The sequence below is a fragment of the Crassostrea angulata genome, chromosome 5, assembly GCF_025612915.1.
Source record: "Crassostrea angulata isolate pt1a10 chromosome 5, ASM2561291v2, whole genome shotgun sequence".
NCBI classification, from domain to species: domain Eukaryota; kingdom Metazoa; phylum Mollusca; class Bivalvia; order Ostreida; family Ostreidae; genus Magallana; species Magallana angulata.
In genome coordinates, this window is record NC_069115.1 from 18,037,356 (window position 1) to 18,109,444 (window position 72,089).

Consider the following 72,089-nt stretch of genomic DNA (forward strand, 5'->3'; position numbering starts at 1 on the left):
AAATGATAATTAAGTGTCTAGTACACTTACTAACATGTAATACACAAATTTAATAAGAAATTGTTTATTCAGGGTCAAGATGGGGTCAACTCAATAGTGCAAGGTTGACAAATGAAAAAAATAACTTTTGCAACTAAAATGCGATAGGATAGGTAACGATAATAAGCTTATTTGAATATTAAAAGATGATGATACAGTATGCTGTCAAAGGGAGATCACATTTAGAAAGTGAAAGTAGAACTTATGTATGCTGGCATCTCATTATATTGTGCTACTGCTACTACATGTATTATGCTTACCTATATTGGTAAGCAACATAATGATAATCCAATTAAAACACAATAATGAATTCCTTTAGCTGATCTTAACTAATCCTTTTCTGCATATGGAAAACACAGACATGTAAGTATGCACGCGAACCCATCTAAACAAAGAGCTAGGTAAAACTAATACCCGCTAATGATACCTGCAGACCTGTGTTGTGTACGTAACTTCAGACAAAGATCAGTTATTTGTAACATGCATGTATTTTTATGACCTATTCTTCAAATCCACTTGCACCATTTTATTAGGTAAATAACAGCTTTAAGGTGGTGCAGGACACCTGCATATTGTGATGTATACTTCCTATTGAGATAAACAATAAAGTATATTAAATATTAATTAAATATTAACCCCCCCCCCCCCCCAGATATTGTTACCTAACATTGAAGCGCAGTGGGTTAGGGCGTTTACATGTCTGTAAGAGCACTGGGGTCCAAGGTGTATTTTTGGTAATTTTACAATTGATATAAATGAATTTTCATTGGGGGGGGGGGGGGGTCTGGACTCCTCACTCCCACCCCTTCTCTAAATCTGTGCACACGATGATGTACATATGTATGCACACTGAAGCAAATCTAAAACCGGCAACCGCCATGGAGAGGGGGCATAATTTAATTTTTAATTTTGTTTGTAATAATTATATAGACCGTTATACTTTCTATGACATGAATGTTAAGATTATTGATTAACTGAAAATTCACTGCAAACAGTTCAACCCCAAATTGCACATAAAGTGCTGCTCATGGCCTTCATTTTTAATTAAACTGGTACAAAACAGTGTTATTTAGGGGCAAACACTTGGTGCGGGTATCACTGTCTAATGACAGCATCTAGTTTTATTTTTTATTATTTCACCATTTAATATATCTAAACTGGATTGCAGGAACGTTATTTTTACAGTTTTTCTATTAAAGTTAACATTAATAATTTTATTTGCATCAAAGTCTACAACTCATAGTTTTACCGTTTTTTATCGTTTCGATGTCATTAATTTATTAGTAATTGATAAAGTTTGTTGTATAACATCATCATCAATTATATCAAATAAAAAGTATCATCTACAAATAATCTAATATTGTTTGAAATACCATTAGCAATATTTAGCAATATCATTAATATAAAACAGGAATAGAAAAGGACCAAGTACTTATCCTTGGGGAACCCCAGCATCTAACATTTTAAACGTAGATGCAAATCCTTAATTCTAATGTTACTCTCTGTTGCCTTTGAGTCACATAATCTTCTATCCAGATTAATATGTTTCCCCCAAAACATGTTCCTCAAGTTTATGAATTAGACATTGATGCCAAACTCTAATCAAATGTCACAAAATACAAAGCAAAAACTAATGTCTTTTCGTCTGTCTAAACTTGATATAATTAATTTTATTATAAATTTCTACAAGTTAGTGAAAAGTTGAATCTACAGGCTAAAACCCTGACTGGAATTTTGATAGAAGCTGATTGTTTTTAATGTAATTCAGTTTATTTTCACTCAAAAACAATACAATAGTGGTACATGAGGTACATGAACAAAAAATTAGATATTTACATATATACAATATACATGTAGTTGTAAAGGTAAAAAAAGTACATGGGGGAAAAACAATTTAATCAATTTTTGTAATAAACAAACACAAATTTCTTAATTTCGTGTAGTTATATGAAGACATGATTTCATGAAACTTTAAGTGTTAGGAGAAGAACAGTATTCTGTAGCTAAATACAAATACTGACTTTGTAAGTTACGTAATGTCTTACACTGTAAAATAACATGAAATTCATCGCCAATTTTGTTACAATTATACAACTTACAATAACGTTCATTTCTTTCTACACTACCTTACCTTCTTATTTCAACAGGAAGTGGTGATTGGTAGTTCTAAATTTCACTAACATTAGCTCTCTTGGTTAACTGGAACCAAATGAATTATCTGTTATTCCTTCATCATGCATGTATCAATGGTTTTCATCTATTCATATAATAGTGTTGTGCTTGTACTATGCCTAAATGGTAGTCAGGGTTTGATACATGGTGCACGAGCCGGTGGCTACTATTTAGGCAGAGTACATGCACAACACAACACTATTGTTATTATTATACCGTCTGTTGCATATACTGACGTGCTTTGCTATAAGTAGCTGTGACGTTTGAGTTTTGACTAGTCAAAATCATCACCACAAAAGCAAGCGTTTGTTTGTTTGTTGTTTTTTTCTTTAAATTAATCAATTGATTCAATTGTTTATTTAATCAACAAGTTCTTATACAATAAAAATTCAACAAAGTTTTTTGTTCTTCTCAAGAAATGAGAGAAAAAAATGGAAATGTTTAGCAGACGAAATCTCGTTGAATTTTTTTCTTGTATTTCTTTTTTTCGTGTTTTCTTCTTTTTTCTGTATCAAGCGTCATTTAAAAATGGAATGATTTTAGCGTCGTGAGTTCGAAACCCGCTGTCGGCGCTTGTAAGATTTTTGTTGAAAACATTTGCCGTCCTCTATGGTATGCTTAGGCTATATAATTTCTTAGTATACTATGCGAAAATAGATGAGTATTGAATATATAGCGACAAACTGACCGAAGGCATAAAAATATATTATATTGTAGTTTGTACATACTGTACATGAGTATTTTCTCTACGCTGTAAATTCAGTTATGAGAATTAAATTCATTGTCAACATTTTTTTTTATTAAATTCCACGATCTTACACAATGAGCTCGATAAGGAAATTAGTCTACAATTAGTGAGATTATCATCACTACCATTACCGTATGTATGTAGTTTGACTCTACTGAATATGGCACATCAAACGTTGCAATATTCGATTTTCCATTTGTATTGTATAAATATTCATTTGTATTGTATAATTTACAATTTGTATTCTATAGTTTTCCATATGTATTGTATAATTATTAATTTTTATTCTACAATTTTCAATTTGTATTGTATAATTTTCATTTGTATTGCATAATTTTCCATTTGTATTCAATAATTTTCCATTTGTATTGTATAAATATTCATTTGTATTGTATGATTTTCTTTTTTTGCATTCTATAACTTTTATACAATACAAATGGAAAAGATCGAATATTGCAACGTTTGATATGTCATTATGATAACTAACTATATCTTCGCCATTTTGCTTTTCATCTTCATTCCTGATTATTGCCACAGGCATACATGAAGTTCCAAGAGTCAACAACTTACATGTACCCATGTACGCATGTATATGTAATACTTGTTAATTTAATTTGCACTTATTTCAGCGACGACACTGAAATAACCGAGTTCTAACTTTACGGTTGAATGCCCCTCTGCTATTAATTACCCCATATATAAAAAAAATCTTTACATTGATTTTCATTGAAGTTAGTATCAACAGATTCAAATGAAACAAAGTTGTGGAGTGACGGAGCGCTTCTTGATTTAAAAAAATAATATCATGTTTAATCATGATACCAGGGACGTATATTTTAAGTTACATGTAGTATAAAGTTAGTGCTAAAAATAGAAACCAGAACATGCTGTTTTAACACAAAAGAGGATCAAACGAAATCAATGCTTGTATAATTTGAAATTCCAGTAACTGGTTGGACTGTAATATCGGGATATTTTGGTACATGTAGTCTTGAATAAAATGAGGTACGGGTTTGTTTGGGAATTTTTTTCATTTTGTTTTCCCATACCTGCTCTCTCAGAATAGAAACCTTTTATTTTTTTTTTAAGACATTTGAAATGATTTTTGTTTCTGATTGATGCAAATTTCGTCATCCAGAGTTTGTACAATACATTTACCCCTGTGAAGTAACTTTAAAGAGAGAAATGAATTTTTTTTCATCAAAAGAAGGTACATGTACTATGACCTTATACATCCAAACATTATTGTTCCGGTACTGAAGTAGTAAATTGAATTTTATTTTATTTGATCAACCTGTTAAGTTTCCCGTCCTTTTTTTTTCTTTTTAAAGTTTTCTATAATTCGTTTGCACCCTGTCAAAAGTGGGGGTCAGTTTATTCAAAATTCATTTTCCTGTATGTGAATTTTAAATGTCGCTTTCCAAAACAAATAGGGGCCTACATACTTATGTAACACGCCCCCTTACCTTTGCTTCAACATAACTAAAATAATTGTGAGTTAACAGATACAAAGTAAGATATTTTTTCCACAGAAGTTATCTCTCTTATCAAAGGGTCATTCCACCTTAAAATTCCTTCGTGTTACCGAGGGAGCTTACATATCAAGAGTACATAATTATGTGCCGTGAAAATCGCAACAACGAGAAATACTTCCGCAGATAGGAAACATTTAAAGATTCACTCCCATGACGGGTTTATATCTCGATAAATCATCTTGAATCAATAGTCCAATTAAGTATATTATACACATGTACGTCAAAGAAAATGCTGACACGTGTTCATTCAATCTACGTACATTGATACAAATATAGTTATCGTATTGATATTATAACCAGATTGTTTTGAATTAATATTTGAACATTTCTCAAATATAATTCCTTTGACGCTAAATTCTACACAATATGGAACATCAAATTCATATTATCACGTACAATTAAGATATTTCAAATCTTTAGTTAGCTGCATAAGGAAGCTAAATAGTCAAATAATTCGCCATCAGATTTCCTTGAAACATTTAAACATTTTATTTTTGGCCATAAAAATATCAGTTCATAGAGAAAAATATCAAAACAGTTAAGTTTTAAATTTTGAACATTTTCCTGTATCTGTATGTACAGAGCTCTTCTTCAAAAGGAGTTATAAATAGCCTTAAAATGGCCACGGCCCTCCAGCCCTCATCGTCGGAAACCCACGGCCAGTCTCGCGTATGCGAGACTGGCCGTGGGTTTCCGACGATGTCCAGCCCTCTTAACAGATTGGATCTGATACTGCTACAAAGAAAGAGAGACAACCCGAAAAAAATTGAACGATTAAACGTGCTCTTGTTTTCTATACAAATAACGAACAGACAAGACTTGTTAAAAAAAAAAAGCGATTCACTTTCCATTTTGATTCATTAACATCGGCAACAGAGACGTTGTAATTGATCATATTATAATTTTTGAAAGAGGGAATGCACAAGATACATGTACATGTAATTCTTTACAGCCCATCACAATATCATATTTCATCCCAATGAGACAGACAATCAAAGATTTAGGTCTATTAAGCAACGGACGATAAAGATAAGATGTTAGGGGTGAGAGGTTGTCTGAATTGTACAACCCTCGATTTTTAGTAACAGAGTGGTATAATGTAAAAGTACCGACCAGAAAAGAGAACTTGCTCGGGATTAATATTGGTCGCAGACTTCTTAGACATTCTCGTAATCCCTGAGTATCACAACCATTTCTTGTAATGGACTTACATTGTATATTCGGCATGATTACCCCCCCCCCCCTCCCCGCCCCCTCAAAAAAGGAAAGAAAAGAGTTAACAACCAATCTTAATTAAAAAAAAAGAAGTCAAAATTCAATATTAAGTGTAACTTTGCAGGCACGCTCCAATTGTCTATAAACCTTTTAGATAATTGATAAATTATCTTCTATATCTTCTATCGTATTTTTTTTATTATATAGTTTAAAACATTTAATATATGAATCAAAATACATAGATATGTTACACATACTACTAGACTAAGTTCGCTTTTTCGTGAGCAGCCCTTGTCCACGCATTTAAATCCCAACGAACCTATAAAAAATCATTTCTTTAATATTTATTAAAAGTTTTCCGATTACACCAACAACGAAATTACGACCCAAAGAACCGACAAAGATAAGTTTTGGCTACCCGCAAACAAAAATGATTCCATGGTATACGCCACCTTTTGATCGCATGTGTTTGGGTTTTTTTTTTTCGCTATAAGTCTTGTACATATGAAATTTACATGTTTGATTATTTATAACGATTTATTCATTGTGTATAACTTTGCTTATACATAACTTATTTCTTGATATTATTTTTCTTATATGTTTTGCAATTGTAAATTTTCACATATGACATATCTATAAAATTTCGGTAAATAGGAGAATTGATGATAAAAGAATGAACCAGCTTGCTTGATGAAATTATTTAGAATAATTAATTGCGACAAGTTCGTCTTACTACATATATGGCCAGATATATGTATGTGTATATAACTAATTGGAATTGTAAATCGCTAAGAAAATTGTGTGTATTTATTTCAAATATTTTTTTATGATGTCTGCTCCTCTTGGTTGTTTTCCTATTATGATCCTTTATACTAAAATCTTACATAAGTAGTGATTCTATAGTCTGTCCTTTTTTATTTATATTTTTTCCCTGTATGAAAATGTACCTGTTTGTCTGTACCTCTGACGATTTGTATTTGTGTGTATTATATGTGTGTTCCTCTTGTACCAACTTATTTTTTGAGCGAAAAAACTGAACTTGAACTTGTATACTGTCATGTGGACAAGTCTAAACAAATTAATTAATCTCCTATTGATTTCCATTTAATATGTACCATGTTGTGTTTTTACAGCTAATTTTGATCACACTCGCCGCTTGTGCTTTTACAGTACGGAATTATCACACCTCCTATTGTACCTTTCTTATTTCACATTAAAATCGTGTTGATATTTTGTTGATAATACGGGTTTTACAATTACCGTACTACATGTAAGTCTCTTTTTACCAAGATTACTCGGTGTTGTTAATCCAATTAATTTCGGTAGGGTGATTGAAGGTCTGTTTGATCTTCAATAATTCAAAAGTTATACAAAAATATTGAATCAGAAACAGTCGAAAAAACCCAAAGTGAGGTCATCGAATTGAATTTCCGCAAAATTGCTTTTCTACTATACCGTATCTATAGCCAAGTATACAATGTGTTTGCATTAGGTATTTAGTACATTTTGAATCTTAATTAAATATAATTCACTTTAAAAGCATTTTTTGTACTTTCATTTGTTTGTCAAGTCCATCTTATGAGCCAATTTGCTGAATGAATATATTAATTAATCTGAAACGAAAACATATCAATTCAATTTTAAATAATGTACAAATTCGTCAAATTAGTTAAAATTAAAACATGATTCAAAATGATAAATGATATTTAAAAAAAAAAATGTTTTTGATTATTGCTGTGTAAACTAAAAAAAAGAGCACATTTTAGGAAATGTATCAATATTGATTTGCCGAAATACCCAAATGATACTTGCCATGCATATGGTTAAAGTAATTGTTTAATATGCGAAACACAGTGTACACATGTATTAATTATTATAGTGCACATGTACTGGACAGGTGTGTATTGGTCCATGCGGGAATTCAGATTTTTTTCAATGGGGTGGGTGGGGGGGCGAGGGGGGTACGAAGAATTTTTTAGGCAATTTTGATGTGTAAATGTAAAAAAAAAAATGAAATTTCCAGGGAAGGGGGGTCTGCACCCCTTTCTAGATCCGCGCGTGTGGTTCATCCAAATCTTTCAAAGAATATAGCTTTCCTTTCAAAATTCTCTGACGATTTTATCATTGCAGTGGATTCTGGCATTTTAATTGTATACGATTATCAATTGACGATTATGTATAAGGGAGTTTATTTCTTGATAGTCCCAAACATCAACTTTCCAAAAAAGACACATCTTCGTTTTAATATTATAAGAATGTATAAAGAATAGTTAAATTAAAATCTAACAATAGCGGGATCTTCCCAATGGCATGTAATATTTTTGAAATTTTTATTACTAACTTTTTTTATTAGCTCAAAGGTTAAAAAAGCCACTCATTCAAGGCTTCTCTTGAAGAGATTAATTCTGCTTATATAATCTGATTGTAATGACTTAATGTGCAGGTGAAATTTTGACTTACATGTATACTTTATAGCATATTTTGGTCATGATTATAAACGGAGGTTTATGGGGTTTTTAAAGACTGTAAAGCAAACAGATTTAAACGAGGAATCTTCATAAACATCAATATTTCACAAATATTTTTTTTCTACTTTAGAAATAAATACAAATGTAGTTTACATGTAATGTATCTTATAACGTACATATTACAAGTAGTTTACCTAAAAAAATTAGGAATATTTTAAATAGATAACAAGGTTTGCATTTATTTCAGTTTTAAACATTTTATTTTTGATTTTAACACATATTAACAACACTCAAAAGACTGGGGAAAAATATTGCAAAGAATCAAAATCACGGTCCGAAACTACACTGTTGTTTAGAAGACGCGCAGTTTACGGCAGAGGCGCACTCTAGTGGTCGTTTGAGACCTCTCTGATTCTCGCAGGAGAAGTCCAAGTCTCTTATCGCGAGATTCTCGTCTTCCATTTCACATCCACTAGAGAAAGATTCGTATCCCAGGTCGCTACCATTTCCGTACACCTCATCTGAGTCCGACAAAGATTCAAATGGAAAATAAGAACTCTCCAATTCAGGTTCCGGTGAAGTTTGGTTACAGCACGTGACAAGGGTATCGTTTGGAATTTCATTTCCTGTTAAGTTTTTGGCTGACTCGTCTGAATCTGTGAGTTCATCTGTGTTGTGTCCAAGTGCCGAAAATTCAGATTTGTTTTCATCGTCTTTTTCCAAAACCGCATTTAAATATCTTATATATTCTATGGCACGTCGAAGAATTTCAACTTTGCTAATCCGCTTCTGTTTATTTTCTAATGGGAGATGCTCTTTCAGTCTCGAGTAGCCATCGTTCACACACCGTACACGTTCACGCTCGCGTTCGTTTCGCTTCCGGATAAACGTTGGTTCTAGGTGATCTAATGTAAACGGAGAAGGCAGAGGGATCATGCACAGGGGCGAAAAGGGATCGGAAGGCGGTGAATTCTTTACAAAAGCTTCATAACGCAGTCCGTCTATATGAAGCGAAGGGTTTTTGATCAGTCTTGCAGGCATGATGACGTCTTCATTCTCGCGAGGAATCCCGAGATCTTCGCATGTTGGTGACGTTATCTTCACAGATATTATGTCATTGTGTGGTGCGTAGTCAAATCCTTGCATTGCGTGTTTTGTTCTATAAAAAAATGAAAGCAATTCAGTATCAATTTTGCAAGTCTTATTTTTTTTTCAAAATGTAACTGAATTCTCTTAAGCAAATAAACTGTTTTTCTCCTTTAATAAAGGCACAACCAAATAAATCAAGCACCCCCCCCCCCACACACACACACAAAAAGTACGTTCATTGTCATATAAATAAATTTTTAAACAATTTGAAGTATTCCAAACTGATTTGGCGTTTTTTAATTTTTGCAACGAACTTTCCGATTTATTATTTATTACTTACATGTATATTGAATATTAGGATTTTCAAAACTTAAATAAAAAAACCTTAAATACATGTATGTTATATTTTCTAGCTTTTCGGGACCTCTGGACTCACACACAATTAATTTTTTTAACAACTTATAATTATTTTAATAAAGATAATGATTCAAGGATTTCAAGCACTTTGTAGCCAAAACCATCATTATTATCAAACACTCTCAGTATAAAAACATGAATATGAAAATGTCGTACATTTACACTGTACATATACTGTAAAAATGAAATTATAAAAACGTATTAAAATTTTGAAATAGTGTTCGTATTCACTTTAAATAATGATTCATATTTTTCCAAACTGTCTTGTTATGAATTTTGAATTAACTAGGAGGCAGTAAATAGAAAAATTTACAACAACATGCAAAACTTTTTTGCCATGTTGTAAATTTTGTATTAATTTTACTGCCACCCGGTATATTAAAAATTTACAACATGACATTAAAGTAAAAATACAATATTTTAATTTTTAATTTTTCAAGGAAACTGAAATTAAATTAAATTTTTAATATTATTTTAGATAAAACTGTTTAAATCAATTTTTGAGAAGAAAAAAAAACCCAGAAAAAAAAATAAATAAAAAGAAAAAAATTCCAAACCTTTTTCTTTTACTTCCGTGATTCCGCCTCAGACATGAGCTCCCGGTCCGTGTTATTTCCTGATTTGTTATAGCCCCCTTTTTTATCAGGTAGCTCTTTATACCATCATGCAAAGTAATCCGTTATTGAAACGCGTGCCTTCTCTAAGCTAGTGTCAAGTCAGAGATAATCCGGACTAAAATCAATAGACGAGGACGGATTATTATCAGATTGGCGTTTAGTTCAATCAGTCTTAAAAACGAGGCAAAGGTAATTAATCACCAATCATTAGTATTCTCGATGTACATCTTCTTCTCGTTTCCAATTTTAGTTACGTTAAAACTAAAAAAGAAGACTCCATGAACATCAACTTTCCAAAGGGAATTCATAAAAACAGTTCGATGTCTCACACTAAATATTGAGCATTTACGATAAAATGTCAAGAAAATTCGAAGAACAAACAAATTTTCTACTTCATTTATTATTTTCTTTCATGGAAATGCCGATAGCATACGAGAGTTCAACGTTAAATGAAAACGGATTACGGTTGTCGCATTGTTAGCGCCAGAGAGTCATAAAACCCCAAATGTCGTTCAATGTTTTCATAACGGTTTACGGTAGGTGTTCGTAGAAGAATTAAAAACAGTTAACATTTTACAAGAGTAAACTCTGGTAAATAAACCGCAAATTAAACAAATACACATAGTCCTCAAAGCTAAGATATATCAATATAGGTAAAAATTACGAAAAAAATATTAGACCATTTTAAACATAAAGAAAAGTAGAAAATGAGGTTTGCGGGTTTTTATGAAAGGGTCATAAGAGCATTTAAATAAATAATCCGATTACTGGGTAAAAGAGAGTTACATATTCGATAAAATTATTATCAAAACGAAATAAAGTCGGTCTTTTATTGTTCAATTAAATTTGAATAGGGAATCCATTTATGGGGTTTTTACTCAATTAATAGCTTACACTTACAATAAACATCAAAAGTGTTGATCGGCAATTTTCAGATTTCTTAAGCTTAAATAAATGTATGAGTTGACGCAACTATCAACATTAAAATTAAAGCATTATGATAATTTTATGAACTTGGTTTATTTTTCTCTTCTGTTTTACTTCAAAGATCGCCGAATAAATCTATTGTGTCCGGCTCGAATACGTTTTCTTCATGTTTAAACTCATCTTGAAAGTTTACTGCATTATTTATAAATTATAAAATAAAAAAATTATTAATTCAAAAATATTTTTAAAATAAAATTTGAATTATATTTTCTTTGTTTTTTTTAAGTTTTTCATATATTTATTTAATCATTTTTAACACCGTTTATAACATAGAATAGGTATACGGGTAAACAAACAACGTATTTATGTGTGCATGGTGTACATTCATTTATTTTGTTATTAATTTAGATCATATATATTTGAAAGATTCGTAATTCATTTAAACATAATTCTTAATTGCAATCGCTCTCCAAGTTACTTGAAAATATAAATTACATGTATGTTGATACTTGTTTCTTCTTTCGTGAATACAAACAAACTGTATTCATTCTCTTAAACTTCAATTTTAGCTTCGAGTTTAAACGAAGATTTGTTTTTTTATCTTTAGTAATAGATAAAAATTACAAGTAAAACTAAGAGGTATGCATGTACATCTCCATTTGATGTAAATGTAAAATGTCCTCGTCTAATCGTTTGTAAAATATGTATGAAATATCAAAAGTGGCAATGAAATTACATGTATATGCATTTGAATTCTCAGTATCATAAAAATTCATCTTCATTGAGTACTCTTAAACCTTTTTACTTTATGAAATTCATTATTTCATAAAAGAAAAAAGAGAAACTCGTCTTGATAAATATTAAACAGAACTCAACGGGCATAGCTTTCGGACAGAATGAAAATAAAGCATTATATGTAGGTCATTTTTAATCAACAATTACTTAAATTTAAATTTGTTTACAGAATTCGAAATAATGATTTTTAAACTAAATCTAGTACATAAACAATACCTAATCAAAACGTACATGTGTAGCTATATAGAAATATCATAAACTCTGTCTAAGTCAAGCTTTTTATCCCGCAAAAATGTTATTGTAAAAGGGGGATAGGGCACGCGTTTATGATTGAAACAACGCGACAGGTAAGTGAAGAGTCAACGCGCACGTGCCATGGATATTGCAGAGTGACGGCCGATGCACGAGCGCGTCATTTCTGTGTATTGAGATATTGAACTTTGCCATTAGCTAATTACCAGACACGTGACCTTGTCAGTGCAAGGATGATGGAGAGACAAAAACAGGTAAAAAGTCAACACAGGATTGTATACGAGAGAGAGAGAGAGAGAGAGAGAGAGAGAGAGAGAGAGAGAGAGAGAGAGAGAGAGAGAGAGAGAGAGAGAGAGAGAGAGAGAGAGATGGTGGCTATGACGGGTTAGTAGTAGCTATCTCCATCAATACAATTTCATCAGATTTAATCAACTTTAGGGATAATCATCTTGAAGGGGCACCTGTATTAAAAGAAAACACTTCATCAAGACGAGTTGTCTTTTTTCGATCGGGCACGATATTCAAGTGGAAAGAACGATCATTTTGCGCAGCTGTTTTCATAACAATACCGAGCTTGATATTTATTCTCTATAGTGTCACCAAAAATCTTGATATCGAAGGTAAACATTGGACTCATTTATTTCTCTAGAACCAAAAATATTCAATTATACACGCTTCTTTGGATAATCTACACAGGCTAAAAGCTTTTTTTATGTTCTATATATAATAGCACATTAAGCTGATCAAAATTGATAAATTTAAATGCTTCTTATGTTCGAAATTGAAAAATTACCTTACATGTATAGTTATGTAGATTCCAATGCTGAGCTTGACAAAATGAAGTTAAAATATTGTCTATTGAAATAAGAATAATTATCTTAAACGCAATGTAAAAGCTTGTATCTTGATGAATTTTAAATCTAAAGAGGGTTTGATGGTTAATTTTACTTTTAAACTTTTTAAACTCCTTTAAAAGAATAGTTTTAAAAAAAGTTATAGGAAAATGTTTTGACTTTAAAGCTAAAATAACATATTTTTTTACTTGATGCATGTTTATCAGCGTTTTAGTTAATGACTAAAAATCGTCTGAAATTTTAAGGTAGGTCTGATGGTTAATTTCTTGTCTATCAAGCCTCCTTAAAATAGAGAGAGAGAGAGAGAGAGAGAGAGAGATAGAGAGAGAGAGAGAGAGAGTTTTTGTCTGTTCAACGACCTGAGACGTTTAATACGGTGAACAAAAGAGAGACAGAGGAAAGTATTTAGGAAAAAGAAATGTTTTCTAAAGGCATTTATCATGACATTTGAAATATAACAGAAAGTGGATCACTCGTACAAAGAGAATAATCGTGTTCAATGGGAAAACACTAAATACCGTTCACGTAATGAGGAGAGATAAATTTCAATATTATGAAAATAGAAAACTTGACACATCCGGATAAATTTTTTTCTGTTTATTTACACTCAAAAAACAGAGGACACTTGTATTGGTATTAGTCTGTCCCCTTGAACATTTGGTCATTTTACCACTTTTTTCTATAAAAATTAAAAATGTACCTCAGACATTGTACCTAATCTTTATGTATATTTCTGTACCTCATGTACCGTCACGTTCAATTGAGGCAAAATAAAATTTTGTAATTGTGTGATTTTAAACTTTAGTTTTTAATTAACTGCATTATTAGGAATACAATGTGAATGCGGGTCAATTTCTCATGAATTTTAATCCACTAAAATTTAAAGTGCTACATGTATGTGCGACTTGCAGGAATGTGAATTTATCAAGAGAGAGAGAGAGAGAGAGAGAGAGAGAGAGAGAAGGCGGGGGGGGGGGGGGGTAAGTAAAAGTACATTAGTTTTACGTATACCGGTACATGTACATGTATATATCGAGGTGCTATGCTGTGCTAACTCGGGCGTAGCTATGTTATTTCAGCCTATAGGTAGACAAGAGGTGCTAAATTAAGACGAGTTTAAGCGCCTTGAATAAAAGTTAATTGTGGTCTTTTCAATCGCAAGAAAAATATTGTGAAAGTTACGAATATATATTGCGTCAAACACTTCTCGACTTAGAGCTTTGTCAAGTGTCATTATGGGTCATAAATCTCCCAGCAAAACAAAACGTAGACACGCGCGTAAAGTGAATGGTGCCAAATGGCTGTTGAAAATAAGAATACAGTTATCATTAGGTGGACAAGTTATTTTGTGGTTTACAAATATTTATATAAACTTAAACGTTGCGTATTGACAAAAGCGTGCCATATTTTTTAACATTTAACTACTGGCATCTTCTATGTTGTACGTATATTAGAAACAGATACAAGGGAAAAGAGTAACTGAATTTATTTACTCACGTTTAAAATTGAAAAAAAAACCAGCAATGTTCATGTATTTTAGATTCAGATTTTAGAAATTTTAATACCAATTTAAAAACATAAACCGGATTCCCATGGGTAAGGTACATTTTTGTTTTCGAGAAAAAAAAAATCTTCCTAAACAAATAAGTTAACATATGGTTTTTTTTCTGTTCTTAAAAAAAACTTTTAAGAGACTTTCAGGTATAGGTTTAAGATAGATAGTTTACTAGATAACTAAAGGTTTAAATACCAGAAGATAAATGTACATGTGAATTGATCAGCAACACAAATAATTCCGGCCCTTTTCTCACGGAATGCATAAATATATGTATTTATCCACGCTATGAGTCACCACAAAAACTATGTCTAACATGAAAAATTGCTTGTAAATTATTTTTGAAAAATTTCAATGCATGCATTAAGGCTCTTATCAATCGGCTTTACATTTAATGAGAAACAAAAACATCATACCCATGGCTCTGCATGCATCACGCACTAACAATGGCGAGAATGTCGACAGAATAAAAACCGAAATTTGTCGGTTGAATGTGTATTTATAATCTTAACGGCTGAACATTGAACATTTAAAAGATTTTGACTGGGTTATTTGTCAATATTTTGTTTGTTAATATGCGTGTTTAGAGAGAGAGAGAGAGAGAGAGAGAGAGAGAGAGAGAGAGAGAGAGAGAGAGAGAGAGAAATTACATATTATTTTATCTAATTTTTATATTAAATAGAAACGATGATAAACGTAAATCTTATTGAAAGCGTAGTTCAATTTAAGTACATGAACACGGTTAATTGGTGATAATTTAGCGGCAGCTACAGTTGAATTTTATATAATTTTTTTCGAAAGCATGACATATGCATGACATTTTCACGTACATTACTCTCTCTTTCTCTCTCTCTTTCAGATGCCTACTGCAATATGTGCGAGGAACTACGATTTTTATAAAATAATAAATGTTGTCTTTAAACAAGTCATTGACAGGTAAAAAGTGTCATATCATTCCAATAAACGACACTTATGAATTTTTTTAGGTAAATTTATTTTTCTTATAATTATAATAATTAATTCGAATTCGAACAAAATATGAAATAGAGGATATTATTATTAAAAGTACTCAGACTTACTGGATATATTAGAATCATCATTCTTATAGACATTGATTTTGAATCAAACTTGAAGATATGAAGTCGTAGCAGATTAAAAAAAATAAGGTTTGAAAATGCGAGGAATTATGCAACGAGTAGATGTTCATAACGCAACTCAAAAAAGTAAAATGATATAACAAAGTTTTCTTTGATTTTACAATCATTTCAAGGTACTATTACTTTTATCATATGAATTTGAACATTATATTTACTAGAGTTAAAAGAAAACTGCTTTTCCTAAAATGAATACATCAAATTTAGTTGGAAAAAAAAAGTAATTGAAATTTGAAATAAAATAAATTAATATTATATCCTTAATAATAATCTTAATGTTTAAACACTATCCACAAATAGAAAGTAAAGGATACGTGATTTTGCAAAAATCCAGTAGATATTGCAGAAAATTAATGCACAACTCCATTACATGCAACAATTAACATAATCCTTTATAATTCTTGTAAATATCCAGAAATAAATATGCATACACATCCATCCATTTTAATTGAGAGAAATTTTATAATTCAGCATACTAGACCGTCGGTCAAATAATAAAACTAGGAAACAGTTTTCAAAATTTTTATTTTATATACCTCGTTCTTCCTAATAAAAACAGCAGGTGAAGAAATTATTTTAGCTGAGGAACAATCAACTGTGTAATAATATTTTGGCGAGGCCATTCAGCTAGCTCTTTGAAGGTGACACGGATCAAGCGTTTTGTTAACTCAGCGGAGCAGATGTTTTCCTGGCCGGCAATACTCGAGACGTTTTTGACCCGAGTAATAGGTGCGAATTTTTTCATTAGGCCTAAATGTTCTTTGTTAAAACAGTTTAGATACACGTACAACCAGCTTTATTTTTTTTTCATGGTAAAATAACCATAAATGAATAGTAAAAAAAAAAATTAGACGCACAGGACTAATAAAACTTGTAAAATAGACACATAGCTTTACAAAGGTTAAAAAAACCAAAGTTCTGGTAGAATCTTGGTGAACCAAATAATTGCCAAGGAAGTAAGACCTGACATCGGACATTTTATAGGTAATAACCTTTCTTTTATATATTTTTTCAGTTAAATATATTTAAAGATAAAAAGAAAAACCCAACAACAAACAAACAAAAAACTCATCAGTAATGATTAAACAATTGATCTCTTGTATGCATCACAATCATGTAAGATAAAAAAAAAAAGAATCGATGGACTATTTTTAAGATGTAAATGCATGTACATGTAGTTAATCGTCCGCAAAGTATGTAAAGTATATATTAAGTAACTTCATTTTTTACAATATTTGCCGTTAATCATTCTGTTAAAATTACCCTAACAGTCACTCGAGGGTTTCCTTACGCCATTCCCTAATCCATAATGTCCATCTATTGATAAGCCTTTATCTTCACACAGTCACATATCATGTCAGCCAGTGCTATTTTTAGTGAGTAGACAACATTTCCTTTTTTCTTTTATTTGATCTTGTATTATTTCATTTAAATCAATTTAAGAGGGAATTTTCAAATAAATTTTAAAAAAAATGATTCATATAAAATAAGAAAAAATTATGTTAAGAATACAAAAATTTGCAATTTGGACATTCACTGTTAGAAAATTTAACGGCCAACTTTGTAGTAAGTAATGTTTCTACCACCTGTGTGTATATAATTGTATGTTTTGATATCAGTACTATAGTAATAACGTAAGCTTATCGTAGATAGTTCTTTGCATGATGAAGTTATATATATCAAATTAACTTCGTACAACCGCTAAATCATACTCGTGCGCGGATCCAGATTTTTTTCCAGCAGGGTGGAGGTTAGGGGTTGGGGTTCTAAACTTCTAGATCCGCATAAGATACTTACCCATTTTTTTTTCAATTCTTTATAGAATGTAAGATAATGCAAGTACATAGATGTACTTAGTCATGTTCTAAATAACGTTGGCTATGAAAATATTTGCATGCTCAACCTATGATTTTGCACTAATGGATCTTTGTGAATTGAAAAGAATCCTCCATCCTAAACTAAAACCTATAACATTTTAAATGTTGAATTATATTAACTAAACATGTTTAGAATAGAAAACACATTCGCGAAACTTTATGTATTTTTTTTCTTGCACAGGTCTGCTTATTCAGTTTTGGTTATGCCATGTGACCTTAAGTTGTGATGACGTCAGCGAGAGTGCTTGCAAGCAGTTTGCTACTCACTACACAAACATGTGTGAGGATGGTTGTCTGTCATCTCTCTGTGCACGGACTTGTAACAGATGTGGTCAGTAACACAGAGAGAGAGAGAGAGAGAGAGAGAGACAGAGAGACAGAGAGAGAGAGAGAGAGAGAGAGAGAGAGAGAGAGAGAGAGAGAGAGAGAGAGAGAGAGAGAGAGTTTTATATAATTCTAGTACAAATTGAAAGCGTAGTTTAGTTTTAGTATTTATCATCTGTACTGTTAATTGGTGATAATTTAGCGGCAGCTACAGTTGAATTTTATCTATTTTCTGTTAAATGCATGAAATTTTCATGTGCATTAATCTTTAAATCTAAATATATACATGTATTTCACAAATGCCTATCGCAATCTGTGCAAAGAATTACGATTTTTATTAAGTAATAAATGTAATCCTTAAACATACTGAGAGAAGACTGACTGAGAGAAGAGTTACACGAACAATGAATTGATTTTGATTAAAGAAAAAAGGTGGGTGAATAAGGCGGGTAAAATGCCTAATTTAATCAACAAAACTGTAGAGAGATGACCCACTATACTTTAAAAATGTCATATTGTAGCCCAACAATTGAACGTTTTTGAAAAATAATAAAGTCCGTAAATTCGTGGCCAACGTCTTATAAAGCATTTAAACAAAGCACTTTGTTGTGAATGAAATGGCTCAGTGGTTAGAGCACCAGACATTAGGTAACTTTATAGAACTTGGGTTTTTCGGTTGTGTGTTCGATACCAACAAAACTTTAGGATTTATTTTTTCAAATATCACAAACTAAATATAGTTAGAAATTTCCCTTTTGTAAACTTATTATATAACATATTAAATATATTTGATTGAAAAAAATGTTAAATTTGAAATTGTATTTTACGACTTAATCAAATGGGCAGTTGCGCCATCTTATTCCCCCATCTTCTTTAATTTGGTTTATCCTAATGTAAAATGAACTAATTTCTTTATCTTCAACCTTTTGTTTCAAAGAATTATTACATAAATTTCAGCAAAATTGCAAAAAGTATAGTATATAATAGCGTATTTGAAAAAAAAGTCCTGATAAGTACCAGTACAACTATAATGATATAATTATAACAACACTACCATATGATATTTATTTTATGTTTATCATCTTTCTCAATCAGAACTGAAATGCTACTCGTGTTTTGACATCAGCTATTCCACCCAATGTAACGAGACCATTCGTTGTCCATCTTTAGACCATGCAAGTATACATCTTTATGCACAGTTACACAATTTTCATAGGAAACAACAGTTACTTTAGTTAGATATACATGCATAGTATAAAACTTTTATGTCATATGTATCTACATGTATGAGACAAAATTTGAACTATATTTTACCAAATGTTTTACGTTCTCCACTAGCATTGCATCTTTGTAAAGTCCTATGACAACAACTTCCGGAGGGTGTACAAATTAGGATGCGCAGTTGGAGACGTAAGTAGAGATGAACATCATAAATGATCTCTCAACAAAATGTCAGGTATATTCACTTATCTTGTAATAATATTTTGTCGCATCCAAGATGATAATATGAACAAGTTTCATCTTGTAACATTATTTGACTTTTTCTTACCAATGATTAAATATAATTGAATGACTTTTGTTATTGACTTTTACAAGCAGAACGTAATCATAAAAGTAGAAAATAGCTCCCACCGCTTCAAGATTTCGACCAATTTTTTTTTACCTAAATTAAATATATGTATGTGATTATCGAATATCTAAAGATTGAGAAACTTAGTCAGCATGAATAAAAATAAAATTTTTACCAAGAGTCAGAGAAGTTTAAAATAAAAAATATAAAAGAAAATTGAAAAGAGTTCACTGAATGTGACATAATAACTGTTGTTTCAATGTAACAGAAGGGTTCTTGTAACGTTATGACTACTGGTCTCTGCTTGTGCTTGTGGTAAGTGGTAAGTGTGGTAAGAAGTCCTTCCGAATCATCTGGAGCATCTGTATCAGTGTACACATGTTTACCTGTGACAGGTGTGTGACCACCCCTCCCCGGACACCGTCTGCTGTGACTCTGACCTCTGTAATGATCACTTCTATAGACCCACCACCACAACGCCACCACCAACCCCCACCGCGCCCCTCACCGGAGGTAGGTAGTTACCGTTTGATGATCTCTCTCTCTCTCTCTCTCTCTCTCTCTCTCTCTCTCTCTCTCTTTAAAGTTAGGTTCTTTTATTGTTTGGTTTTTTTTATTAGTTAATACCTCCGAAGAGGTATGTTTATCTATTCGAGCAAATCACACAACAAATAAATAATAAACAAAGCATAATAAGCATACACATTAACATAAAATAATTGTAAACTCCTCATTATACATGTAATCATGCTAACAGTTACATTTACATTTTTGTCAATATTATAGTGGTACTCGTTGGCAAGCGTCAATCAGCAGATCCACAATGTGAGGAAGTCCTTCCTAGCGCATGCGCGGATATAGTAGCAGCCGATCCCAGCGTTTGTGCGAAAGACTGTTTGTACAAAAAGTGCCCGGTGGCATGCGGCCACTGCAGTGAGTATTATTTTCAGGTGGAAAATACTTAGGAATATGAAGAATTTTGCTCTTAAGATAAGAATGTATTTTGAAATTTATTACGCATCATATTTATCTCCACAATCACACAAAAATATTTCTGTCAAAAGATTGACATAATCATGCTACCTTTTTTTTTTTGATGATTTTATTTTGGATGAAAAAGATTCCGTAAATCTTTTTACAGTACATTTTTTCTCTCACTTTGATTGATTGCTTTATTTGACTGAATTATGACTGGTTTGTTTGGTATGACAGAGACCTGCTACAGCTGTGACTTCGTACACGACCAACGGATATGTAACACCACGACCGTCTGTGGACAGGGGGAGGTGAGTTTTTCTCTTATCACATTAACACTCTATTATGATCTAGCTATCTAGCTGACATAAATCATTTATGATATACAAATATTTTACTTACTAGAAATATTATAATACCATGTTCATGTATAAATTATAAAAGCAAGCATCAATTGATATTATTTTTATTGTACATTGTATCAAATACATTATCTTTTTTTTAATTTAAAAACTAAGGTAGTAGTACACCTTCATTATTAAATACATGTACATACTTTGTACGTACGTGGTCTAAAAATCAAAAGTCTTTATTTTAAAAGTTTTAAGCATGATTTGTTTAATAGTTAACGTAAAAGTTTACGTATGATGAACGTCCAAAAATTTATTTAGGTCTGTTACGGGTTGGAAACGGTTGACACATTAAGACAACATGGCTTCCGGTTTGGCTGTACACCACAACTGGTGAGATATTTTTCGTAAAAATTTGTAAAGCTGTAAACGTTTTATCTATACACATTGTAGATAAACAAAGTTAATATTCCGACATGTCTAACTTTGAAATTGGGATTCACATGCACATGGTCATCATGTGTATAATTCCACTAGGATATGAATTTGATTAGTAACATGTTCAAACCCTATGTTTCTTGAATGTCTTCTAAGAAGATTTGATAACGTGATAATCAATTTTTTACGAGTAAAAACTGGGTTGAAGCAGTTTAAGCTTAATACTTTTGTATACCCTTCATCTAAAAGCAGATTCTAAAAACACGATTTGTATATATATTACGCAAGGATCCTGAAAAAAATTCCCGGGAGGCGTGTCGAAATTTGCATTGACAATTTTAAGTTTGTATGACCCCCCACTTTATTTGGATTCGGTAGCTTTGTGGCCAGATATCTTCTGTCTCCACGAACACTTTTGGAAAGAGAGGATCAGGTCTGGCAGGAGGCTGTTGTAATGATAGCCTGTGTAACGACAACCTGAAACCGGAAACAACAACTTCACCACCGACAACAACAACATCATTAACCACCACAATAATTACAACTGAAAAAACAACGACATTACCAACAACTCAAGGCGTAACAACACACGACCCAAGTAAGGCATACAGCTATTAAATGCTTGGTTTGAGTGTTAAATATGGAAATCATGACTCCCGGGGGTAGGGTGTTGCCACAATTGGGGATCAAACTTTTAAATAGGAATATATTATAATGTGAATCATTAGAAAAATATTTTTCTCAAAACCTCATCAGCTAGGAAAGGCTGAAACTTGGATTGAAGTATCTTTAGGTAGTATAGATTCAAAATTGTGGAAATCATGGGTTAGGGTGCGGACACAATGGAGGTTGAACTTTTAAACTTTAAAAATTTTCTCTGAATAGAAAAGCTGAAACATGTATAGTAGCATTTCCAGATAGGTAGATTCCAAGTTTTAAAAATCATGACCCTTGGGGGTATGGGGTCACGATGGAGGGTGGGGACTTTTACATTGGAATATATAGGGTAAATCTTTTTAAAAATCTTCTCAGAAACTAATCAGCCAAAGAAGATTAAACTTGGTGTGAAAGCATCCTTGGGTAGTGTATATTCAGAGCTGTGAAATTCATGACCTCCGGTGGTAGGATGGAGCCATAATGATGGGTTTGCATTTTTACATTGGAATATACAGAGAAAAATCTTTTTCTCAGAAACTTATTGGCCAAAAAATCTGAAACTTGTGTGGAAGGATCCTCAGATAGGTTAACTTCAAAATTTGTGCAAATCAAGACCCCCAGGGATAAGATGTGGTCACAACATTAGGGAGGGTGGGGGACACGAAGGAATATATAGAGAAAAATCTTTTAAAACCTTATTCTAAAAACTTATTTGCCTTGAAAATCTGTAATTTAGTGAAAGCAACCTCAGATAATGTAGATTCAAATTTGTTCAAATCAAAGTCATGAGAAGGGTGGGGCAACATTGGGGATGCAGTTTTACAAAGGAAAACAATTTAATTATTCACAAAAACTGAAATAGTTTAATATGTGGTTTTACTTATATGCCAGCATTTTGACAGATTGCTGATTCTTTAAAATTGGTTAGACTTTGGTCCCTGGACTATTCTTGGGCCCGGGCCTCACAAGGGGTTCAGAGTTTTATGAAGGATTATATCCCTTTTATAGTTGTTATATAATTGTTTAGGATCTTTTTGAGAACTTCAACGCTCAACATTTGATATGACTATAAAATTATTCTGTTACGAAAGGGACTTGATTATCAACATAAGAATATCATGCAGGTGAAAAAAAAGATTTTTATGTATTATAATGTAATAATTTAATGTATTATACTACATTGTCTAGATAGTTTGTATTTTGACTCTATTAAGCTAATTTTATTATGCCTATTGTTCCTCATGTGAGCGATGTGGCCAATGAGCTCTTTTTAATTTAAAATTTTATAGATTGTCGCTGTCCAGGCGGACGCTCGTCCTTCTACGTAAACAGCAAGTGCTACTTTTATGATCCATCGACATTCCTGCCAAAGAACCAATCTAAGGTAGCTCTGTATCTGGTCTCTCTCTCTCTCTCTCTCTCTCTCTCTCTCTCTCTCTCTCTCTCTGTTTCTGTTTCTGTGTCTTTTGCCTCTCTCTCTCTCTCTCTCTCTCTCTCTCTCTCTCTCTCTTTCTGTGTCTGTTTGTCTCTCTGTATGTGTCTCTCTCTCTCTGTGCCACCCGGGTGGTTTACCTTGGCTGGTTGGGAGTTGATTTTAATCAACTCTCCTATGCAGTCACTCTGGCAAACCGAAAGTGAAACAGTGTTTGGACCTAAGCACAAATCATCACCGCTGACAAAACGTAGATCTTGAAAATAATAGATAAATTCGGTGTACTGTATGCTGTACCATTTTTCTGCAAAGGAAACGTATTTATAAATACCTTGAAAATAGTCAGATTTTTTATAGTACGAACAATTTAATTGTTTTTTTGTAGTTGCATGTATTCCTACGCCAGAGTTAAATATAGTCTCGTTCAACCAGACGCTCGATCGGCTGTCTCCGTAAATCTCCGACAAGCAAAGAGTCTCTCTTGGTTGTCGGATATTAACGGAGACAGCCGAGCGTCTGGTTGAACGAGACAAGAGTTCAATATTGCTTGGATCCAGACGTGTACAATTTTTAGAAACATTTCGATTACTGATAAACAGTTTGATGGAATTAATTCTATCTTTAAATATTACACAACATGATTCATACGGGGTTTTCTCGAAATTCTTGTCGGAAAAGTTCGAGAATTCATATTATAAAAATGTGCGAAATTCAAATACAGATTAGAAACTACTTGCCAGGCAAAATAACATATCGTTAATTTTAAAATTGATAATAATCATAAAATCAACTCCCAACAGTACTTAAGTACTTTGATTTTTTAAAGCCAAACCATCTTTCAAATTCAAGATATTAATTTTATTTCAGTTATTTTCTTAACTGCAGTGCATAAAATGAATAAATATTATAAGCATTTTTCATATACAGAAGATACAAAAAAAAGATCTCCGCAAAAAATAACAAAACAAACAAACAAAAAACACCAAAAAAAAAAAAAAACCCACCAAAAAAAAAATCCAAAAACAAAACAAAAACAAACAGCCTTTTTCTTTTTAATTGATTAAATAGGCCTGGTGTGAAGCTCGCTGTGGGCGTCTCGTTGACGTCAGAAATGGGGCGGAGCTTTTAAGTGTGACGAACGGCATATATAAAACGGTTCTACATGACTTCGGACCCCACTCCAGTCATCGTAAGTCTATATGATTTGTAAAGATCCAGGTATTTTCCCATCATTTCGCCTACACGGTCCGTGGTTGAACGGAAAGTACTTTTTACTGAAAATAGATACAGGTACACGTACCTGACACAATATGTCTTCGAAACCTACATGTAAGTACTGATTTTATAATGGTGTCTGTATCCACTGGTTTATCATTAATTAGGAAACCTGCATCGAGAAATGAATATATAGAACCGTATTTTTATATATATGTGAATGTATTGGATAAGTCACTTATTTAAATATATGTCTAATTTTCAGTCGGAACACCACGTTAAACCACAATTTATACAATATGAACGTATACTAAAATACCTGTAGAACATAATTTTACTCAGAATTCTTTGGTTTAAAGTGGTTCAAATACTCAAGTATCCATTTTTTACTGCATACTTATTAATTTCCTATATGCCCCTAACAAAGACCGAATATTTTAATGACGTCGTGTATACGTAAATGTATATGTAAGATTTTTAAGACTATTTTAACCTAAATGTAATTGTGTAATGTGTGTTTCTTTAATGATATTTTAGCAAAATATTGTATAATATTGAAAATAGCTGATGTTTGAAAAATCGCTACATTGTTAAGTACTCTATACCTCTTTAAAAATAAAATAATGAATCATTATACTTTATAAAGTCTGAGTTATTTTTCATATCGTCTGAATTTCATTGAATTCTCTTTATTAATAAGGTGCTTACATGCATACACAATTCTACCTGGACGCAATATACGTCGATGGGCGTGGTTGGGTGTGGGAGACCAGTGGACAGCCCGTTCCAGGGGACGTAGTGGGAGGGACAGTGACCGCCACCCCCGGGGCATGTGCTGCCGCTAAGGGCCGCAACAGCGGACTGCTGGTGACGTCAAACTGCAACGGATCAAGATACGTGCTTTGTGCTCTGAAATAGCCAAAGGCGATCATAAAACTCAATTTTTACCTTAATACAAGTACTTGAATTTACAATAATTACACTGTTTCATTCTACTGGTATACTTTTGCATGTATTTGAATGACCTTAAACAAGGTAATGTATACTTTGAATGAAAAGTGAAATAAATGTTAAAATACCTCTTTCAATTGCCAAAAGAATTGATGAAAACTGTGTTTACGCTCTGTCCCAAGATATCCTCGATTCACATTTTGCTTAATAACTCTGTATTTGTCAATACCTCAAAGTTCAAATTTCAACGATGTTCATTCAAATTCCAAGATTTCTCTTCTGAAACGCCCCCTCTTATCAGGTTTCAATACTGCTAAAAATGGGATGTCTACGGGAATTTTGTATTGCAACAGACCCGGATGATAACTTTGAGAATTGTGCGAGGTACTTTTCCGAGTGAATTCCAAATGGAGAAAAGATGTCAATGACAACATTCCCCATTTTAAATCTCTTCGTTAGCAATTAGTTTTCGTACCTGTGATTTTCTCGGAGTAAAAGATGATACTATATGAATGCAATTACATTGGATCTTTTTCTTTCATCTATTTCAATTGCACTTCTTTCACAGGTTTGTTTTTTTCATTAAAAATCGTCCACACATGATGCATAATTATCTTGGGACAGACTCTAGTACTCTAGGATATTCTGTTGTTCTTGTCAACTCAGAATTGACGAAGGCTCCATTCCGACTTTCAGTTGACAATACAAGTCAAATAAAAAATTATGTAAAGTGTAAAACTTAATCGGTTTTCATAAGCATTTGTACAAGTAATGGAGAGCCATAAATTTAAATAAATAAATAAATAAATTTACACACACACACACACACACACACACACACACACACATATATATATATATATATATATATATATATATATATATATATATATATACAACTACAAAACTAAATGTTTGAATAATTATACGGATTTTTTGTGAATCTTGAATGAGGGAATGCGCCCTTTTTCGATAACATCGTACAGTTCGACAATTTCGTGAAAGGATTCGGTAATGCTCTCATTCTACCAACGAGTCCAAACGATTGTTCTAGGAAGTTTTAAACATATAGTTTCCAGAAACTGTAGTCGATAGATTTAAATTTTATGATTTGTACATTAAATTAAAAATTTAAAAAATACGGTATTTCAAGCATAGATTCTGCCCCTTATTTTAGTATAATTCTCAGCCGATGAACTGAGAACTAGATGTCACTGTGTGTACACCAATCCAATTAAAATCTGAGTAGCGAACCTCGTGACTTGGGAAGGTGCAGCAAGTTCTACATGTAACTTGAATGAAATATTTTAAGCTGTTTTTTTTAATTGCCTCCTTTCGACCAACAGAACACGTTTATTGCATAAACCTACAGACCGAAAAGCTTATTTAAAACATGTAGAATCGGGGAGGGGGGGGGGGGGGTGCTCGCCTTATTTTATTAGCAGAGCAGCAAACATTTTTCTTATATTACATAGAAAAAATTGAATTTTGAAGGAGTAACAGTTGCCTCCTCTTTTTTTCCTATTTTTTTTTGGGGGGGGGGGTTTACAAGAATTTGGTAGTCAAATAAACGAAATTAACATTAAAATAGAAGTTTTGTTTTAGGTTCAACGCCACGTTCAAATTAATGTTTTTGTACCATAAAGTTTATATATTATAAACAAATTTAAAACATTCTGAAAATTGTCGACTGGGCAATCATAAATGCTTCTTTGGACGCTACTTTTTAAAAAAATGTATTAAATATATATATTCAATGCTATATACATACTTATAATACTCGGATGACTATCAAGGCCTACAGTAGATATATTTTTTAATATTTGCATGAATTGACTTAACTACTAATTAAGTAAGAAATTGCACGAGATGAACCTCTGCCATTCAGTTAAATGAAATGTGACTGAAAGGTTACCTAAGAGTTAGATAGTGATATATTTATGTCATTCAGTCACCTATCCGGACCTTTCAGATATATTTCAGCTAAATAAATGACATAACTTCACCCTGTGATTTTGTTTTACCATTGTAGTTCTTTGACCTTAATGAAAATTTTGTTATTACTTGGAATGTATCATAGTTCAAATATTTCTTTGCATATATATTTAACAAAGTTTTAATATTTTTCAAACCTTAAAGGAATCTAACATTGAACAAACATTAACAGTGGGATCAACCATATCCAATTTCTCAGTCAAAGTGGAGGATTCAAACTATGTCATCTATACAATTAGAATAAAAACTCTGTGTCGAACAATCCTGATTTTGTCATGATGTGATTTCAAAAGAAAAATAATAAATTATCTATTAAAGAATTAGAGAATCTTCTTTTATTTAACTAATGATGCTTAGGGGTATAGTAACTTAAACTTTTCTTTTTAAAAGGAAGATTGCTCTCAAATCGACATATCATTATTACATGTTGTTGATAGCAGAACTAAATCTACCTCTGTCTACATGTATATCTGATAAATAGAAATCTTAGAAATGACTTACATAAGGAAGGAAGGCATTTACAGTTTACACACAAATCACCAGACTGGTGTAGAAAATACTGAAATCCAATCTCTAGAATTGCAATATACACAATATATTCATGAGTTGATTTACAAATAATTAATTAACACATTCTCTCTGTAAATAATTACACACCTTTTACATTCACTTGTGATACAATAAATCATTATTTCATTAACCTACAATAGGTAAATAAAGTCAATTAGCCAGTTTTTGACATATATAAAGAACAGGTTGATTATATGTGTTTTTAGGAAGAATTATCTTTTCATTATGTAATCACTGTCAACAAATGTTTTATTACACTGCCTCATGCACTAGTATAATGATAAGCATTGAATAGAAGTGGAATAAACAGTTGTAGTAAATAATGTTTCTACCACCTGTGTGTATAAAATGGCATGTTTTGATATCAGTACTATAGTAATAACGTAAGCTTATCGTAGATAGTTCTTTGCGTGATGAAGTTATATATATATATATATATATATATATATATATATATATATATATATATATATATATATATATATATATATATATATATAAATATATATATATATATCAAATTAACTTCGTACAACCGCTAATTCATACTCGTGCGCGGATCCAGATTTTTTTCCAGCAGGGAGGAAAATAAAGGTTGGAGGTTGGGGTTCTAAACCTTCTAGATCCGCACAAGATACTCACCTATTTTTTTTTTTTTCAAATCTTTATATTAGAATGTAAGATAATGAAAGTAGATAGAAGTACATAATCAAGTTCTTAATAACGTTGGTTATCAAAATATTTGCATGTTCAACCTATGATTTTGCACTAATGGATCTTTGTGAATTGAGAAGAATCCTCCATCCTAAACTAAAACCCACAATTTTTTAAATATTGAGTTACATTAACTAAAGATGTTTAGAATAGAAAAAAACATTCGCGAAACTTTATGTATTTTTTTCTTGCACAGGTCTGCTTATTCAGTTTTGGATATGCCATGTGACCTTAAGTTGTGATGACGTCAGCGAGAGTGCTTGCAAGCAGTTTGCTACTCACTACACAAACATGGGTGAGGATGGTTGTCTGTCATCTCTATGTGCACGGACTTGTAACAGATGTGGTCAGTAACAGAGAGAGAGAGAGAGAGAGAGAGAGAGAGAGAGAGAGAGAGAGAGAGATTCTTTTATATAATTCTTATACAAATAGAAACGATGAAAAATGTTTATCTTTAGAAAGCGTAGTTCAGTTTAAGTATTTATCATCAGTACTGTTCATTGGTGATAATATAGCGGCAGCTACAGTTGAATTTTATTTATTTTCTGTTAAATGCATGACATTTCCACGATATTTTCACGTGCATTTCTCTTTAAATCTAATTATATACGTTACATGTATATCACAAATGCCTATCGCAATATGTGCGAAGAACTACGATTGTTATGAAATAATAAATGTAATCCTTAAACATACTGAAAGAAGACTGACTGAGGGAAGAGTTACACGAACAATGAATTGATTTTGATTAAAGAAATTCAATTTGGTTTATCCTAATGTTAAATGAACCAATTTCTTTATCTTCAACCTTTAATTTGTTTAAAAGAATTATTACATAAATGTCAGCAATATTGTATACATTATAGTATATAATAGCGTATTTGAAAAAAAAGTCATGATAAGTACCAGTACAACTATAATGATATAATTATAACCACACTACCATTTAAAATTTATTTTATGTTTATCGTCTTTCTCAATCAGAACTGAAATGCTACTCGTGTTTTGACATCAGCTATTCCACCCAAGGTAACGAGACCATTCGTTGTCCATTTTTAGACCATGCAAGTATACATCTTTATGTACAGTTACACAATTTTCATTCGAAACATCTTTAGTTAGATATACATGCATAGTATAAAACTTTTATGTCCTATGTATCTATATGTATGAGACAAAATTTGAACTAGATTTTACCAAATGTTTTACGTTTTTCACTAGCATTGCATCTTGGTAAAGTCCTATGACAACTTCCGGAGGGTGTACAAATTAGGATGCGCAGTTGGAGACATAAGTAAAGATGAACATCATAAATGATCTCTCAACAAATTGTAAGGTATATTCATCCATCTTGCAATAATATTTTGCCGCATTTAAGATGATAATATGAACAAGTTTCATCTTGTAACATTATTTGACTTTTTCTTACCAATGAGTAAATGTAATTGAATGACCTTTTTTTATTGACTTTTACAAGCAGAACATAATCATAAAAGTAGAAAATAGCTCTCACTGCTTCAAGATTTCGACCAATTTTTTTTGTCCTAAAACTAAATATATGTAGGTGATTATCGAATATCTTAAGATTGAGAAACTTAGTCAGCATGAATAAAAACAAAATTTTTACGAAGAGCCAGACAAAGGACTATGCATGTAAATGGTTTAAGCCTAAAATGGCCCCCTTAAATGAAACATTAAGCGACTGCTTGAACAAACAAAATATTTTCACCAAAGATGTATCTCTCTAGTACTTATAAGTGACAAAAAGTTTGTTCTTGTTCAAAGAGTCGCTCTTTATTTCTTATTCGAAAAAAGATAAGAAAAATGTCAATTTTTGACTGATTTTGATTGAATTATGAAAATAGCGTCACTTCTGACGTCATATACTTTCAGTGAGTGCATATAAATCAAATAAATAGGTGAAACACATATTTTATGTCAACTCTTTTATAAAACAACACAACAAATTAATGTTCCTGAATCACTTTAAAAATAGCGAATTACGGGGGCCAAATTTGACTAATATCATATATAATTCTTTAAAATAAAAAAAAAGGGAAAAAGAAAATGAAAAAGAGTTCACTGATTGTGACATAATAACCGTTGTTTCAATATGTACACTGTAACAGAAGGGTTCTTGTTACGATATTACTACTGGTCTCTGCTTGTGGTTGAAAAATCTGTATCAGTGTACACATGTTTACCTGTGACAGGTGTGTGACCACCCCTCCCCGGACACCGTCTGCTGTGACTCTGACCTCTGTAACGACCACTTCTATAGACCCACCACCACAACGCCACCACTAGGCCCCACCGCACCCCTCACCGGAGGTAGGTTGTTACCGTTTGATGCTCTCTCTCTCTCTCTCTCTCTCTCTCTCTCTCTCTCTTTTTAAAGTTAGGTTCTGTTATTATTTGTTTTTTTTTTGGTCAGTTAATACCTCCTAAGAGGTATGTTTATCTATCCGAGCAAATCACACAACAAATAAATAATAAACAAAGCATAATAAGCATACACATTAACTGAAAATAATTGTAAACTCCTCATTATACATGTAATCATGCTAACAGTTACATTTACATTTTTGTCAATATTATAGTGGTACTGGTTGGCAAGCGTCAATCAGCAGATCCACAATGTGAGGAAGTCCTTCCTAGTGCATGCGCGAATATAGTAGCAGCCGATCCCAGCGTTTGTGCGAAAGACTGTTTGTACAAAAAGTGCCCGGTGGCATGCGGCCACTGCAGTGAGTATTATTTTCAGGTGGAAAATACTTAAGAATTATGAAGACTTTCGCTCTTAAGATTACAATGTATTTTGAAATTTATTAAGCATCATATTTATCTCCACAATCACACAAAAATATTTCTGTCAAAAGATTGACATATTCATGCTACCTTTTTTTTTGATGATTTTATTTTGGATGAAAAAGATTCCGTAAATCTTTTTACAGTACATTTTTTTCTTTCACTTTGATTGCTTTATTTGACTGAATTGTGACTGGTTTGTTTGATTGGTATTACAGAGACCTGCTACAGCTGTGACTTCGTACACGACCAACGGATGTGTAACTTCACGACCGTCTGTGGACAGGGGGAGGTGAGTTTTTCTCTTATCACATCAACACTCTATTGTGATTTATCTAACTATCTGACATAAATCATTTATGATACACAAATATTTTACTTAATAGAAATATGATAATATCATGTTCATGTATAAATTATAAAACCAAGCATCAATTAATTTTTTTTTATTGTATCAAATACATTATTATGCCCCCCTTCGAAGAAAGGAGGGCATATTGCTTTGCTGCTGTCTGTCGGTCTGTCGGTCGGTCCACCAACAGTTTCCATTCATTTTCTTAGCAGAGGATGAACATATTGAAATGAAATTTGGTTTACAGGTTTATTAAGATAATATCTAGGTCAAATTCGATATTGGGTAGGATCGAGCCATTTTCGACAGAGTTATGGCCCTTGGACGTAGAAAAATTCCAGTTATTTTCAGTTTCCGCTCATTGTCTTCGCAGGGGATGAACATATTGAAATGTTTACGTATAATGAACGTCCAAAAGTTTATTTAGGTCTGTTACGGGTTGGAAACGGTTGACGCATTAAGACAACATGGCTTCCGGTTCGGCTGTACACCACAACTGGTGAGATATTTTTCGTAAAAATTTGCAAAGCTGTAAACGTTTTATTTATATACATTGTAGATAAACATAGTTGGTATTCCGCCATGTCTAACTTTGAAATTGCGCTTCACATGCACATGGTCTTCAAGGGTATAATTCCACTAGGATATGAATTTGATTAGTAACGTGCTCAAACCCTATGGTTCTCGAATGTCTTCTAAGAAGATTTGATCACGTGATAACCAAGTTCAATTTTTTACGAGTAAAAACTGGGTTGAAGCAGTTTAAGCTTAATACTTTTGTATACCCTTCATCTAAAAGCAAATAATAAAATACGATTTGTATATATATATCACGCAAGGATCCTGAAAAAAATTCCCGGGAGGCGTGTCGAAATTTGCATTGACAATTTTAAGTTTGTATGACCCCCTCTTTATTTGGATTCTGTAGCTTTGTGGCCAGATATCTTCTGTCTCCACGAACACTTTCGGAAAGAAACAATGACCCCCTCTTTTTTTTGATTCTGTAGCTCTGTGGCCAGATATCGTCTGTCTCCACGAACACTTTTGGAAAGAGAGGATCAGGTTTGGCAGGAGGCTGTTGTAATGATAGCCTGTGTAACGACAACCTGAAACCGGAAACAACAACTACACCACCAACAACAACAACACCATTAACCACCAATGTAATTACAACTGATAAAACAACGGCATTACCAACAACTCAAGGCGTAACAACACACGACCCAAGTAAGGACATAAAAGATATGAACAGATTACAGTCAAGCCTCGTTATCATAAACTCGAAATATCAAGATACAGAGGATACTATATTGGGGTTTTAAAAGAAAAATGAAAACATCGAAAAAAAAACTTCCAAATCTACTTCAAAGATCTACTCATGTATCTAAAATTTTCGAGATAAATGAGGTTCCGATGCTTTCGTTGATTGAATTGACCTAGCTCATGTGGAATCATTGAATCGACACAGGTGTTTTATGATATTTTGAACACAATAATGTCTATGTGATGTCAGGACTCTTCTTTTATTTTTGAAGACTGTCATTGTCCGGGCGGTCGCTTGTCTTTCTATGTCAACAACAAGTGTTACTTCTTTGATCAAGCAGCATTCCTAACAAAGAACCAAACTAAGGTAGCTCTGTCTGTTTCGGTCTCTCTCTCTCTCTCTCTCTCTCTCTCTCTCTCTCTCTCTCTCTCTCTCTCTTACCTTGTTTGTTGGTTTACCTTGACTGTTGTTCAAAACCAAATACATCTCTCTAATAATTGAAAATATTCAAATTCAAGATGTAAAAATTATTTCAGTTACTTATTTAACAAACTCAATATTTTTAACTTTGTCATATTGTGTAAAAAAACAAGAAGGTTATTCAATGAGGCCGGATCTTATTTGTTAAGCCGTAGGTTTTGGATGAATATTTCTTTACATGAATTTGTGTATGTACTAAAAAAAATCATGATTTTATGATGATAAAAAATCAGACATTAATACACATCGTTTGTTTAGGGGTCATTTCAAAGTTTATCATCATTTTGCTTGAAATGTATCAATTTTGCACATTTTTAACTTTTATTATAAACTTTTGCACTGTGGATTTTTTTCTGTTCTATGAAATATGAAAGTTATTGCTTAAGGCATCAAATGGTCAAATAAAAAAAAACCCTTTTACCTCCTGGTTTAATTGGTCCCTGGGGTCTTATCAAAGTTATTTTTTTATGCCAATTTTCCCAGATTTATCAGATAATGACAATTTTTTATTTGACAAAGGCGGAAACAGTGAACTTTATAGTATTATAAAAACATTCAGACATATTCAAGTAAATATCTATCAAATAAATATATAACATCACATATTAAGGGTCATTAATATAAAATACATGGTTACTGTCTTGAAATACATGTATTAAGCTATATTTAGGCGGGGTAAGAAAACGTGACAAGGAGCTAGGCTTGCTAAACCGTCTTCATGTTTTTGACCCGAGCCCAAATATAGCTTATATTGTAAGACATTTATGTTTATTCTACAATATAATATAAATTTTACGCCCCCAACGAGATATTTTCGAGAAAATTCGCTGAATACCTGCAGTTGAAACCATAATGCCATGGCGTCAACCAATCAAAAAAATACGATAGTAGCATTTACCGTATACAGAACGTACCAATCAAAACCACGAAATAAGGATCCCCTAAAGAAAAGAAAAAATATACAGAACTTTTTTTATTTAAACAGGCCTGGGGTGACGCTCGCTGTGGGCGTCTCGTTGACGTCAGAAATGGGGCGGAGCTTTTTAGTGTGACAAACGGCGTATATAAAACGTTTGTACCTAATTGTGGACCCCACTCCAGTCATCGTAAGTCTGTACTATACTCTGTCCCGAGTTTTTGCTTCCACCACTTTTTGCTTGATATTTCAATAATAGTAAGTATCTTTGTGCTCAAACTACGTTCATCCACTAATATGAAAAATGTCCAGGTTATCTGTTTTGAAACGCCCCCTCTACCGCTTCACGTTTCAAAACACATCCAAAAATTGAAAGTCTACGGAGATTTTGCATTGCATCAGCCATTAATAAGCCCGGATGATAATGTTAAAAAATTGCGCGATGCATTCCGAGTGTATTCCGAATGAAGAAAAAAGGTACATGTAAACATTTCCCATTACAAATCTCCGTAAGAAAATTGTTTTCGTTTCCTGTGAAATTTTATAAGTGAAAAGGGATAATTGTTCAATGAAGATATCTTGGACATATTCCCTTTCATCGATTTCAATTGTATTTCTTTCACAGGTATGTGTATTTTTATTAAAAATCATCAAAAATGAATGGAAGCAATAACTTGGGACAGACTATAGGAATATATCCTCTTGTCGTTTAGATCTTTGTGCAACTGGTTACATGTATCAAATTAAATGGAGAATGTCTTTTATCTTTGAATTAAATGTGGCCAACTTTTTTAGATGCTTACATGTACAATCGTGGTTAAATAAGGGTCAATATCTAGTAAATGATCCCAAACTATCTTTTTGGTTCTAGAACCATTATGACATTATAATTGATTTGATGAATCTTTTCCCGTATTTTACGGCTTTAAAGAAATTATGTAGAAAATAAAGCAATATTTTGACATTCTATATTTAATCACGGGAAAAGTAATCCCGGTACCTTTATTCAATTTGACATTATTTTAAAGATGAGGTCAAGAGCTTGCTCAATGCCGTTTTTGGAGAGACTGTAGGCATTCTAGATATATTTCATTAGTAAAAAAATGCACAAAACTCCGAGATTTGTTTCTTTTATGCTTTATATTTCATAGAAAATGGTTGTTTAAAACATGATTTTTCATTGGGTCTACCAAACATTTAAGCCCCGGGACACCCTATGAAAGAAAGATATTGTTATGAAGCATCATTAAAAGAATTAATTTATATCTTGAATTTTGTAAACCTCTAGGCACCTTTTATTTACTAGATCTTGACCTTTAAAAAAAATCTATATCAATCAGAATTTACTAAGTCTTGTTATTCTGTACTTTTTGTTATTTCCTTTGAAGAGAAGAAAACCTCCAAAACGCAATAGTTTACATGTTTATATATATTTTGCAATATTCACATTCCACATATTTTTGGCTTGTAAATTGGGTTGAAAGCTACGGCAGTTATACGCTTAAATGCTCACAGGGTACTCATAATAATCTTCTCTGTTATTGTGTTGAGTATAATTAATTTTGTCTAAATCGTTTAAAAGTTTGGAACATAGTGTTGTAATGCGTTTCTCGACTAAGATGTGTATTTTACGATATATTTTATTGAAATGGCGTTGCGTGATTTTATCAATGACACTGAATTTGAAACACGATAACATTGGGCGCGCTGGATTTTTCTACACTGTGGTTCACCTGGGGTAGATGATTTACACCTTTTAATCAAGCGAAATTTGGTGTAGTGAATATTTTCAATATGCATGGCCGCCAAAGTAGTGACAGCTGCCGAGGAATTCCTTTTTTAAGACAATTCTTTTAATAGCTTTTGAAAATAAATAATTTTTGTAAATAATTGATCTGACAATATTATTAGCGAGCTAGTGCATTCATATGCATTGAAAAATAAATGTGTATAAAACTATCTTTACGACTTCTTAGTATACTATACATGTTCAATGTATCTGTTGACTTTTGCTAACAAAACATGTTTTTTATAAAAAAATACAAAGCTTTTGAATTTATTTTTCTTATGCTTTGAACACTTTCATATTTACACACGCAATATGTGCTACAATTAGGCTATCAACTCTAGCATATTTCATGTGCTGACAAAAGAGATTCTGAAGATTTGTCAGTTTACCGTTTTGCCGCCATATTGAAAATAAGAGTGCAATTTCCAACACATGCCCTGCACAGAGTGTAGATGGTGATCACTTAAAGTGTACACTTTTTCACTTGATTAGAGAAAAGTGTACACCAGTTGTAAGGTGTAGATAAATCAAGCACGCCCATTATTACTGCACAGACGAATCTCAAATAAATTTTAGAAATAAAACTCTATAACCTATCGATCACGTGGACAAATTTTCAAAGTATGTTTTCTCACAAGCAGGTAAACCAGCGAGCTACCTTAATACGAACTTACCCTTAGGATAAGATAGAAACTTTAAGATATACATCACATTTGCAGACAAGGCAGGAAGTTAAAAATGTATAAATAAGCATTAAATGTGATGTGTGCAACAATTTTGAATAACGCGCTAACACGTGTTATTCAATTTGTACGCACACACCGCTTCAGTTATGAGACTATATCTTTCAAAAAATAATGTGGCTCTTAATATGAACTTACACTTGGGATAAAATATAAATTTTTAGGTAAGAATCACATTTGCAGACAAGGCAAGAAGTTAAAATATCTGTCAGCGTGTACAAAAAGGCAAAAGTGTAACACTATCCCGAATATTATGAAAGATGAATTTGGTAAATATCAAAAGTATATGACCTAAAATACTTGAAAAGGGCTGCTAGAATCGTATGCTTCGTTGCTGTAAATGAAAAAAATACGTAATATTTTCAATGAAATTAAAGAAGTTGAGGGGGTTTCCGATAAATAATGACAATATTTATTTTATGCGATTAACAATAGGATTCTAGCAGTAATACTGATAAACATGAACTAATTTCTGATCGAATTATTGTATCATCATGTTGTTGATATATGGAAGGATAAGCTGAATGATACAGACGGTTTTACATGGTGCGATGCTACTGACACACCAAAAAGTAGAATTGATTTCATTTTTCTAAGCAAATATTTATATTTAAAAGCTAAAAATATCTCAGTTCGTAAAATCCTCGGTACACATTCTAACGGAACGAGAATGTCAGATCATAAGGCTATACGATTTAACGTTAAATTACACGAAAATGAAAGAGGAACGGGTTATTGGAAACTTAATACATCTTTACTTGAAAAATCTGATTATAAGGAAAAAATATATGACATTATTCAAAATATTAGTAAATTAAGCGTTACTTGTATGCAAAAATGGGAACAGCTGAAACAGGAGGTTAAACGATTTTCTATTCATTATTCAATAAAAAGTCAAAAGAGTTACAAAGATCAGATTAAAAACATAGAAAAGGAAATAATCGAGATAGAATCGTTACCATATTTAGAAATTAATATGAATAAAAAGCGAACTCTTGAAAGACAACTAAGCGATCTATACGATAGAAGAGCAAAAGGCGCTCAAATTAGGTCTCGCGCAAAATGGATAAATGAAGGGGAGAAAAACACGAAATTCTTTTTAGGCTTGGAAAAAAAGCACCAAACACAGAATACTATTTATGAACTAAAAAATAAAAATAATGACACTCTTTCTACGGATGATGACATATTAGGTGAAATGTGTAGCTTTTATGAAGAACTCTATCGCAGTAAAAATATAAGTAGTTCTGATATTGAAAACTACTTACAAAATAGTAATATCATGTGTTTATCTGAAAATGTAAAAAATACATGTGATCAATTTCCAAACTTAGAAGAGTGTAGAGATTCTGTAATGAACATGAAACATAATAAATCACCAGGGTTAGACGGATTACCAGTTGAATTCTATCAATGTTTCTGGGATAAAATATCAATACTCTTTCATAATATGCTTAAAGAAATATTCAGTTTAGACGAAATGACATTTTCACAACGACTTGCTGTATTATCTTTAATTCACAAAAAAGGAGAACGGTCACAGCTTACAAACTATAGACCAATTAGTCTCACTAATACTGATTACAAAATAATTGCCTTTATATTTGCTCGCCGTCTGCAAAAGGTTATTGATAACTATATAGGAAATGAACAAACAGCATATATAAAAGGAAGATATATTGGAAACAACGCAAGGCTTATTCTTGATATTTTCGAATATTGTGAAAATAATAATCAAAACGGTATATTACTATTCCTAGACTTTGAAAAAGCTTTCGACTCAGTTGAATGGAATTTTCTTTTTAAAACTTTGAAAAAATTTAATTTTGGACCAGATTTTATAAAATGGATAAAAATCCTTTATAAAAACCCCGTTTTCCGTTTAAAAAATAATGGATGGATTTCAAAAACATGCGTAATGAATAGAGGTATAAGACAAGGGTGTCCGATTTCTGCTATATTATATTTATTTGTTGCGGAAATTTTATCAAGTAAAATTAAAGAAAATAATTTAATACATGGATTTACCTCGAAAAATTTACAAGATGAAATAAAAAATGTACAGCACGCGGACGATATGACGGTTACTTTAGGAGATATAGAATCCATGAAACATGCTATTGGCACCATAGATAAATTTTGCAAATTAGCTGGATCAAAGATAAACTTATCAAAAACTGAATGCATATTGTTAGGAAATTTAAAAGACCAGTTCGAAAATCTAGAAGGTATTAAAGTAGCTAAACAAGCTGTAAAATGCTTAGGTATTTTTGTAGGACACGACAAAATCGAGTGTTATAATAAAAACTGGATGAAGATTTACCACGATATTGAAATTTTGTTTGAATCATGGAAAAAGAGAAAATTAACATTATTCGGTAAAGTTACTGTAGTTAATTCTCTTGCCTTACCTAAACTTATATATGTTTCTAGTATTTTAGAACTTCCCGGAAGAAATTATGTGAATGATATAAATAGAGTAATATACAATTTCATATGGAATAAAACAGACAGAATCAAACGAAATACGATGATAGGTGATGTTATGGATGGCGGTATAGGCATTACCGACATAGACTCTAAATTAAAGGCTATAAAGGCAACGTGGATTGCCCGCCTAATTACAACTAATCATGTTGTAAAAAAATATATAGATAGTCTCTGTAAACCGCTGAATATCAATATAAACTATTTAATGAGCACAACAGAAATATCGACTGAAAATTATGGTATACTAAAAAACTTTCCAGAATTTTATAAGCAAGTTTTTACCTGTTTTAATCTATGTAAAGATTTTAAGCAAAATAATGACAGATCAATAAATACCGAATCGTTTTTATTACAACCAATTTGGTCGAATACTTCATTTACTTTTAAAGGTAAAACGATATGTTTTGATGAATGGATTAAAAGCGGAATACTGTATGTTAAAGATATCTTTGAAGAAAATGGTAAATTAAAAAGTACAAGAGATATATTTGATAGGTTAAACAAAAAAAGCAATTGGATCTGCGAGTATAAAATAATACAAGAAGTGTTTAAGAAATTTGAATTCATGTATGATTTTTCTAAAATCCCCTATATCAAAATGCAACAGAATGACGAAGAATACAAAACTAAATGTTTTTATTCGAAGCTTGTAAAGCTCAAATTTCAAAGTCCAATATCACAAGGAAAGCTTGGTAGGGATTTCCAGATCCAAGATAAGGAAATTTGGAAATCAATATATTTCAACAAAATTAAAAATGTCAAAGATAAAAGTATTGCGGAATTTAATTATAAACTTCTAAACAATTTACTAAGTAATAATCTGTTAATCAGTAAGTGGAATAAAGGGGTAAATAACAAATGCAAAATATGTAGAACCGAGATAGAAAATGCACAGCATCTAATTTTTGATTGTGTAAATGTAAAACATGTTTGGCATATGGCAAGCCAATGCTTAAATTTTAATATTGTTTGGAAAAATGTCATTGTTGGCTTTTTTGTTGATGATAACGAAACAACAAAGCTTTATAATATCTTCCTCTCATTTATTGCATTCAGAATTTACAAATATAAAATGTTCTGTAGAGTCGAAAACTTAGAAGAAACAAGCCAATCGTTAAGAATGTATATTAAAGAGAATACTTTATCTTATTGTTCTGTTCTATCTTTTTTACATCAAATGAAAGAAAAGAAACTTTTTCAAAATTTTGCATTTTTACTGTGAATATTCATTTATGCTATGAATATGTGCTTATGCTTATATCTATTATGTATGTATATATATATTTATATACGCCCACCCTCCGAGGGAGACAGTCCCTCTGTTGTATACAAGGGTTTCTAACATGGACACAGACTTTGACTGATGGTAGGGAAACCCTTTGTTATGTGTGGGCCAAAATATAAAAAAAATCACATGTAAATTATCAATGCAAGGATTTATTTTCTCTCACTTTTTTTTTGATTAACACATACATGTTTAAATGTACGTACGGTGTACATGTAACATTTTTTTCCCCATAAAATCTTGATATATATCGTATACGTTTTTTCAACATATACTGATTTTTTTCCCCTTTTTTTCTGACTATCTCATATATATATACAGTGTACAATTTTAGTTTATTAAAACCTGATATATATTGTAACTCTGTTTTCACCATATGCTATTTTCTGATATGTTATTATGTACTTGTTTATAAGGAATCAATAAATGGTATTAAAAAAAAAAAAAAAAAAAAAAAAAAAGAATTATTGTATCATACATACAAATGATGTCCGGGGTAGTGTTACACTTTTTGATTTTTTATGAAGGTAAAAAAGTGATTTATTTTTTAACTGTCACGTAATACCATGGCACGACAGCTTCAAAGATCGAGTCGATTCCGAAGTAGAAAAATAATATCCTGGTGAACACATTCACTTGGTATTAATATTAAGCACTGTTTTCATAAAAAAAAAAAGTTTTAAAATTTATCATAATTCGACTGTCATTAAACTCGGAGTTGCCTTAACCTACCCGCTTAGTTATGTATCTTCCAATAAATAATGATTAAATGCTTAAATTTACTTTTACTTTGAACAGTCAGTAATACCGTAAACGAACTTTCATTTACGACTTTTTTCGCGATTTACTGGAGATAGAATAGTTCTTAGCGATATTTTTTCGCGATCAACCCTTCGTTATATATACTCGTTTTGATAAAATGCCTAAATGCCAATGACTGGTTTGCGGCGAGAAATATTAGCAACCATGGGGCTCTCAAAAACCTCGCGAAAGTTTGTCGCTAGCGAATAATAGTTTAAACAGTATAAGAAACTACATATTAGAGTACCTTTTTGCTTCTTATAATTTACTCGATAATATTATAAACTGTACACAGAGATTTGTTTAAAAAATGAATAACTTTAGGTTATTGTTACCCAACTTTTACTCGTGTGCGAGAAATTTTCGCGAGATTAGCGAGATTCTTTTCGTCGCGAATATTACTTGCACGCGAACCAATCCTTTCTCTATTGTTTTTTTAACAATACACATCTAGATAAGGCTTGGTCGCGAACATTAGTCGTCGCAAACCAGTTTATCGGCAGTTCATTGCGAAATAAAGTCGCCGCGAATAAAAATTGGTTTACAGTATTAACTTTGAATTCTCTTTTAGGTGCTTACACGCATACACGTTTCTACCTGCACCGCATGTTTGTCAGTTGGCGTGGTTGGGTGTGGGAGACCAGTGGACAGCCCGTCCCAGGGGACGTAGTGGGAGGGACAACGACTGCCACCCCCGGGGCATGTGCAGTCGCGAAGGGCCACAACAGTGGATCTCTGATGACGTCAGGCTGCGACGATGGAAGATACGTGCTTTGTATTCTTAAATAGACAAAGTCGATCATACGCGGCTATGTTAAGGCTGTCCCAATATATATCGAAAAATGATACTATTTTAATAATCGAAAAATGCTTTAACCGAGTGAGTTTCTTTGAACTTTTATTACATAAGTTAACAGTGGCATCCAGCACTATATTTGATGTATTTTTGTGACGTCATATATTTTTCTTAAGCACGTGACGGGTGTATTCTAACACGGTAAATAATCTCTAAAAATCGCATCGGCACAAGTGAATAATGACATTAAATTAAAACAATTTTTATGAAAAATCCTTCAATAAGTAATGTATTGTGCAGTTCTTGCTGGGGGTTCATATAAATGTTTCGTTTATTTGAAATATTGTCAAAACATTTCGCACCGCCATCGAAATGAGGCACATTTTTACCTTTTATGATCGATTTACACAAAATCGGGTCAATCGGTAAGTTTCCCCCAGCAAGATTCACAGTGGTACTCATTTACTCTCCCGATTTCACGTAAAATATACTAAGATTGTTTTTATCTTTCACTTGTGCCAAGCCGTTTTTTATTTGTACATACATATCACCATTCATTAGATTACACGTAGCAGGGGGAGTCTCAAAACCATTAGTTTATGAATAGTTATTTACCTATTACGAAGCTTTACAACTGTTGATTTTTTTATACTCCATATCGGTGATATTGAATTTAGTATCACAAGTATTTACAACAGTGTCTATGTAAAGGAATGAAGCGGTTTTATTATGCACAATGAATATCACTTATTACGCTACAATACATTCCCTAAGAACGATCGAAAGGAATGCAGATCGTGACGTCAAAGTTAACTATGACGTCATATCTTATGAAGTACAACAAGTGACTTTCTACATATCGCTGTGAAATTAATCGGGCAGCCTTAACATAGCCGCGTAAAACTCAAATTTTAACATAAGTACTAAAATTTCAATTGATTTTTGTACTATTTGTTCTATAGGTTTATGAATTTTGCAATTGGGAATCTTTAAACACGGTAATGTATATTTTTGTTTAAAAATGTGGAAAAACATGTTTATGCTTCTTTTAATGTCCAAAGCAAAACAAGTGAAAAAATGTGGTTTGTTCTTTGGACATTCTGATAAACGTAGTTCTTGTCAAGTTGAACTTGATGAAGGCTTCATGTCAAATTTTATGACGTTGCTGATAAGGAGTCAATCTTACATAACGCTTATTCTCCACTTAATCCTGAATTTGAATGTAAAAAAAAATAAACTTCTTCCGTTCTCACTGTTTTGCGTTTTAAAATTAAATATAACTGAATGAATACAGGAAATACCCTTATATTTACCAAGTGGACTATCATTGTCAGTTTAGATTTTTTAATATATTTTTTGTAACATGAATAGTAAAAAATACGTCAAACAGATACGTTAATACAGGAAGTTCATAATATTTAATATTTTGTAAAAAGATGTATCATGTACCCATGCTGTGGAAGAAAGTTCCGTGCTTCATATTATTATTGTATCATTTTCATTGTAGAATTATCAAATGTATACACCATTTCATGAAGATTTAAGTCGCAATTATTCTCATTTACAAATATAATTGGACGTCGTTCGAATATGAAATGTTCTTTAAAACATTTATCAATAAGTTTATAAATGATAATATTTCGATTGCTGTGTCTATTTTGATAACAAAGCACTCGACATTTAAGACACTATGAATGTTTCACCAGAAAAAAATATTTATGCACAGTAAAATTTTATTAGCATTTTATAATTCGTAGCATATATTTTACCTAAATTTACATAAAGAAAATTGAATTGAAGAAGTATTTGTTCCCCCCCCCCCCCATTTTTTTGGAGGGGGATATAAAATAGTTCAGTCAAATAAACAAAATTATCAATAAGACAGAAGTTCTGTCTTAGGCTCAACGTTACGTTCAAATTAATGTATTTATACCAAACAGTTATTTTACAAGTAATAACAATTTGCAAATATTTTAAAAATTGTCGACTGGACAATCATGTAACCCCAGTCTCTAGAACTACTAAGTAAAGAACTGTATGTACAATTTATTTAATGCTATATACATATCTATAATACTCGGATGACTATTAAGTCCTTGACATTTTTTATTATTTGCATGAATTGACTTACCTACTAATTAAATAGGAAATTGTATTGGATGAAGTTCTGCCATTTAGTCAACTGAAATATGACTGAAAGGTTACTGAAATGTAACCTAAAGGTGACTGAATGGTATACCCACGCCATTCGGTCATCTCCAGACCTTTCATTTATATTTCAATTGATTGAATGCTAAAACTTCATCCCGTGATTTTTTTTGCCATTGTAGTCCTTTGGCCTATAATAATAAATTATTGGTACTACAAAAGTATCATAGTTCCAATATTATTTCGAATATATATTTTGAACCAACTTTGAACATTTTTCAAACCCTGAAGGAATCTAACATTGGACTAACATTAACAGTGGGATCAACCTCTACAATTATTCCTTTCAAAGGAATGATCGGCTTGTAATATCATTGGTCAGCTATGTAATGTAAATGCTAAGCATTATGCTACATGCAATTAACTATATAATTATATTTACATTTTCCAGTGTCTTTGCCTTTAATAACACTACGTATCGATTTTGTACTTTATAACACATAACTTTAAATGACGCAAAGTTTGGGGCGTCAGCGGTATTTGTTTATTTTTATTAAATATTTAATCGTACGATGGCTTAAAATCAAATAAATATAAGTAATAAAGAATCATTCTTTGAATATTATGAGGTGATAATTTCAGTCGGGCGTTATCAAATCTATCATAAACTTTTAGCCCTTCGGGCTTCATTGGATTTGTTTACACACCGACCGAAATTATCACCCAATAATGCTCAAAGAATGATTCTATATTTCTTAAATAGCACCGTTTTGTTGGTTTTCGAAAAAAAAACTATATAAGCTTTACATTTAGAAGGCGAATTATACTGTATATTAGGTTTTTTCTTCGAATCAAAGCCTATAACAGTATATAAAGTTTACGCAAATCAAATTTTCACTATTTCAAAATCATTTTAAAAATATAATTTACGATTGTTTAAACCTGAAAAAAGGGAAACGTATCTTAATTGTCGCTCTTGACAATGGCGGTGACAATTTCGTCATTCTCTGAACTGCATAAATTATAGTGTTGAAAAAAATCAATTGAACAATAATACATATAATACATACATTCCATGCATTGGAGAGTGACAATACAAAAGTGACAAAAAAAGGAAATAAGTATGATTGGCAATTAACGTAGAGGACAGCATTCTAATTTAAATTCAGAATACTAAATTTTTTAGCATACAAACATATACAAATATATTGTATATACTTTTAAACATCAATGCTTAAATACTGCATGATAATATATCATTAATACCATGCGGAATGTTCTACATGTATACATTTGTATTACATATGTACTAAAATTAGTATTTATTTGATATCATATACATTTTCAAGATCAAGGACACTAGACTCATTACCATATTCCTCCTCTGGTACTTCATCCTTCAAATGTTCAAGTCTACATTTTGACAAATATGGAATAGAGTCTGCAATGAGGGTTTCTATTCTCTTCGGAATCAATGGATTATCCCTCAGGAAATCATCATCGAATTTATCAAGACTTTTTTCAAACAATCTTCCTGATACGTCGATCAAAGCTTTTTGAATGATACTATAAATTGTTCCTTCACATGTTTTCTTAGTCTCTAAAAGATCAGCAAGAGAACGATAGTTTGATTTCTCACAGACTTCTAATACATTATCGTCTTTGTTTGTTTTCAAATATGGTTTATCTTCTTGCCTTAAAAATATGTATGATCGAATTAGTCTCTCTAGTACTCTCAGAGGATGAACTCCAGATAAAGAATCTGCTGCATTATACAATGGGCTTCGGCCTTTCTTATCAACTGTGTCAGCCATGTTTTTCTTGTTATTCACTAATCTCAGTATACACAAAACCCGACTGTACGACACATTTGTTGCTGCTAGGTTCAGTGGTGTAAGTCCCGCCTCTGACTTTGAATATAAAGGTACAGGTAGTCCGCTGTCCAAGAAAAGGGACAAGAGGGAATAAGCTGTAAAATCGTCTTTCATTGCTTCGATGCAATGATGAAGAATTGTAAATCCTTCGCGATCTTTTAAGTGAAGATCAGGCTTTTCCCCAAGAATTGCTTTTATTGTACTTGTGCGTTCCTTTAAGCACGTCACTGCTACCATAAGGGGAGTCCGTTGCATTTCATTTTTGCTATTAACATTAACCTTGAAATGTATCATTTGTTCAACAATAGTCAAGACATCACTGTCTTCTCTCTCTGATTTCAAAACTAAATGAAGAGCTGTATCGCCATATTCATCAGGTTTATTAATAAATGATTTTGTTATCCTCAAAAAATTCAATACGCACGAGGGGTGTGCCTTTTTTTCGATTGCAATATGTAAAGGAATTTTTGAATCTACATTTTCCTCGTCTACTGCGAAACAGCTTTGTAAAACATCGAATAACTCGTCACGTTGGGATTTACTATGGGACTTAGGTTCATATCCTATTGACGCAAGATAGTGTAAAATATTTCTTGGTTTTTTATGTGACAAAATGTTTTCTTTCATGTATTTAAGAATCTCAACATTCAATGAATTTTTATTTGCCATACACTGCATTGCCTTATCTATTTCCAAACATTCCAAATTACAACTGCTTATTAAATACACAAGCGTGTGATAATTTTTTCCCGAGTATTTGAAAGCCATATCGACGCAGGTGAGATTATCTTCGTCCTTTTTGTCAACATCGACACCAAGTTCAACTAGGCGTCTGCAAATAGGAAGCGTTTTATCATCAGAAAACCTAGAACTAGCACAAAAATGAAGATAGGTCCGTTTCTTTTCATCAGCTTCGTATGCTTTAAGATCAGTTTTTGCAATGTCAAGAATTTGTTTAACAACTTCTAAGTTTAAAGAGACATCCTCTGGATTTGGATTTTGTAACGATTTTTCATTGGGAGGCATCACTGGTTCAGTCACGATATATGACCTATCTATTATGAACTTCAGAGCAGTCAACAGAGGTGAATGAAAATCTTTTATTCCGTCTTCGTCATGAACAAAGGGGCGTTTTGATAAAAGCAGATCAATGATAACACTTCGTTTTGTAAACTCAATGTTGTTTGATTCGATTGCGTAGTAAAGTGCAGTTTTTTTATATATGTCTCTTGCATTAATATCAATATCTTTGGTCATCAAAAAGTGGAACAGTTTGTCCATGTCAGGGCAACTCTTTGCAGCAGTGATTAATACTGTTTGGAGTTTGTCGGTAACCGCACGAATATTACCTTTTCTTGGGTCTGTTAACATAAGATGTTCCAGAGCCTGAATTTTTATGTTTTCATCAACGTTTTCTTTAATGCATTCATGAAGGGGGTATGCACAAGTTTCATGGTCAACAATTTGCTGCAATATTTTCTCATGGTACTTTAGATCTAATATCGCCAAACCTAGAGCCGAACGTCCATCTTTGTCCCGCGAAAGTACATTCAACTTTTTTGAAGTTAGTAGGGCCCTAACGACTCTCTCTTTTTTGGGAACATCGTTTGGTAATTGCAGTGCTAAACACAGTGCATTTCTTCCTAATGCATCTTTTACACTCATATCTATGTTTATGTTTATAAGAAAACGCAAAATTTTCATCCTTAGATTTTGCCGTTTTAACTCAATGAAGATGAGATTGTCACCATTTTTATCTTTTTTGTCGACAGCGGCGTTATGACCAATCAACAAGGAAAGAAGTTCTATTGTTTTGTACTTTTTGTAGTTCTGCTTGATTATTTTGTGCAAACAAGTCTGACTAAACTGATCTTCATTGGGATTAGCTCCGCATTTCAATAGGATTGAAATTGCTTCTATAGAAGGGCGAGACTTGCTGATTTCAATCATGAGAGGCGTCTGTTCTGATTTATTTTTCATATTTAAGTCAATTCCACTGATGCACAATACCTCTATTGTCGACAAACGCTTACTTTTATTTACAACTTTGATTTGCTTTATTAAATTCAAAGGATCATTATTGCAAACCTCTCCCGAAATTAATCGACAATTACTTTCATTTTCTGAATCGATATCTTCGTCTTCACTTTCCTCTAAAAGCCCATCATATTCATCATATAATTTTAAATATAAATGAAGAACTGTATTTCTATCCGCGTTTGCAAAATTCATCGGATGTTTGTTCATTTCTTTAGCACGTTCTTTAACATCTGGCATTGAACAAAATGATGATATCAATTCACCCGTGATATCTAAATATGGAATTTCAACAAGATTCAGCAATATCTTCTCGGGTGATTCAGGATCCTTAAATAAATTATGAAGCTTTAATACAAAGTCTTTTAGATCTTCATTTTCAACTGATTTAATCTTGCTGTAATCTAAACCCCGTTTCAGTTCATTTTCGTGATTTAAAGTTTTTTCATTTTCAAATTCATAAATTGATGCCAACAGCTCGGGGCAACAAAACTGCGATACCCCATACTCGCAGCATATATGTAGAAAAGGCCATGCTTTCCATCGTACGTTAGTAAATGTTGCTTTGTGTTTAAGTAACAGTTGTATTGCACTTTTGTTTTCGTGTTTTAGAGCTACATGTAGAGGGGATAGATATGTTACTTCTTCTGATTTAGATGAAGCATTGGTGTTGTTAGTTTTTAAAAATTGATTCTGAATATCTTCTCCTGAATATGCCATTAAAATATACTCAGTCAACGTTCTATTTTCTTGCAATTTACAACAAGCCAATAATGAATAGAAATATTGGTTATAAAGTTCCTGGTCTGAACAAATACGTTTGAATGTTGTGTGCCCTAAAATATATTGAATCGTTCCTTCACATACTACGAGTGTCAACTGGTACATTAAAGGGATATCGTTTTTATCCTTTGTATGTAAAATATCTATAAAATCTTTTTCAACTTTCATCATATCTTCTATAAACTCTCTTGAGACTTGATTGTCCTTAAGTTCCTCATATTGGCAAACCTCACAAAGATTTCCATTTCTTATTTCCTCTCGAAGACGTTTAAAAAATTCCGACTTCAATTTTGGGGCAAGATTTAAAACATGATCTCGGTGCATTTTTGGAAATAAAACATGTAATGGTAGAATCTCAATAGCTTTGATAGTGTAGGTTTCGACGAAGTAATTTTGGACAGCTTCTTGAACACTGTGGTGTATAAAGTGAAACACATCCCCTGGAGATTCTCTAACGAAGACTCCCAAACGATCGATTTTGTGAGCTAGTGCATGTAAATTATCAACATGCGTTTCCTCAAGCTTCAGTTCTGTTGTTAACTGCAAATCACTTAAAACCTTCCAGCATTTTTCGTTTTCCGTAATTTTTAAAAGTTTGTTCTGAATGTGATTTATTAAGATCAAGAGGAAAAGCACCTCGGTTTTTTTTGTTTTATCCTTTTTAATGAGATCCTTCACTCTGGAAAGCATAAAGGCATGAGGATTTGAAAAGAAGTTGATTCCAAATTTTCTATATTCTAAGTCGAATGCAAATAATTGTGCGCATAAAGGAAACCCGAACGGAGAAGAAGACTCTACAATGTGGCGCCATTGTATTGGCGAAAATTTGTCTTTTTCATAACCCTGCAAGTCGAAAGCAGATTCCATCTTCTCCCGCATAATTTTTTTCATATCGTCTTTGTGTAATAACCAGTCTTTTGAATCTAAATCTATCATGCAATTGTTTAGCAGGAAGGGATGGATTTTCAATTTATTGACAGCTACCTCATATGTGTGTGGTCTACTTGTCATAACAATGTGTACTTTAAATGCAGCACTTTTCGCTGCGTCAGCACTCGATGGAATAAAATCTTGTATAAAACTAAATGAAGTTTCCAATTTGGATAAATCATGCTCACTACACTCAAAAACGTTGTCAATAAATACTAAATGATATTTTTGAGTATTAACGTATTTACTGAAATCTGATAGACTTCTTAATTTACGGACTATAAAATCATCACGTTCGTTGTAGTTGAACATCAAACGTAATGCCATCGACGTCTTGCCAGTTCCTTCTTTTCCAACTAAGATAACGCATTTGTATCCCTCTAACATTTGTTCTACTTTTCGGTATATTTGTGTTTCGGTGAAGGAATCATTTTCTTTCCTATAGTTTTCCAAATAAGATTTAGTTTGACCTACAACATTACGTTCAAATTTCAATATGTTGTTCTGTACGCAAACAATTTACATTACGTATGGTGTATGTTTCAATTTAAAAATCCAAAATAAACTGCTACTTAAATGCACAATTTATTTTAAAAATTAGGTTACCAAAATTAATATCATCCGGTGTACCTGGCTCTTTGTTTTCTGAAAGAAAATTGTTTATAAACATAAATGACGTGATGATGATGATTTTAAATCATGTTATTATCTGAAGCTTTTTTACACAACACTTATATAAGATTGCCTTATTTTGAATAAGATAACACTGTAAGAGAACATGTATATACATGTATATGCATGATCGTGTTTTAAAGTAGGGGGATGGGAACACGCTCATCCCCAATATCTTTAAATGCCTAAATAACAATATTAGCCGTTTCTCAAATCTTATTCTGTGCGAAGAGAAGCAGATCCTTATACTTCTTTTTTAATTAATTTTGTTATTTTTCCTATATTTCTATAAAATACTTACTAGGCTCATGAAAAAGTGAGGGCTCAGCTCAATAAAATTCAATTTTATATCTAAAAATTTAAGAAAAATGTCTGTTGCGAAAAAAAAAAGTGTCCTCTTCCCGTCCCCGCTCCCCGATACTATGTGTCAGGTGTGTACTGTTACCAAAAAGCAAGATGATTTCATATTTACTCAGTTTACCATTGAATTCGTTTAACTATGAATGCAATCAGTAACAAAAATATAACAAGAGGCCCATGGGGCCACATCGCTCACCTGAGCAACAATGGGCGTTCAAAAGATATTGTGCCATATGGTCCATCGGTAGAAAAACAAAAAATGAATATTGTAAAGTATTCGAATTTTACACTTATTTTTGTATACATGTAATCTTTGACATTGTACCTTCATGAAATACTATTTTTTACCAGCATAAGAAAATTCTACGCAAGATATAAAACTAAACATTTGGTAGAGGTATACTGTTAAGTTGTTAACTTCCAAATCCCTATATTTTCGTTCTGCCTCCCCCCCCCCCCCCCCCCCCAGTTTGTAAAGCGATCAAAATATATGAGTGCATATAGGTACATTTTTTTCATCAACTACTCAGTACTTACTAGTTATTGTATTAAAAAAAATAATAGCAATTGTTTTTTATTTTAAAAACCCTACATGTATAGATGTGAAGAAGAAAATTGTACCTCAATGTGCTCAAATTAAAAACATTCAAAAATTTTAGTTGTCTTCTCCATTACAATTAGATTACTGTTATTTACTTCGCGTACAAACCAGGATAATTTTCCGCTGTGATATTCTTAGGAATAGCGATAATTACTTTATCCCCGCAACAGAAATGTGTCAGAAAAATGGAAACTGTTTTTAAGATGTCGTTTTTATATACTCGTGTCTGAAAATCTATCAAAATTGATGTAGATTTCACATTATTTATTGTATAAAGAGAGGGCCCCAGAGAGTAGATATATACAGAATACTGAATCATTAAATTTCGTGGGGGCCAATTTTCGTGGATGACTTAAATTTTACAGGTTCGTGGGGACGTAATTTCGTGTATTCATATATATCTACAAAAGGGAATATGACTTTATTACCCTAATTCATCAATTCGTGAAGGATGTTATTTCGTGGATGAGAGGTACCCACGAATTCCACGAAAAATGAGCCACCACGAAATCTAATGATTTCACAGTATCATTCTTTTATTTTGTTTGTACAAGTATTTAACATACTCATAATTCATAGAGATTTTCTAATGTTCAACCAAAATTTCAGCGTCAATTGTAGAATTATAAGCAAGATACAGAGCTCACAGTTCGCCTAGGTTTGATTCATATTTTGTTCACATGAGTTTATTACATTCAGTTATGATTTTTAACTTGGTATTTCCTATTCAGCATTTAAACTGGAAAAAAAAGAATGGCCTAAGATTTTATATTCTTTTATTCACTCAAGACCAGTTCACTGGTATTTGAGGTTCAAAATCAGTTTATACAAATGTACACAAACACAGTGAAGGATCACATGTACAGTAGGAGTAATAATGACGAAAAATGTTAAGTTTACAATACAATAAGATGTTAAAGTTGGTTTCTGAACGAACATACTTTGAAAATTTTCTTAATAAATATTGACAAATTTTTTACTTTTTTAATCTTTAGTTTTTAAGATCTGTGTACAAACATAGAATTGTGAGCAAATCTCTGTATCTTGCTTATAATTTGAAGCTTAACACTCAAATATGGTTAGTAAATAGAAATTGAAAACAATTAAACACAAGAAACATTCACTATAACAAATAAAGAACACAATTTATTTTTTCGAAATGAATCATATATATACATGTATATACCTACACATTTCCGTCAGCAATGTCAAACTTTATTTAAACTGAATAAACTCGAGAAAATGCCGAGCATCGCAACAAAACCTATTGCATTAATATACCATTACGCAAAAGATAATGCCGATCGAATTACCGATAGAATGAATTGTATTACATTATTTTTTGATACATCAGATTTTGCTTAATTTGCGCAGGTAAACAGTTGACTGTTTGATTTACCAAAGTCTCTGTTTGATTTGGTACGTAAAAATCACGAAAGAATACAGACGATAGTCCCCAGGGTACAAGCAGAAAAATGAAAACGAAACGAAAATCGGAACAAGCTAACACCAACGTCATGTGTGAAAACTGTCAACGCATTGAAATATTTAGCCTCAATTTACTTCACAAAATCGGCAACAATATATTTTGCATGTTTCAAAAATTTCCCTTCATACGCGAACTGTTGCACAACAAGCAATTCATCATAGTCAGATCGACCCTTTTTCGTATAATGTCATGGCTGCTTTAAACAAAGAACCTCGTTTTCGAAAGTATGGAATACGAGTCTAGGTAAAATGGGTATGCAAACCCGGGCCGTGGCAAAATAAAAGCCAAGGCAGATCGACAATTGTCAATTCCAAATACGCATTATTTTGCAGCAATATTTACAGCGAATACAAATATACTAGTCCATCAAATATCCTGAAATTTTAATGAGATTGGCAGATTAATAACTGCCAATCTTTGTTTTGCCCATACCAAGTCTTGCCTACCCATTTTACTGGATGCCGGATTACCGGATGCCGAACCCGAAGCTATTAAACTGATTGAAACACGCATTTCCTTTATTATTATTTTCGTAATAACTCAGATTTGAAACAGAATTAGCACTTAATTTTTGCAATTTATATTTTCCTTCCCATAAGGATAATTTATGCTAAACTACGTTGCATTGGAATCAGTAGTTCTTGAGAAGAAGATTTTTAAAAATGCACCCCCCTTTTTCTACAGTTTCAAGGTTTTCTCCGCTTTGAATACAGATTGGACTTTTATTTTTGCAATTTATATTCGCCCGCACTTAAGGATGCTTTGTGCCAAATTTGGTTGAAATTGGATAAGCGGTTTTAGAGAAGAAGTTCAAAATGTAAAAAGTTTACAGACGGACAGACAGACAGACGGACAGACGGACAGACGGACAGACGGACGACGGACAAAATGTGATCAGAATAGCTCACTTGAGCTTTCAGCTCAGGTGAGCTAAAAACTGTATGATTATACTTGCACTAAATAGTACATGCAGTAATGTGTCAATTGCACTCAGTCTGATATTCTTAAATATAATTTGTGATTTTACTCTAAATATTTATAAATTTTGAATTAATTTTATATATATATATATATATATATATATATATATATATATATATATATATATATATATATATATATATATATATCTCAAACACAAAATTATATTTAAGATTATCAGACTGAGTGCCATTAAAAACAAAATGTTCAATGTTAAAATGTTCAAAATGCGTATTTTCCAAAAGTGCGTTACCACATGTTAGTTGTGACTTTCATGAAAATGATGTGTCAAACAGTGACATTTTCTAATGTCGTTTGTTAATAAAATGTATATTGCCAAAATTTTACCAGAACGTTTCTTTTCAAAGTTCTTTCTCATATCCATCAACTCTTCTAATTTCAGATCTGTCTTAACTGTAAAAAAAGAAGTGTATTTTAAACGATGTTATTAAACTAGGCTTATACTGCTTGGCATATCAAAAAGTGTTGAAAATATCCTTTTTTATGTTTGATAACACATTGGTTTTGCATTTTCTTAAAAAAACACACATTTTAACCTTTCAGCAATATATTGCCCTGTATTAATTGTATTGTAATGTATATTCTTTAATTTATACAAAACTCTCCAAAAGATTTGAATTTATATAAAAAAAAACCTCATTACCTAAAACTTAGCAGAGGACAACACTTCTAATTTTCAGTTGTTTTTTAACAGGAGTTTGTGTCCACAGTCACAATGAAATTTAAATAAACTTTACTATACAATATGGCAAATTTTGCTTACTACATAAGGCCCTCTTTTACTAATCATAAGAATATTGTCGAAGTCACTGTTTACTTTTGAAAAGTACTCAAATTAATAATTACAAATTTTCAGTAGCTTTTTTAAAATAAAGTTTCTGCAGTCACAATAAAATATTATTAAAATTAATTATGCAATATGGAAATTTCTTCTTACTACATAAGGCCCTCTTTTACTACATCTTAAAGCTGAACACCGCTCCCAAATAGGCGCCGTCACACTGATACCTGGTATAAAAACCCTTCGATTTCGTTACACCCGATCGCACACCTGAAACTCGGGTCCGACGTGTGGTCTTTGGAATTTCTGCATTTTATTTTTATTTTATGTTCATATTATGTTTGTAAATTACATTTTGACCAGTTTGATTGATGTTAGTATTTTCTGGCTTGAAAAAAAATGTGTTAAACTTGATAATTTCATCGCGACCGAGTAACACAGCGAGGCAAGATATACCTCCACACAGGCGAGCCCTTTACAGCAAACTACTTTAAACTGCTAAGAGGACTCAAATGTATATAGGGGCTGTAGGGATAACAGTAGTGAGAGAGAAATATGGTGGACAGTGCCTATTTACGAGCGGTGTTCAGCTTTAAGAATATAACACATTTCCCAAGTCACTGTTTACTTTTGATAAGTACACAAATTAATACTTTTTGTACATATCATTTGTTCAAGATGCAATTATTTGTATTTTTTGTGAATTTTAAACAAGTTTTAAAGTTTAGGCAAATGTTTACAGAAGCTGTACCTTCTTTGTTTATTTTCAAAAATATGTTATTTTTTCTTTATATAAATATCTTATCTAGCACTACATGTGACTTGCTTCCGTAGATTCGTTAACAAAAGAAATTTCTAAGTATCCCTGACATGTTTGAGCATGGAAATTGCGGTTTATTGCGTTGAGCTACAGTCCTTTTGCAGTATTGAATTGGAGCGAATTTAACGGATAATATTACATGTAAACGTTGTTTATTACTAGGTTCAAAAATATATTTACCCTCCATTTCGATAAGATCATTCCATTTTCTCTCCAATTCTGTCAGTTTCAACCATAAATTTTTCGACTCTTGGTCCATTGTCATCGTTTTTAAATTACGTATGTCCCCTTTGTAGGTAGTAGATACGGGAAATTGGCCCAAAGACTTATAAATCGTGTTCACGGCAAACTCTAAATCGGTCCACAATTCTTCAAATTTCGAATCTTGAAGTTTTGCCTCTGTAGCATGTGCAAAAAAGATATTTCTGCATCCTCGAATTGTTTCTATGGCAGCAAGAAGACTTTTATCACCAGATGCTGGTGTTTTTCCCCACTTAGTTTTGTTGTTAGGATTTGGTTCTATTTTTTCAGGACATACATTTCTAGCAACGGAATACATCATTGTAAAGTCAAGTAAATGGTACTTTACTGAACCATTGGATGGAAACAATATTTTCTTTTGACTGTCATGCAGGTTCTTAAAATTTTGTCGATGTTTGGCAATTGTTGTAGTTAGAATTTCCTCTTTTTTACTTATATTGCATCGCAGTAGGTCTCTCATAGCATCTGAACAAACATCTAGTAGGAAACAGGCAAGTCTAAAAAAATTAATAGCATCATTTGATGCACCATGTGGTTCACTTGTTGCCTTTGTATCTTCAATTTGCTGATGCTCGAATAATGTGCCTGGGCTTGAAAAAAAATGTTTCAATATTATTTTATTGAATCATTTTAATAAATTCCGTTAATGTACATAAATAGTATGTTGGGACAATATAACAAATGCTGCTATTACCTGCTGTATTCAGGATATGATTTCTCTTCAGGTTTCTCTGTTCCGTAAGTGATGCCCATTATAAAAGGTTATGTCAAAGTTACTGTGTTAGATTTTGGTCTTCTGTATCTGTGTACCTGGCTTCTGTAACTCTTGCGTGTTAACACTTTTATGGCTAAGTCCCGGTTACAGGTCCAGCTTTTATATAAATTAAAAACCAATATTTAATGATTTACAATTTTTTAAAAAGACAATGATCTGCTAGTTGACAAACATCAAACTTTGTATTCTCAAAACCATTTTGACCCTGAAACTAGAGTGTGGTTTTCATTTTTAAGGCAGTTTAAGCACTAGGGTTAGAATGCTATTCAATATAAACTTAATGTATAAGCCTTTCGGTTTCGTTAATACGCAAAGCCTCGAAACCTTTCTGAAAAAAAAAACCACTCTGCAAAAGTTGTTAAAGATGGATTAATCAATGACAAACATACGCTTTGTTTCTCATATTTCTTAAAAAATCGATATCCATAAAAACATTTTTTCGATAGGAAAACTTAAACATATATGGGATGTTGCTTTGCAAATTAAATGAAAGCCCTGTGCAGTATTTTAATGAAATATGCAAGGTGTTTATAGAATGCCCGTATATAAAGTAAGTGGTACATGAAAAATGACAATAAAAAGCTATCAACCGTCCTAAAAATCCATAAAACGAAATACAAATTCAAAGCAAAGCAACACGGATCTCTAAAAAGACAGAGGTAGAATCAGGTGCCTAGGAGGAATGAGCATCCTAGTACATGTAACATCAACCCTATTAGATATCTGTAAATGTTTATGTATCTGTTTTCATATATGTAAATTTATCAGAGTAAAACAAAACAAAAATCACCAAAGAAATCAAAGGTTTTTTCCCCAATTTCGATGAAGACCGTGATCTACCCCAGTCCTGCCTTAAAAAAAAATTAGACTGATACGTCACAGCTTAATATCATAATTTGTCCGATCTTGGCGGACGGCAATGACCTAAGTTTTGTGTTAGTGTTTTTGTTTGATATGATACGAAAGATATCAGATTCTGCTGTGAAAAGTTACCGACTGACAAAGAACAACAGAAGAAACCTATCATAATGATACCAAACGAATACTGTTCGCATTTATGAATAACATGGTATGTATCATTTTTTTCATAATTATAACAAGAAACTAGAGCAAAACTCGTTGCAAAGCAACGAGTGGGTCTTCCGTTAACGTCGGAAGTAAAGCTGGAAGTTTATGTAAAAAGCAGAGCTCTTAAACCAATAACAAGAGTAACTAAAATAAAAAGATGAAAAAAATCGAAATATTCCTGGTACGACTTAACAAAATCCGAATGATTTTAAGTACGACTTAACAAAAACCTAACTAATTTCAAGTACGACTTAACAATTATTTTTGGTACAAGTTAATTTTACTTTGAACATTACGCTATTTTTTAAACCAAGGACGCGGAATCAAAATTTCTGGAAAAATCAATTTTTAAACCCCGATATCTCTTATGCATCGTCCGATTTTAAAACGGCTTTCAGTGTTAGATTAAGCTGAATAAGCTCTACAAAAAAGATATTCATTTTCGACTTGATCAAAAAATTCAATTTTTCGAAAAATTTGATTCACTTTCGGTTTTGACCGGAAGTGACAGATTTTCATTTCGAGCCTTATTACAGGTAAAACGACAAAATCATAACCATTGAAAATTTCAAGCCTCTATCTTAAAGCGTTTTTAGAAACGCTGCGGACAAAATGACTTTTTAATTTTTTTTTTTTTAAATGACGTAACGTAAAAACAGAAAGGTCGTTTTCAAAGAAACTTTAGGATCTTAGAGGCATAATAGTTGCACATAATCTCTCAAAGTTTCATTTCAATCAGTTATAAACTTTTTGAGTTATAAAGCCGAAAAGGAGTCGGATACAAAAGATGTCACCTTTGACCTTCCAAACTGTGTGCTTGTTGCACCATCAAATGTCAGAAACTTAGCAATGTAAAGTTTATTATATTTCTGTGAATATTTCCTATGTAAAATTACAATGAATAAACATGCTATTCCATCTAACTGTGAAATAGTTTCTATGCTATCTGTCCATGGTGAATAGTCAACGAAAGTATTCACCGGCAGCATACGATTTAATTCCCTTTTTTAAACTCGGAACACCTCTGGTATAATCCGATCACAGCATTAAATTCAAAGTCTGATAATTCTAATTTGTTTATCATCAAGAAATTCTGCATCGCCAACAAATTAAGTTTTCTTCAGGATAATAATTAATATATACTGACAGAAAGACAGACTAAGACTGTTGTGTTGTGTGAGGATGACAGACAGTTTATTGTCCCCCTCAACAGCAACTATTTCACTTGGCTTTGCCCATGAAATAGTGGCTGTCTTGGAGGACAATAAACTTGCTATCATCCTCATACCCAGTGAATAGGTATATAATGTCCCATCCACATAAATTTCGAGTTATATAACCTCCCATTTGTAACCTGCAATTTCACAGTGTAAAGTCAACACAACAGTCTTAGCAGCAAGTTTCACCATTCAATTTTCATGTACGTATTAAACATTAGGGGTTTTCATATTGCATACCAATTCCAACAAGGGAGATCCCTCTAATGATGATCATTAAAATTCATTTTATGAATCTTAGCAACACTCATAAGCCTTCAAGTACAGCATCTCTTAAGGTGGCTCAAAACACCTTGAAATATTTTCTCAAATCAGCAGAAAATTACTTGATTATGATAGATATCATAATTGATAAGAAGTGTTTAAGTCAAATAGGCAAAAAATGTGCAAATTTGGATGAACAATGACATTTTCAAAAATTTAATTCAATAAACAGTAACAAAAGCTCCAGGCGGACTAAAACTCAAACGGTTTAGAAACCCAATACTTTAACCATTAAGCTATGACGGTATACAATCCAATCGAACGATATTAAGAGTTCAACAAAACATTTAAATCGCCATCTTGTGAAGTAGTGTCTTAAAAAGTATAAGTCTAGGTGAAGTGATGTACCTTAATTTTACAAAAATATTAACGGGTACTTTATCCGAATCGTCCCTTGCTACCTTTAACTTAGTACATTTTATGAACAGATGTCTTTGTCTTAGAATATGAAAGCTAATGCAATTCTGAGAAAAAAGTATACCACATATTGACAATGCCATTGAGGTTTAATAAACATATGGCCATTTAAGTGAACCCACCATTTCCAATTTCTTTCACTCAACACAGATTTACAGGGTTCTCCATAGTAAAACATCTTTACCTGACCTTTTAGAGGCCAATTGTTGTTCAACCACCTTTAATAAGAAACATTATTCAATACAACATACATCTACATGATATTATCTTGATAAAAGCATCATATAACTTAGAAATGCCCTTACATGTATACCCACCCCCTATCTTTTGATTTTCATAAAAAGTCATGGTTTGAAATCTTTTGCCTAATTTTCTGAAACTTGTGGCAATTTCTATGAGTCATTTCTCACACATATTTGAAAACAATCATCAATGATACTAAAAGAAAGTGGGCGCTTAAGATGTACATTCGGCAGGAATCTGGGCGCACAAGGAGAGTGAAAATTTCATCAATTAATTTTAAATATTTTTCGAATTATAACTGTTATTTGGTTTCTGTTGGATGTGGAATGAGTGGACAAATATTTGAAATGCAAAAGGTTTTATCATAATATGGGTCTAAATATAGCAACACGATGCAATTATTGCAAAATCCTACTTATTTACAACTGTTTTTAAATGATTTTGTTGTCTCTGGGTCTTCTCTCCACATATTTGAAACGTGTAAAGATAACATATTTCAACATTAAAAATGTCGCTTTTTAAAAAAAGATGGAGAGATGACCCAGAGATGACTAATTATGTACTTTTCCAAATTATTTTTTGAAGGATAAAAAACAAAGTCCATTGATATATGTATGACAATGTTGTTTCAAACAGTACTTTATAGAGCATATTGACAAGTCTCGCATGGCTCAGTGGTTTCGTTCTGGATTAGTGAATACAAACATTCAGTTTTTTGGGTTCAAATCCAACTGGTGGTCTTTTTAAAAAAAAATTAAACTTTTTTGTTTTAAATGTTTGTCATTATAAAATGATGTTGAATTATAATATGCCGGTATTTTTAATTTGTTGTTATTGATTTCTAGATCTGCTGAATGAACACTATTTAGGGTCTTCCGTTTCCAACGGAAGACCCTCTTGTTATTCTATTGTTTCTTTTTAGGGTCTTCCGTTTCCAACGGAAGACCCTCTTGTTATTCTATTGTTTCTTTTTATTATTATTAGGGTCTTCCGTTTCCAACGGAAGACCCTCTTGTTATTCTATTGTTTCTTTTTATTATTAGGGTCTTCCGTTTTCAACGGAAGACCCTCTTGTTATTCTATTGTTTCTTTTTATTAGGGTCTTCCGTTTCCAACGGAAGACCCTCTTGTTATTCTTCGGTTTCTTTTTATTATTATTTTTTTTCTTTTTCTTTTTTTTCTGACTCCTTTTCGGCTTCATAACTCAAAAAGTTTTCATTTTTTTTAAAAGAAACTTTCAGGGATTATGTGCAATTATAATGCCCCAAAGATGTTAAAGTTTCCATAACAACGTCACTTCCGTTTTGACGTTACGTCATTTTTAAACTTTAAAAAAAGTCATTTTCTCCGCGACATTTCTCAAAAACACTTTAAGATAGAGTCTTGAAATTTTCTGTGGTTATGAATTTTTCAATTTACATGTGCAATAAGGCTTGAAATAAAAATCCGTCACTTCCGATCGAAACCGGAAGTGAAACAAATTTTTCGAAAAAATGAATTTTCTGATCAAATCAAAAATGAATATGTGTTTTATAAAGCTTATCAAACTGAATCTAACACTGAAATCCGTTTTAAAATCGGACAATGCATTAAAGAGATATCGGGGTTAAAAAATTGATTTTTCCGGAAATTTTGTTTCCGCGTCCTTGGTTTAAAAAATAGCGTAATGTTCAAAGTAAAGTTAACTCGTACCAAAAATAATTGTTAAGTCGTACTTGAACACATTCGGATTTTTTTTGTTAAGTCGTTCTTGAAATCAGGAAGGGTTTTGTTAAGTCGTACTTAAAATCATTCGGATTTTGTTAAGTCGTACCAGGAATAATTCGATTTTTTCATCTTTTTATTTTAGTTACTCTTGTTATTGGTTCAAGAGCTCTGCTTCTTACAGGAACTCCCAGCTTTACTTCTGACATTAACGGAAGACCCACTCGTTGCTTTGCAACGAGCTTTGCTCTAGTTATTATTATTATTATTCTTTTTCTTTATTTTTCTGACTTTTTTAAAGCTTAATATCTCAAAAAGTTTTCAACGGATTTACATGAAACTTTCAGGGATTATGTAACGTCCTGCTTCTTACAGGAACTTTCAGCTTTACTTCCGACATTAACGGAAGACCCACTCGTTGCTTTGCAACGAGCTTTGCTCTAGTTATTATTATTATTCTTTTTCTTTATTTTTCTGACTTTTTTAAAGCTTAATATCTCAAAAAGTTTTCAACGGATTTACATAAAACTTTCAGGGATTATGGCAAATCACTGTCCCTAAAAGATGTTAATTTTTTAAGTACAACGTCACTTCCGTTTCTACGTTACGTCAATTTTTAAATTTTAAAAAAGTGATTTTGTCCAGGGCGTTTTTCAAAAACGCTTTAAGATAAAGACTTGGAATTTTCTGTGTTGAAGCATTGATCGTTTTTATTTGGACATAAGGCTGGAATTTAGTTTCCGACACTTCCGGTCCAAACCGGAAGTGTTTTAAAATTTTCGAATTTTCGAATTTTTCGTTTCAATTTCAAATGTTTATGAGGTTTGTAGAGTTGGTCATGCTGAATACGAAACTGAAATCCGTTTAAAAATCGGAAGATGCATTATAGAGATATCGGGGTTTGAAAATTGATTTTTCCGGAAATTTTCTTTCCGCGTCCTTGGTTTAAAAAATAGCGTAATGTTCAAAGTAAAATTAACTCGTACCAAAAATAATTGCTAAGTCGTACTTAAACACATTCGGATTTTTTTTGTTAAGTCGTTCTTAAAATCGGAAAGGTTTTTGTTAAGTCGTACTTAGAATCATTCGTTTTTTATTAAGTCGTACCAGGAATAATTCGATTTTTTTCATTTTTTTCTTTTACTCTTGTTGTTGGTTTAAGAGCTCTGCTTCTTACAGGAACTTCCAGCTTTACTTCCGACATTAACGGAAGACCCACTCGTTGCTTTGCAACGAGCTTTGCTCTAGTTATTATTAGGGTCTTCCGTTTCCAACGGAAGACCCTCTTGTTATTCTATTGTTTCTTTTTATTATTATTTTTTTTCTTTTTCTTTATTTTTCTGACTTTTTCAAAGCTTAATATCTCAAAAATTTTTCAACGTATTTACATGAAACTTTCAGGGATGATGTAGCATTATTGTGCCCCAAAGATGTTAAATTTACAACTACAACGTCACGTAGCTTTTTACGTTACGTCAATTTGTAAATTTTAAAAAAGTGATTTTGTCCAGGGCGTTTTTCAAAAACGCTTTAAGATACAGACTTGGAATTTTCTGTGTTGAAGCATTGATCGTTTTTATTCGGACATAAGGCTGGATTTTAGTTTCCGTCACTTCCGGTCCAAACCGGAAGTGTTTTAAAATTTTCGATTTTTCGAATTTTTCGTTTCAATTTCAAATGTTTACGAAGTTTGTAGAGTTGGTCATGCTGAATACGAAACTGAAATCCGTTTGAAAATCGGACGATGCATTACAGAGATATCGGAGTTTAAAAATTGATTTTTCCGGAAACTTTGATTCCGCGTCCTCGGTTTAAGAAATAGCGTAATGTTCAAAGTAAAGTTAACTCGTACCAAAAATAATTGGTAAGTCGTACTTGAACACATTCGGATTTTTTTTGTTAAGCCGTTCTTAAAATCGAAAAGGTTTTTGTTAAGTCGTACCTAAAATCATTCGTATTTTGTTAAGTCGTACCAGGAATATTCGATTTTTTCATCTTTTTATTTTAGTTACTCTTGTTAATGGTTTAAGAGCTCTGCTTCTTACAGGAACTTCCAGCTTTACTTCCGACATTAACGGAAGACCCACTCGTTGCTTTGCAACGAGCTTTGCTCTAGTTATTATTCTTTTTCTTTATTTTTCTGACTTTTTTAAAGCTTAATATCTCAAAAAGTTTTCAACGGATTCACATGAAATTTTCAGGGATTATGGAGTATCACTGTCCCTTAAAGGTGTTAAATTTTTAACTACAACGTCACTTCCGTTTTTACGTTACGTCAATTATTAAATTTTAAAAATGTGATTTTGTCCAGGGCGTTTTTCAAAAATGCTTCAAGATAGAGACTTGGAATTTTCTGTGTTGAAGCATTGATCGTTTTTATTTGGACATAAGGCTGGAATTTAGTTTCCGTCACTTCCGGTTCAAACCGGAAGTGTTTTAAAATTTTCGAATTTTCGAATTTTTCGTTTTAATTTCAAATGTTCATGAGATTTGTAGAGTTGGTTACGCTAAATACGAAACTGAAATCCGTTTGAAAATCGGTTGATGCATTACTGAGATATCGGGGTTTAAAAATTGATTTTTCCGAAAATTTTAATTCCGCGTCCTTGGTTTAAAAAATAGCGTAATGTTCAATGTAAAATTAACTCGTACGAAAAATAATTGTTAAGTCGTACTTGAACACATTCGAATTTTTTTTGTTAAGTCGTTCTTAAAATAGCAAAGGTTTTTGTTAAGTCGTACTTAAAATCATTCGTATTTTGTTAAGTCGTACCAAGAATATTCGATTTTTTCATCTTTTTATTTTCGTTACTCTTGTTATTAATTTAAGAGCTGTGCTTCTTACAGGAACTTCCAGCTTTACTTCCGACATTAACGGAAGACCCACTCGTTGCTTTGCAACGAGCTTTGCTCTAGTTATTATTATTTTTTTCTTTTTCTTTATTTTTCTGACTTTTTTAAAGCTTCATATCTCAAAAAGTTTCCAACTGATTTACATGAAACTTTCAGGGATTATGTACCATCACCGTCCCTCAAAGATGTTAAATTTTTAACTACAACGTCACTTCCGTTTTTACGTTACGTCAATTTTTAAATTTTAAAAAAGTGATTTTGTCCAGGGCGTTTTTCAAAAACGCTTCAAGATAGAGACTTGAAATTTTCTGTGTTAAAGCATTGATCGTTTTTATTTGGACATAAGGCTGGAATTTAGTTTCCGTCACTTCCGAACCAAACCGGAAGTGTTTTGAAATTTTCGAATTTTCGAATTTTTCGTTGTAATTTAAATTGTTTATGCCGTTTGTAGAGTTGGTAATGCTGATAACAAAACTGAAATCCGTTCGAAAATCGGACGATGCATTACAGAGATATCGGGGTTGAAAAATTGATTTTTCCGGAAATTTTGATTCCGCGTCCATGGTTTAAAAAATAGTGTAATGTTCAAAGTAAAGTTAACTCGTACCAAAAATATTTGTTAAGTCGTACTTAAACACATTCGGATATTTTTTAATTAAGTCGTTCTTGAAATCAGAAAGGTTTTTGCTAATTCGAACTTAAAATCATTCGGATTTTGTTAAGTCGTACCAGGAATAATTCGATTTTTTCATCTTTTTAAGTTACTCTTGTTATTGGTTTAAGAGCTCTGCTTCTTACAGGAACTTCCAGCTTTACTTCCGATCTTAACGGAAGACCCACTCGTTGCTTTGCAACGAGCTTTGCTCTAGTTTCTTTTCTTATTACTAGCTTTTTTAGAGTATACACAATATAACTTCATTAAAATATGTTTGCATTAACATTTCCAACTAGTTATCTGTTTACCTCTCATTGCCATTTTTTGAAAGCTTGTGAGTTTTTTAATAACCGGAATAGCCATGTACTTCGACTCTCAACATAATATATTTTTGTTGAAATCTGTATATAGCCTTTTGAGGTTATAGACATTTAAATCCCAATTGATTCGTGTCGAGGATTCCTGCAAACTTACAATCTTGTGCACTCACTTTCTTTGATCTTTTTATGTTTCTTGAATGATTTGTAGCATTTTAATAAATAAATAGACAAGTATTCCTGCATGTGATTTCTTTTTTCCATGAAAAAAAGTAAGCTAACAATCATATTTATTAAATATCTAATATATTCTGGTTTCTTGTCTCTTTTTAACCATGATAAAACAGTAAGATCAACAAGTTCAACATCTGCCTTAAATAAAATTAAATTCAAACACACCCGGGTAGCTGGAGGTGGAGGCGGAGGAGAATTCCATTAAAAATGTTCAAATTTGACATGTTTTTTTCTACTTTTTTTATGCATATATACCATAAAAGGATGAAAATAGATTGTTTCTTGCTCATTTCAAAAGTAATAATCATTGCTGGTGTTATTCAAAAGTCAAATGTACATTTACATATCCTACATGTAATCTTAATGGAGAAAATTGGAAAGAGTTGGGTGATTTTTCAACTATGTAAACACATCTAAATATCTTTATAAAATAAAAAATGAAGGAAATATAATTGCATACTTTTATTGGAAAACAAATTTTCACAACAATTATATTTCTTTAAACAGCCTTAATTTTGTTTTTCATAATTTCTTATCAAACATGAACAAACCACAATAGGACATGATGCTTTCTTAAAGTTCCATTATTGTTCATGCATTATCCGATTTAATTTGAATTACCGGTAGATAGTCTGTAGAACACAAGGAATATGCATGTGGGTAGAGGTGACAGGTTAACCTCAAGAGCTGAAACCACAAGAATCAACAGGTAAAAGCCATGTGGTAACAAGAGTCTGCTTTAAGCTGAAATAAAAAAAAAAATTAGCTGTGTTTACATACATGTACTTGTAATAGCTGTGTTTACATTAACATATACATAATATTTTTGGAAAAAATACACTGACCATGCAGTGTTATAAGTATGACATATCCAAATATATGACATTAACATTTAGCCAGTACAAAAACAAAAATGTGCATATCAAGTCATAATATCATAACATTAAAATAATTTCTTGGGTATAGACATATCAGATTGGGAGAGAGCGAGAGCAGGAGTGAGAGAGAGAGTTTGTTTTACTTGAAGTGCGACAGCAATATTTCAATTCATAAACTACAAAGGAATATTACCAATCCAAACATGCAGTGTCAAAGTATAAGCTTCTGCTACGTGTATACCATGTTTTGTCAATTCTACTGGGGTTTATTGCGAATAAATTTAGCGAGGGTTTTTTTTTTCTTACGAATTACATGTTTTAAAAACAATACTATGTATAATGCCCATAAAAATGAGGGATTAATAATACATGCTCATTTTAAAATTCAATGCACTTTGGATTTCTTTTACAAGATCGAGATATTTTTGTCACAAAATGAAGTTGCCCTCTGACAGTTTCAGTCTTTGCCAAGATTAAAAGAGAGAGAGAGAGAGAGAGAGAGAGAGAGAGAGAGAGAGAGAAAGAGAGAGAGAGAGAGATCTGAGGCACATGCAATAAAAATTATTTACATGCTATGTAGATGTGATATGCATGTAAAGCTTACCTAAAATGAATCAATATGTATAACAGATAAACTAATCTCTCAAATTACAATGATTCTGTGAAATACTTATATCTTGAGAAGACTGTTTAATAGATATCATGGAACATTGACCTAAATTCTGAGCTTGATATAATATGAAATTTGAGACTTTTCATCTCGCACTCTGTTTTACATGCCTGTTACACAAGCAATAACCATATATAACAGAGAGCGAGACAAAAGGTCTAATTTTAATTAGATTGAATATTTACTTTGTCAAATATATTTATTTAATTGAACACAAGCCTGAGTTTTTTAATTTATAAATTAAGTGAAGGCGATATGGTAAAGATCTGCTATATTTAAATATTTAGGGTAAAGTTATCATCATGCAAACATGCACTCTAATTACAACATTCTATTCTTGTGTACCTTAGGACTCCCACCGCTTTTAATTTTAAATTCTTCATGCAATTTATTACTGATATCCTCTCTTAATTCACTTACCTCGGATAGTCTTTTAAACACCATCACCAGTCCCGTAAATTCATGTGGTAGCTAGTCCACCTAAAAATTAAAAACAAAATTTTCGATTTAAAACATTGATTTCTAGGCAGAATGATCCATCATTTGGGAAGAATTGCCATCCTTTAAACCAAATGTCACAAAATATAGAAGATTTTGATGCTTAAATATGGTCACATACCACTATTTTTACCCCGTGCTCATTGACCACGCAAGTAGTTCCATTCTAAAAATGTATGTATTATTTCAAAAATTCCTAGGGGTACTAAATGGTCGAATTTGGTTCCTTTTATGGCATGGATGGAAAGAAGAAGGTTTGAAAAAAAATACAGGCAGGAAAAAATTTAGAAAAATTATCTTTACAGGCGCAATAGAAAGGGTGTAAAGAGGCCAATGTTTACACAAATTCCAAAGTGAAAGTGAATTTTTCATGGTAGGGGTTATTTTAGGGGCCATATCTCAGTCCCCTCTCGATTGATTTTCCTGTAGTTTGGATATGTTGTTGGACTAGTGTCATTCTAAAGGCATGCTGTATTTCAACTCATTTGAGCCGGTGGAATTTTTTATATGATTTATTTTTGTATAAAGGAATAAGAGGGAAAAATAATTGTGGTCTGTGTCCTATCAGGTCAAAGGTCAAAATCCACGTTTATCAACTTAAGTCTAATTTTTCGTTATTTTTCAAACAATTAGGATGAATGATGACATTTTATGGGGTTCTTTTTCAATTTTGGCTGATAATATGAAAAAATAACGGTAAAAATTGTGTGAAATGGATTTGAACGGGGTGTAAACAGCATGGTGTCATTAATGAGTCAAACAGGGGACGTAAGTACTTGCAAAATGTCTAAAAGCACTTTCAAATGTTAACTTTACTTATCACCAAAATCATAAAAGAATTGGTCGATTTGTCATTAAGTTATAAAGCCTTAAATATACCCCCTCTCTCTCTCTCTCTCTCTCTCTCTCTCTCTCTCTCTCTCTCTCTCTCTCTCCTCTCTCTCTCTCATATTAATCATATTACATGTAAAAGTATATATATATTTCCTTTTATAATATTTTGATTAAATTATAAGGAGGAAAGTAGGGCTTATGTTACTTTATGATTCCTATGAATGATGACATATTTCACTGCCTAGCAGATTGCATGACAGGACATACCTGTAGGCTGGTAAAGGGGCACCTGCTGCCACCCCCCCCCCCCCCCCCCCCCCAGTTAACACCATTTTGACAGAGAAATAATGAAGAAAACAACAAATGGTAAGTTGATTTTATTCATTTATTCATGTTTTTCTTACAATTTAACACTTGAAATCTGATGGTGAGTAGGCATCACAACATTTTCCTCAGTACTTTAGAATATGTAAACCTTCATGTATAGATATTAGAAATAGTCTTTTTAGCATCTAAATTATCAATGCCTTGCAAACTTTTATTCAAATTACCGGTACTGCTTTAAAGTCTTATTATATCAGTTTTGTTCCCCTCTTTGTGTCCTAGAAATGTAACTACCAACAAATGTAGCATGTGTATGAGTTTGGTTGCTGGCATTGAACAGTGATTGCCCAAGATATATGAGGTCTGCTAGAAGCTTTACTATTTGTAATACTGTAGTAATATCTTTTTGGCACTCTCATCATTAATTTGAGTCTTGGTCATCATTGTTCATGGTAACATACCAGACATTTTCACCTCTAAATACACAATGTATGTAGAAACCCATGACTTTGAATGGTGAATCCTCGCTACAAAAGGTATGATCTACTCAAGATTAATCACACCAGATAATGCTGAAAGAAGGTGATGGACTTGTAATTTCTAAAATAGTTTCTCGTTAATGTTTGTAAAAAATCACTACTTTGGATTTTAATGTGTAGAGTTATCTCCCTTTGTTTTAAGAGTACAGTTTTCATGAACCAAGGCTCCTTATGATTTAGGGTACATTTAAGTAATTTATTCAGTGTATATGTAATGAATGGACAAATAGAATTCATTCTAAATTCTTCTAAATTGTTAGTTTTGTTTCAAAAGGCATTCTATGCCTATCCATATCAGCCCTGTGTACTCTGAGTTAATCTACTTTGGTCAGCAAGTGCCATTTCCTGAAAATGTGTGAATGGTTCTATGTGATTATCTGCTTAATGTAAACGGATTAGCTAGCCTACTGTATATTTATTAAAATACCTGATTTCTATAGCAAACTTAATGCAGAATTTTTTAAATATTTTTTCAAGCTCATAGCATGTGATTAAATGTTTCATTTTTGGCATTTTCTGAAAAATTTAGCCATATTTGGGGTATTTTTTTCAAAAATTTCCAAAAAATAGTTCCAGGTGTAAAAGAATTAAATCATCATTAGCATCATCATGTAGACATGTTAGGTTAATGAACGTAATAGATTAATGAAACTTTTGACAAGTAAATAGTGTTAAATGTAGCTCTTGAAATTTGAATATTGTGTGTAACGTGCTAGATTTTGCATGTTATTTCAGCCTTCCTGGACCAGATTTCAAAGGCCTATAACTCTGATGCAGAATACACAATTCCCGCCAAATTTCACAGGGAGGTGTATTATGGGTATAAGTGTCTACCTACCAAGTTTCATCAAAATCAAAGAAGAATTGTGTAATTATTAGGTCACATACCACTATTTTTACCCCGTGCTCATTGACCACGCAAGTAGTTCCATTCTAAAAATGTATGTATTATTTCAAAAATTCCTAGGGGTACTAAATGGTCGAATTTGGTTCCTTTTATGGCATGGATGGAAAGAAGAAGGTTTGAAAAAAAATACAGGCAGGAAAAAATTTAGAAAAATTATCTTTACAGGCGCAATAGAAAGGGTGTAAAGAGGCCAATGTTTACACAAATTCCAAAGTGAAAGTGAATTTTTCATGGTAGGGGTTATTTTAGGGGCCATATCTCAGTCCCCTCTCGATTTGATTTTCCTGTAGTTTGGATATGTTGTTGGACTAGTGTCATTCTATAGGCATGCTGTATTTCAACTCATTTGAGCCGGTGGAATTTTTTATATGATTTATTTTTGTATAAAGGAATAAGAGGGAAAAATAATTGTGGTCTGTGTCCTATCATGTAAAAATGGCGACTCTCGATCTCGATGTAAATTCAACATACTTGATTTTCCGAGGTCGGTAGCGTGTTTCGGAGAAAGTCTGAGGCAAATAAACAGTCGATATCAGTAGTAAATTGCATGAAGAATTTAATGGTACTAATGTTTTCACAGAATTTGCGTATAAATAAGGTAAATCAGTCCAAAACTAGCGCACGTTTTTCTGCGCAATAAATATACATGTACAATTTTTTCAATGGGTGGCCCTGTAGCTCTCCGGTCTGTCAATATATTTTTCCCGGAGAGCTACAGTTCTGCAGCTACCCTGAAAATACACCGGACAGATAATATTCCGAGATTCCGCTGACTCTAACGCCCGCTTTTATATTGTGACGTACTTCAAAAGCGGAGGTAAGAGTCAGAGGAATCTCGGATTAGATTGAAAAGTGCAAATACTTTGAAAAGAAAAAGTCAATACGACATATCCTGTATTGAAACATACCTTTATAATCTGTCATACGTTAGTTGAGCTGAAATTTCCACTATCGACGTCTTGCAGGCCTTGCTTCTTTTAAGAATGTAGACACACCGCTATCAGCTGTTTGTTCGCAGTCAAAACATGGCGAGTTGAAATTGGGAATCGTACGATAATCATTTCGATTAAAACTAATAAGACTAATAAAAACTAACAACGTAATTATCGATCGAAATAACGAAATTGTATCGATTAACTATTAAAAAACAGAGTCCGGTTTTATGACCTGCACGAATTGTTTTCAGCAGGAGTTACTTTCAGTGTGAATTTTACACTATTTTTTAAACTTTTTGAAAATGCCGCG

General features: G+C 32.2%; 3 protein-coding genes across 4 annotated transcripts; 1 reads left to right on the forward strand and 2 right to left on the reverse strand.

Moving 5' to 3' along the window:
* Positions 1–8,419: 8,419 nt before the first annotated feature.
* LOC128184604 (achaete-scute homolog 2-like) lies at positions 8,420–16,305 on the reverse strand. 2 transcript variants are annotated; one of them, XM_052854163.1, is made up of 3 exons: positions 16,152–16,305; positions 10,241–10,383; positions 8,420–9,336 (listed from the first exon to the last, which is right to left on the reverse strand). In XM_052854163.1, exon 3 carries the CDS (start codon positions 9,321–9,323, stop codon positions 8,505–8,507), a length of 819 nt encoding a protein of 272 aa, XP_052710123.1. In that variant the 5' UTR covers positions 9,324–9,336; positions 10,241–10,383; positions 16,152–16,305; the 3' UTR covers positions 8,420–8,504. The 2 variants fall into 2 exon arrangements, with proteins under 2 accessions (XP_052710123.1, XP_052710122.1); XM_052854162.1 differs by lacking the exon at positions 16,152–16,305 and having other exon boundaries at positions 10,241–10,722.
* An 834-nt stretch (positions 16,306–17,139) lies between these two features.
* Positions 17,140–25,755, forward strand: LOC128186072 (uncharacterized). Its single transcript, XM_052855798.1, has 12 exons — positions 17,140–17,213; positions 17,896–18,045; positions 19,134–19,213; positions 19,377–19,448; positions 20,004–20,121; positions 20,395–20,541; positions 20,821–20,894; positions 21,255–21,326; positions 21,750–21,969; positions 23,318–23,412; positions 24,529–24,649; positions 25,376–25,755. Exons 1-12 carry the CDS (start codon positions 17,192–17,194, stop codon positions 25,591–25,593), a joined length of 1,389 nt encoding a protein of 462 aa, XP_052711758.1. The 5' UTR covers positions 17,140–17,191; the 3' UTR covers positions 25,594–25,755.
* Positions 25,756–43,999: 18,244 nt separating this feature from the next.
* LOC128185177 (putative ankyrin repeat protein RF_0381) lies at positions 44,000–48,631 on the reverse strand. Its single transcript, XM_052854841.1, has one exon. The coding sequence runs from the start codon at positions 48,629–48,631 to the stop codon at positions 46,100–46,102; it is 2,532 nt and encodes an 843-aa protein (XP_052710801.1). The 3' UTR covers positions 44,000–46,099.
* Between the last annotated feature and the right edge of the window lie 23,458 nt (positions 48,632–72,089).

Excerpts from the sequence above, each read along its gene's own strand:
- LOC128184604 (XM_052854163.1), bottom strand. The coding sequence starts at position 9,323 with ATGCAAGGATTTGACTACGCACCACACAATGACATAATATCTGTGAAG.
- LOC128186072 (XM_052855798.1), top strand. The coding sequence starts at position 17,192 with ATGTCAGCCAGTGCTATTTTTA. Across the intron at positions 18,046-19,133 it reads ACGGACTTGTAACAGATGTG|AACTGAAATGCTACTCGTGT; the intron begins GTCAGTAACACA and ends TTTCTCAATCAG. Across the intron at positions 20,895-21,254 it reads CCGTCTGTGGACAGGGGGAG|GTCTGTTACGGGTTGGAAAC; the intron begins GTGAGTTTTTCT and ends AAATTTATTTAG.
- LOC128185177 (XM_052854841.1), bottom strand. The coding sequence starts at position 48,631 with ATGAAAAATAAATCAGAACAGACGCCTCTCATGATTGAAATCAGCAAG.